The sequence below is a fragment of the Trichomycterus rosablanca genome, chromosome 15, assembly GCF_030014385.1.
Source record: "Trichomycterus rosablanca isolate fTriRos1 chromosome 15, fTriRos1.hap1, whole genome shotgun sequence".
Lineage (NCBI taxonomy): Eukaryota > Metazoa > Chordata > Actinopteri > Siluriformes > Trichomycteridae > Trichomycterus > Trichomycterus rosablanca.
Genome location: NC_086002.1, coordinates 5,793,441 through 5,865,529, shown reverse-complemented (window position 1 = coordinate 5,865,529; position 72,089 = coordinate 5,793,441). Strand labels below are relative to the sequence as shown.

The 72,089-nt window shown below is 40.2% G+C and overlaps 1 protein-coding gene across 1 annotated transcript; it reads right to left on the bottom strand.

Annotated features, from left to right (window-relative positions):
- Nucleotides 1-25,037: 25,037 nt before the first annotated feature.
- On the bottom strand, nt 25,038-68,843 carry cckbra (cholecystokinin B receptor a). Its single transcript, XM_063010482.1, has 5 exons — nt 68,690-68,843; nt 53,369-53,617; nt 40,110-40,371; nt 32,676-32,803; nt 25,038-25,570 (listed from the first exon to the last, which is right to left on the bottom strand). Exons 1-5 carry the CDS (start codon nt 68,841-68,843, stop codon nt 25,038-25,040), a joined length of 1,326 nt encoding a protein of 441 aa, XP_062866552.1.
- Between the last annotated feature and the right edge of the window lie 3,246 nt (nt 68,844-72,089).

The following is a 72,089-nucleotide window of genomic DNA, read 5'->3' as shown; positions in this document are numbered from 1 at the left end:
CCAAGCACATACAGTCAGGTAAATTGGAGATACCAAATTGCACTGGGTATGGGTGTGTGTGTTTTTTTGCCCTGTGATGGACTAGCAACCTTTCCAGGGTGGTTTCTGAATTTCGCTCTGAGAATTGCACTCGTCACAACCCTGAATTGGATAAGGTGGTGGTAACAGATAATGAATGAATGAAAGTCTGCACTGTTGATGACAAAGCGAACACCACCAGAAGCGCCACACTGTGTGATGATTGTACTAATAAGATGACATTTTTCCTGGTGATTTTTAAGTGTAATTTGTTTACAAACATAACATTTGTATGCATAGGGAGCCCCGTCTATCAACCAGAGATGCAAGCTAATATATACACCGATCAGCAATAACATTAAAAACCACGTCCTGGTTTCTACACTCACTTTTTAATCGTTTTATCAGCTCCACTTACCATATAGAAGCACTTTGTAGATCTACAATTACTGACTGTAGTCCATCTGTTTCTCTACATACCTACATACCTTTTTAGCCTGCCTTCACCCTGTTCTTCAATGGTCAGGGCCACCACAGAGCAGGTATTATTTAGGTGGTGGATGATTCTCAGCACTGCAGTGACACTGACATGGTGGTGGTGTGTAAGTGTGTGTTGTGCTGGTATAAGTGGATCAGACACAGCAGCGCTGCTGGAGTTTTTAAATACTGTGTCCACTCACTGTCCACTCTATTAGACACTCCTACCTAGCTGGTTCACCTTGTAGATGTAAAGTCAGAGACGATCGCTCATCTATTGCTGCCGTTTCAGTTGGTCATCTTCTAGACCTTCATCAGTGGTCACAGAACGCTGCCCACAAGGCGCTGTGTCTGATCCACTCATACCAGCACAACACACACTAACATACCACCACCACCACCACCACGTCAGTGTCACTGCAGTGCTGAGAATGATCCAACACCTAAATAATACCTGCTCTGTGGTGGTCCTGAGTCCTGACCATTGAACAGGGTGAAAGCAGGAAAAAATTGATGTAGATAAATAGATGGACTACAGTCAGTAATTGTAGAACTACAAAGTGCTCCTATATGGGAAGTAGAGCTTATAAAATGGACAGTGAGTGTAGAAACAGGGTGGTTTTAATGTTATGGCTGATCGATGTATTAGCAGATATTTAACTAGATTAATATTAGCATGCAGGAACAAATGAGGACATTTTAAATCGCATATTGCTAAATAGCTATAGATTCTGATATTTTAAATAAGGGTAAAGAATGAAGATACATCCAGCACATTGTCATTTATTTGGAGCAAAAGATTTTATCATACTCCTCCTGAAATAACATGTTTTGTGTAGTTTAATAAACAAGCATAGACCTATTACTTGATCTTATCTGATCTGAAGCTCTGTAGTGCATCTAATGGCTGTACTACACCTGGCAGTGATGTATTCTGATTCTGTCAACCATACTAGTACAGCATGACTTTACTGCCATAATTGTTTCAGATTTTATACTCATGGTTCTGTATACAAGCACCTGGTTAAATCATTCCATCACTAATAGACAATTATGTTTCCTCTGAGGCTCCTTTTGCAGACAGACAGTAAATCCTGATGTTACCAGAGCGGCAATCTACAACTGTCAGATAAATTAACCTGTCTGTAATGCACATAACCTCATGATTGATTCTGTACATCGATCAGATTCTTTTGCACAAACAGGTGACAAAACATTTAGTATGACGTGATGTATCTAAAGATCAGCACTGTCCAACTAAGAATTACAACAGATTTATTAGATAGTGCATATGCTCCTGGTTATTGACCTGACTTTCATAAACAAACTGTAATCAAGACAATCACTCACCATCCCAGCACAACCTTTAGCGCAATCCATTAAAAAAAGATCCGGTGTGAAATGTAAAGTACAGCTCAGATGTATTTCCTTTCACCCAGCTGTATAAAATGTCATTTTCTTGTCTAATGAAAGTGCTTTCCTCGAACACCAAAGTCAATAAATTTGCTCTGTCGGAATACAGGATTGGGTTCGCAGGGTGAGCTCACTCAATTTGTTCCGACAATGTAATCTTTCACAAGATTAAGAAATACAAATCAAACTATTTTACTGAACACTGTGTTCTCTAGCTGACAGAAAATCTGTCTCCTTTATAAAGAAACTTCATAAATTACATACATATTTGGCCTAGTCTTGTTTTCTTCTATTTTTAATTGTCATATAGAGCTGTTTTAAAAAAATGCATTTTCTCCCCATTTTCCTCCCGAATTAGCACACTGAATTTGCCTTACGCTGCTGAGATATACCAGATTGCATCTGAGGAGAGCACGTCGCTGTACACGCCTTTTCTGACACGTGCAACGCCGAGTTTCAAACCGAGGAATATCCCGCTACACCACCTGGGCACCCAGAACTGTTTTAACCAGAACAATTTCTACATGATCATTTCATTTATTAAAGGGGAAAAAAAAAGTTACATAGCTTACACCGAGTGACCCTGTGTAAGAAAAAAATTTATCTCACACCCACTTCAATCAGCATTCAACCAAATGTAACTGAGAATCGAGTTTAATTATACACACTCATGCTTAATAACTGCTTGTTCTGTTCAATTTCCCCAGAGCAATGTGAAGTAGCACCCCACCATGCCAGAAAAATAGGAAACCAATTTATTAAAATGTCTGAAGAGAGTAAAAAAAGCCATTTCAAATGCTCTGGAACTCAGACAAACCACAGACAAAGCTATTATCTTGAACATGAAGAACCAAGAACAACAAAGATAAATAACGTCTTCCTTTAGGGATCATATTCTGTGGACCAGGTTATGAGTGGAACATTTTGGAAGACCAGTGGTAAACATGGTGGTGGTTTGTTTGATTAGGATTTGTACGTCATGTTTTACACTCTTTGGTTACATTCAGGACAGAAACAGTAGTTACTCATTACACAAGATTCATCGAACACAGTCATGGACAATTTTGTATCTCCAATTCACCTCACTTGCACATCATTGGACTGTGGGAGGAACCCCACGCAGACACGAGGAGAACATACAAACTCCACACAGAAAGGACCCACCTGGGGATCGAATCCAGGACCTTCTTGCTGTGAGGCGACAGTGCTACCCACTTGGTCACCATGGTGGTGGTAATAGCATGATAGTTTGGTGATGCTTTGCTGCTTTTTATGCATGGATGATGCAACAAAAACCCCAATCCAAAGCACATAAGCAGGTCCACCTCTAAATAGCTTAAAATAAACTAAATCTAGATTTTAGAGAACACTTTGAGGGGGACAAGAAATGGCCATTTTTATTACTAGAGCACATCATTTATTTCTTATTAAATTGTATTTTATGAATTCATCTTGATGTGATTTATGTTTAACACCCAAAATGTACCTTTGTGAATATCTGAGAACACTTGAGGAAAAATCTAATTTTGGGTTGAAAAATCAGACCATTGTGATTGATTATTAAAAGTCCCTTACTCATATTAATTTCTATGTTTTTTCACATATTTAATAATCATTAAGTGTAAGATGTTAAGAGTGCTGTGACCTAGGTCACGAAAAGAACAGAATAATCAGATAGGACGTGCAAACAAACATGGATGTAAAAGGATGTAAAAACAAAGTAAATCTAAGACAGACAAGCTGTCACATCACAAGACCAGAGTTATTTAGAGCATAGCAGACACTATGGTGATGTATATAGATGTATTTTCTCAGTTTTGAGTGACACATATGTATGTTTCATGGCATCCTCCTGATTCTCTTTGTGTCCAACTACGAGGAGGTGGGTTGGCGATGGGCAGGGCAATAGTTCTTACTGCGGTATGCTTCTATGCTGTAAGAATCCACAATTGTGCTTTTATTAAACTTCAATCCAGCTAAAAAGAATCTCGTGTTTCACTGCACCATTTGTGGGGGTTTTTTGGACAAAAAAAAAAAAAAAAAAGTTTAAGTAGTTAGGTGCAACCAGTCTAATCACATCTATATATTTTATACAACTAACTAAGGTTCCAGAAGCTGCACAGAGCTGTATCACATTAGGAAGCCTTGGTGTTCGTCTTCATGGAGATTCATTATTAGAAGCTGCATCAGACTCTGCACTAATGCCACATTTTAAAAATAGATCCTTAAAGGTTAAACAGTCAGACATTGTTTATGTAACCTGTCTGCATAGCAAGTAACTTCTTATTTTCAAGCAACAAGATACATAATAATAATAATATACATACATAATACTTAAACTAAAGCAAAGTACAGAAACAAAGCATCATATTGTTCTGAAATTAAGCTATATCCTACTAAATGGATCAACTAATCTCAACTACTAAGTTTTGTGCTTCAAATAGCTTTATTAAGTTTTAACTATGGTGCTAATCCCAAGACCAGCTGAGGAGTTTAGGTAATAGGCTAAATTTGACAAAGAAGTTAGCCAAGCCAAGCCAAGCAGGCAAAAAAAAAAAAAAAAGCAAACCACCAAGTCTAAGCTAATGGGCTAAATTTAACAAAAGAATTAGCCAAGCCAAGCAAGTTGAAAAACAAACAAAAGTCTAAGCCAGTGGCCTGAATTTAACAAACTATAAGCCAAGCTAAGTGCCATAAGAAACAAACAAACAGCTAATTCTAGCCATGGGCTTAATTTACCAAACAGCCAAGGCTAGCCAACTGGGCTAAATTTACCAAACAGCTAAGTCTAGCCAACTGGGCTTAATTTAACAATTCGCTAAATCTAGCCAACTGTGCTAAAATTAACAGAAAGCTAAATCTAGCCAACTGTGCTAAAATTAACAAACAGCTAAGTCTAACCTAGTGGCCTAAATGTAACAAACAATTTACCAAGCTAAGTGTGTTAAGAAACTAACAAACAACTCATTCTAGCCTAGTGGGCTAAATTTACCAAACAGCTAAGTCTGGCCAAACAGGTGACATTTAACAAACAATTAACCAAGCTAAGTGCATTAAGAAACTAACAAACAGCTACATTTAACAGCCAAGTCTAGCCAACTGGGCTAAATTTACCAAACAGCTAAGTCTAGCCTAGTTGCCCAAGCTAAGTGCATTAAGAAACTAACAAACAGATCAATTTAACAAACAGCCAAATCTAGCCAAATAGCCTAGCTAAGCAGGAAAAAACCATGGGCTAAATTTACCAAACAAATTAGCCAAACATAGCAAATAAAAATCAACAAAGAAAAATGAGCAGTTAGCTAAAAATAAACAGCAAAAAATATTAAATATATAAATGGTGAAACAGTAGAGCAATGTTATACACAAGCATAAGCACAAAACACTAGCATGATCATTTAACTTATTATATCTTTATTTACTTGGTTATATAAACCAATAAATCTATGAAGAGCAGTACCTTCATCACTTACCTTCATTGTCACCACGGTGATTTGATGATTGAGAAAAAACTCTGTTGAGTAGATTAATAAACTTTTAAATATAAATCCCTAATTAAAATAAGAATTCAAATAATTATACGTACAGTATAAATGAAAGTAAAACAAACTATCACACACGGTGGTTCATCATAAAAACCTAAAAAAGATAAAGTACATTGAAACAGAAGGACAAACACACCTTACCAACTCATTTAACTCTTTTCAACAGGAAGTGATGTCACACTCCAAACAACCTGTGAGCACAGACATGGTTCAAACAGGCCTCTATGTTCCTTATACACAAGTTGAAAGTTGACTTCATGTACAGAACTGTAGGAATTCATTACATTTAAGCTGTTTTAACACTTTTTAAAAATGAACAATTTGAAAACAGTAAGAGTTTCCAGACCACATGATTGGCGCCCTGTCCAGTGTGTTCCTGCCCTGTGTCCAGTGTTTTTTGTTTTTTTAAAATGATTGTGAGTCTCACTCACTGACTTTCTTAACCGCTTATCCAATTAGGGTCACGGGTCCATCGCAGGGCAGACACACACACACACACACACACACACATTCACCTATAGGGCAATTCAGTGTCTATAATTAACCCGACTGCATGTCTTTGGACTGTGGGAGTAAACCAGAGCACCCAGAGAAAACCCACACAGACACGGCCGCACAGAAAAGACAAAGGGGATCGAACCCAGGACCTTCTTGCTGTGAGGTGACAGTGCTACCCACCGAGCCACCGTGCCACCGGACTGCGATTCTGACCAGGAAACAAAAACAAAAAATAAGATGAACTGAAGAAAGGACCCAGATCACCCTGGGTATCGAACCCAGGACTTTCTTGCTGTGAGGTGACAGTGCTATTCACTTAGCCACCATGCCTCCCCCTTAGTATCTTTATAGTTCCTTTAACTTTATGAAATGTACTAGTTCCAGTAGCACCAAAACAGAGCAAAACATCATCCACCACCATGCTTGGCAGTAGGTACAGTGATGTTAGGTCAAACATACTTCTGCTCACTGTGGCCAAATAACTTTTGTAACTTTTGGCCTTTTTTAAAGCAACAAACTTAATTTCGTTAAGCTTTAGGATGATCAACAGGAGTTTCTTTGTTGCAGTTAAGCCCATGGCAATATACAGCTTGCTTAACCTATTACATTTACATATGCTGCATTTGCAGACTATTTTTTCCAAAGTTACTTACAATTATGATTGAATACAATTCGAGCAATTGAGGATTAAGGGCCTTGCTCAGGGGCTCAAAAGTGGCAACTGGGTGGCATTCAGAAGGTGGCAGCAATCTCCTGAATATTAGTACTCTGACTCCTGAGCCACCACTGCTTGTTTTTTGGCATTGGCTTCTATGTTCCAGTAGCTTCTATTAAATTATTTCTAGACAGATGTTTGTACAGATGAACATTCCTGGTTTTTAAACATTTATATTTTCCTTTAAAAGATCAGAATCATTGGGTGCCCAGGTGGCGCAGCGGGATATTCCACTTGCACACCAGCACCGAGTTTCTGAACTTCCTGGTTCAAAACTCGGTGTTACCACAGGTCGGCTGGGTGCCATCTGGCGGGCATAATTGGCAGTGCCTGCAGCAGATACTACTTGGCCACCATATCTGCAGGGTGGGGGGCCGACTATGTGTGGGTTGGGTGGGTCTTCATACGCTGTGTAAGGACCCTGATTGGCGGAAGAGACGCCTGTGCAGAATACAAGGGCAAGAAGAGGAGGGCTGTACACGTGTCGGAAGAGGCGTGTACAGTGACGTGCTCTCCTCGGACGCAATCTGGTATCTCTCAGCAGCGGAAGACAAAAATTGAGTGCGCTAAATCGGGAAGAAAATGGGGAGAAAATGCAAAAAAAAATAAAAAATCCAAGATCAGAATTCTTAAAAGTGTTTGGAAGAACTGCATGTAAACCTTTGCTTTTAACTGTTGAATCATTTCTAATAAGCCCTCAAATGTTGCTGCAGACGGGACCCAAGTGTGAGATCACATGACATCTCACAGGCAGCTTTAATGAACTGATCAGAATTTGGCCGTGAATTAGACCCTCTCCGTATGCTGCAGGCCCGGTGGGATGTATCACTCATTTCACTCTGCTGAAGCTTGGACTTCCTCCAAACCTGCTCTTGCCCAAATACTTACGGTCGGCTTGTGAATTTACTTCTCCACAGAAAACCGAATGTGCAGTTCTGTTATCTAGAGCTGCAGCACGGATATGAAGAGGAACTCTGAGAAATGTGTGGAGACTGTTAAATGGACTGTTAGGACTGTAAAGCTCTGTGCCGCCCTGCTATCCCACCCCTCTGAGTCACGGCATAATCCTGACAGTCTTTTGTTATGCTGCTCTTATGAATGATAAGATGCATGAATAAAACATTGTTTCTTGGTGACATTGATCCCACTGTGACCTCGGTCAGGATCAGGCAGATAATAAAGATGAATAAGTGATTAGATGATTATCATAAAGGATAAAGCGGTGGTTAAACAGACAATGAATAAATGAATTAATTAATTATTATTATGATGTGCATAGTGCCAAGTGGAGTGACTGCTACTCCCCCTGGTAGTGGACATTTTGCACACCAAGAGCATAATGTGCAATGCAAATGCAGGTAAAAACTAAATTAAGCCTGGAACTACAGTATGTTCCAGTGGCTTTTAATTGCGGGCAGACACAATTTTGGTGGCTCTTGCATTACACATTTGTTCTTAATACAGTATAAATTGACAGTTTCTTTCTGAGCTTGGAAAGGGACCACAGCTCCAAGTACAATATAGAAGCACTTTGTAGTTCTACAATTACTGACTGTAGTCCATCTATTTCTCTGCATGCTTTGTTAGCCCCCTTTCATGCTGTTCTTCAATGCTTAGGACCCCCACAGGACCACTACAGAGCAGGTATTATTTGGGTTGTGGATCATTCTCAGCACTGCAGTGACAATGACATGGTGGTGGTGTGTTAGTGTGTGTTGTACTGGTATGAGTGGATCAGACACAGCAGCGCTGCTGGAGTTTTTAAATACTGTGTCCACTCACTGTCCACTCTATTAGACACTCCTAGCAAGTTGGTCCACCTTGTAGATGTAAAGTCAGAGACGATCGCTCATCTATTGCTGCTGTTTGAGTTGGTCATCTTTGAGATCTTCATCAGTGGTCACAGAATGCTGCCTATAGGGCGCTGTTGGCTGGATATTTTTGGTTGGTTGACTATTCTCAGTCCAGCATTGCTGTGTCTTATCCACTTATACCAGCACAACACACACTATCACACCACCACCATGTCATTGTCACTGCAGTCCTGAGAATGATCCACCAGCCAAATAATACCTGCTCTGTGGTGGTCCTGTGGGGGTCCTGACCATTTAAGAACAGGGTGAAAGGGGGTTAAAAGCATGCAGAGAAACATATGGACTACAGTCAGTAATTGTAGAACTACAAAGTGCTACTATATGGTAAGTGGAGCTGATAAAATGGACAGTGACTGTAAAAACAAGGAGGTGGTTTTAATGTTATGGTTGATCGGTGTATACATGATGCTTGGACTTTATATGTAAAAATACCCTCATTAGCCTGGAGTGTAAATGATTAAACACTTGTGATTGTTTATAGTTTAGACAATATTTGTTTAGCTAATATTAGATTTGGATGAATGTCAGAGCACAAAATTAGGTTCATGATAAAGGGTGTATTTATTTATGTATAGTCCCCTCATATAGCTTTTAGTAAGATTAGTTTTGCATAAATTATGACACTTCCAAAACTGCAAAAAATCCTTTAGCCAGATGTGAATTAGTCCACTGGATTTGTCCTCATTTGTTTTAGGTCGTCTCTGTTCCCACAGAGAGAGAAAAATAACTGATTGCCATTTGCTGGCTCACACTTTTACCTGCCTATCAACCCACATACTGAAGTGTAATGATACTGCTGAATTCCACCACTGGCTGCCAAAACAAAGCAGCTCGGCCTTGATGAGGCCATATCGCATGAATGTTATGGACCAGAGATGATATTTGGAATATTGTGGACTAAATATGGACCACTGGGGGTTAGACACACTGAGGCTGGTTTCAGATGATAAGCAGCAAAACATCTCCAGTGCCAATCTGTAGATGCTCTGGTCAAAGCCCAGCTCTGTTCAAATCCCAGTTGGATGAGAGGTAGTGAGAAGCGAACGCAAGTTCAGCCTATAATACAATGAACACAAAACTTTATCAGTAAATAAATACCTTAGAAAACAATACGATATCTCAATTTAATGATTGAATTGTATTCTTGACATACAAATTGCAAACAGGTAGGATGTTTAGCTGCCCTAGCTGTCTAACACACTAGCACACAACAACCGGGCTACCACACAAACATAACTGTGTTTGAGGGAGGGAAGGTTGGATGGAGGTGGGTCACATGAGCTAAGTGTGGTTCTCCTACACAATGCGAATCTGTGAGGGAACCCATCACTGGCAGGTGATAAGAAGCGGTCGCAGATTTAGCTGGTCATATGGTGATCCAGCTCTCCTTGATCAGATCAAGAGCAATTGGCAGTGGATTCACAATTGGGAATGGGAAATGACTAAATTGGGAGATGAGGGGAAAAAATCTAAATACACATTGCCATAACATTAAAACCACCTCCTGGTTTCTACACTCATTGTCCATTTTATCAGCTCCAACTACCATATAGAAGCACTTTGTAGTTCTGCAATTACTGACTGTAATTGGGGCGCTGTTGGCTGGATATTTTTGGTTGTTGGACTATTCTCTGTCCAGCAGTGACAGTGAGGTGTTTAAAATCTCCATCAGCGCTGCTGTGTCTTATCCACTCATACCAGCACAACACACACTAACACACCACCACCATGTCAGTGTCACTGCAGTGCTGAGAATGATCCACCACCTAAATAATACCTACTCTGTGGGGGTCCTGACCATTGAAGAACAGGGTGAAAGCAGGCTACAAAGGTATGTAGAGAAACAGATGGACTACAGTCAGTAATTGTAGAACTACAAAGTGCTTCTATATGGTAAATGGAGTTGATAAAATGGACAGTGAGTGTAGAAACAAGAAGGTGGTTTTAATGTTATGGCTGATCAGTGTATAAACTCATATGATTGAAACAATGCCAGGATGGGATGAATGACACCTTTTAAAACAAAGAACAAAATCAGACTAAGCGATGAATAATTACAAAATTAGACTTAAATGTCCCCATCTTGTCAGTGCTCATATGACTTGAATTAGCCTTTGAATGGTGGCTTTGGTGCTTTAAAATGCCAGTTGTATTCCCTGTTCCTTCTCTAAAATAGCAAAGATGTGTGAGCAATACAATTATCATCAAGCACAAGCAGTTTAAATTGTACCAGACAATCTTCATAGACCTTCATATCCTGGCTTAAATAGTTTGAAATGCTATCAAGAAGATTGCTACTTATGGAACAGTCAAGAACCTTTTGGGAGTGGAGGATTTGAAAGAGTTACAGGAACAATGAAATCAGAAAATTATCAGAGCATTTTAGACTGAAATTTGCTTCCAAGTGTAATAAAACTAGATTTAAATAGAATCAAATGAGTCACTACAGCAGGATAATGACCCAAAGCCCAGATCTAAAAGTAAAGAAGAATGTTTTAAACTGTAGAGTAATGAGTCCTGATCTCTGTCCAATTGAAAATCTTTGGAGAGCTGAAATGTGCTTTTGGGAAAAGGAACCCTGCAAGGATTCAAGCTTGAGAGAACTGTAGTAAAAGAGTGGAAGAAACTACCAACAGACTGGTACAAGAAGCTCACAGATGGCTACAAAACATGCTTGGAGGGCGTCATTGTTGCCAAAGGTTGTGCAACCAAGTATAAGGGAAGGGTGTCCCTAATCCTGTCCATGTCATATACTATGTTTTTTTATTTATTATTTTTAATAAATGCACATGCATTGAATTTGGACATACATTTGGACATGCCACTAAAGTTGGTACATGTCCACTTATTTCTGAAGATATTGGCTTTTTTATATTAAATAATCAAGGGTGCCGATAATAATAATAATGACAACAGAATATAAAATGCATAATATCCCTCCAACCTTAACAGTTTAGACAGGTAGACAGGAAACAGTTAGACAGGTTTGATAAGTTTGGTGTGAAGCAGCCTGCACAAAGCCTTCAGCTCAACCATAGTGAACAAATTTATAATGAAGTGGAACACTGACTGTGAGCCAAGCTTTCATGTCCAACATCAATGCCTGACCTCAGTACTGCTCTTTCGACCAAATAAGCACCAATTACCATACACACATTCCAAAATATGGTGGAAAGCTTTTCCAGAAAAGTTCAGGCTGCTAAAGGGGGATCAACTCCACGTCAATGCCTGTTACTGGATGTCTAACAAGGTCAAAGTATCTAAATACACTGATCAGCCATAACATTAAAACCACCTCTTTGTTTCTACACACATTGTCCATTTTATCGGCTTTACTTACCATATAGGAGCACTTTGTAGTTCTACAATTACTGACTGTAGTCCATCTGTTTCTCTGCATGCTTTGTTAGCCCCCTTTCATGCTGTTCTACAGCAGGTATTATTTAGGTGGTGGGTCATTCTCAGCACTGCAGTGAGACTGACATGGTGGTGGTGTGTTAGTGTGTGTTGTGCTGCTTTGAGTGAATAAGACACAGCAGCGCTGATGGAGTTTTTATACACCTCACTGTCATTGCTGGACTGAGAATAGTCCACCAACCAAAAATATATCCAGCCAACAGCGCCCCATGGGCAGCGTCCTGTGACCACTGATGAAGGTCTAGAAGATGACCAACTTAATCAGCAGCAATAGATGAGTGATCGTCTCTGACTTTACATCTACAAGGTGGACCAACTAGGTAGGAGTGTCTTATAGAGTGAACAGTGAGTGGGCACTGTATTTAAAAACTCCAGCAGCGCTGCTGTGTCTGATCCACTCATACCAGCTCATACTCCACTCATACTAACACACCACCACCACCACCTGGGTGTGCATGTATATATAGTGTATTTAATCCACCTTGTTGCTTCCACACTGTTCTTGTTTAGCCATCAGCTCAAAAATCCCAGTTTTGCCAGTAGCCAGCATGCTGTTTCCACTAACATCGACCAGCATAAGCAGTGACTTAAGTTTGAAAAGTAAAATAAGAATTTATCATGAAGAAGCACCAATCTGGAAAATGATCAAATAAGTTGGAACAATTCAACTACAGCCACACTGACTAGGTCAGTTCACCAGTCAGTTGTAGCAACCTAACCTGTGTTGATTAATCAAACATTCAAAGGTGTCACACAAAAAAAGCCTCCATGAAAAGTTGCTTAGTGTACCAGGTTACCAAATATCTAACAAGTCTTTACTATAGAAAGGCAATCAAAATGAGTGGCAGTAAGTTGTTTTACTGGCTAAAAATAGGTTTTACTTTTACATATTGCACAAATCTGTCAACACATATCAGCTAGGTAACACAAGCTAGGTAGGTACAGTGGTAGCCTAGTGGGTAGAGCTTTGGGCTATCAACCAGAAGATTGGCGGTTTAAATCCCAGCTCTGCTATGCAGCCACTGTTGGGTCCTTGAGCAAGGCCTTTAACCCTGTCTGCTCCAGGGGCGCTATACGATGGCTGACCCTGCGCTCTGACCCCAGCATCCAAACAAGCTGGGATATGTGAAGAAAGATGGGAAAATGAAAGATGCACAGTACAGAGAGATAAAACCAGCTTCTTTCTTAGTTTACACCAAGATGTGCCACTGGTGTGTGAGTTCCTGATTAAAAATTTAAGTTCCTGGTTATTACAGATATTTTTAAGGCACAGGCGCCCTCTGGTACTCTTCAAATTCTGTCAAATATTTGCTATCTTCCAGACACACTTAAAGCACTTAAAATCAGTAGTAAAATGCAATTTCCTGATGCAAAATAAAGGAAAGCCATGAGACATGATATCAGAAGCTGAAACTTCACACAATCTAACACATGCTTTATTTTCTGCTTTATTTTAGCACAACTCAACATTTAAACAATTCTACACTGCAAAGATACTGTTTTATACATGTTTATACTTGACAGAATGAACATGAAGGGCTCTGACACTGGCACAGTTGTTGCTGAGGGATGTAGTAGGTACAATACATACAAAAAATTACCATTAACATTTTAAGTAAAATAAAAATAAAAGCTCTGTAGGTTTACATTACATGGTTAGATCCCTAACCATGAAATATAGAAATATAGATGCAGTAATCTATATTTCAAACATATATTTTATACAAAAATCTGCTTTTTAAGAACAATAATACACTTTAACACATGGCCAAAAGTATGTGGACATCTCAGTATGAGCTGGTTTATTCCCCTCCAAAATCAGGGAGAAGTATAATGTTTAATGTTTAGTCATTAAAACCCAATTGATAATGCTTCCCATTATAGGTTTCAAGTCTGGAATTCAGTAGTGAGTGATCTCTTGATGCATGCTCAATACTCCAGGTACACAAATCCACAAAGTTGAATCAGTTCATCTGGACACAAGTTAGGTGTAGTTCTCTAGTTCACAAGTTAGGTGTAGTTCTCTAGTTCACAAGTTAGGTGTAGTTCTCTAGTTCACAAGTTAGGTGTAGTTCTCTAGTTTTCTACACCAAACTTGTGTCCAGATAAACTGATTCAACTTTGTGGAGTAGTGAGTGATCTTTATCTATTGTGCATGTCAGCACTCGACAGTCCAGTTCTTTGTGACTGAGCTGTTATTTCTCCTAGACATTTCCACCAACATTACATTTACGCATTTGTCAGATGATTTTATCTGAAACAATTTACAGCTAAATTACAATGCAATCCAAGCAAATGAGGGTTAAGGGTCCTGCTTAGGGGCCAAACAGGGGCAGTGGTGTGGCCTGAACCCTTACAAAAACAGTCAAGCATTCAGTTCAATTCAATTGTACATAGCCAGTGCTTGGCTATATGTTTAATTGAATAAGTTGATAAGAGTGTTGGATGTAAATATGGCTTAATAAGCTGTGCACAGTTAGAGGAGGTGTCCACATAGTTTGGGCATTGTACATTTATGATATTTGCAGTGTACAAGAAAATCAACTAGACTTGACATGTGTTCTAAACCTTATTCATTCATGCCATGGAATGAGCAGCAGTGTTTAACATGGGTCAATTCGAGGTTAGATGGACCTTAGTGATCGGACTATTAATTCTGCTAATCAGACGTGATTCACAACATAAAAAGCTAGCTTTCAAACACTAAGAGCTACCTGACTTGTTACGTAATCTAATATAGCATTCTGGATTTTTTGCTGATGACAGTGTTTCACTATAATAAAGGTTCACGCACGAACAGCTCAGCAGAACATTTTATAAATGACAAAACGTCTGCAACAACAAGGTGTTTTCTCCCAGAGACTACCAAATTACCAAATAAAATTGGCTGTTTTTCACTGCAGTCAGAGGAAACAAGGCTGATGTTAATCGCTGCGACTGGAAACACAGATCCAGGATCGAAAACAAAGAACAATAAAGCTTTATACAGAACTCAACTGGTGCACTTACAATGAATCGGTCACAAATAATGACCACGGTGGCTGTCTGTGCAACCAGCCGGTACACAAGAACATATACGGTATACATTCACTCACATTGTTAAGGCTGCGGTGGCCGAGAGACTCTGGTGTGTCAGCCAAATAAACTTACAGTACATATTTTTATTTATTACATCCAGCGTCACTGCAAAAAAAAAAAACTTTTTTTGAACCCTGTCCATAAGCTACCTGCTATTCTTTGGATATTCTATTTCACAGACACTTAACAGGTTTTTCTTTACATAGTCTAACACTACAAAACAAACAAACAGATTACAATTCGTTTTTTAGTAATTTTAAAGTGAATTTATCGTTTAATTGTTTATATAATTTATAAGAAATTCAAGCACGGAAAATATTCAAAAAATGATAATATATACATATACATATATAAATAAATTAAATATGTAACAAAAGTTCATTTAAAATCCGTTTCACAAAAATATGTTTTGATATATTGTGCTTTTTTTAACTAGTAAACACATATTTACATTACACATGAATTCACACATACAGTCCAAAGCTAAATACATGGCAGATAAGATCGAGATATGAGGTGCTTATCTAGTTCTACAATAAACGTACGTTTAAATCTCTACGTCTCCTGTAAGGGTTTTATGAAAGCCGATTTGCAATCTGTCACATGCAAAACGACACTTAAACATCAAATTCATAGCTATACACAATGATATAGAGTTGGTCCAGCTCGCCAACTACATAGGCCAAAAACATAAGCAGTGTTATAGAGTTACATCCCCTCCCCACTCCCACCCTTGATATTCTGCTACAATAATCTCCATTTTGGGGGTAAGGCTTTTCACAAGGTTTTAATGTGTCTATGTGGAACTTCATGCCTAGTCAGTCATTTGTGATGTCAGGTTAATGTTGGTTAAGAAGGCCTGGTTTTGCCGCTCAGGTGGCGCAGCGATAAAAACACGCACTGAAACCAGAGCTGGGATCTCGAATGCATCGTATCGAGTCTCAGCTCAGATCTGCCTGACGGCTGGGCTGAGCAGCCACATGAACAACAATTGGCCTGTTGTTCAGATAGGGGTGGGACATTAAAGCCGGATACGGACTCTCTCATAACTAATGCAATTACGACCTCTGCTGGCTGATTGATGGCGCCTGCACAGAGACGAGAAAAGAGTGCATGTCAGGGTGTGTCTCTCCGTACACAGAGCTGATCCGCAGCTGATCTTGTCTAGTGTGGGTGACAAAATGCACAAGGCTGCTGCCCATGTGTCGGAGGGGGCGTGGGTTAGCTTTGTTCTCCTCAAATCAATGCGGGGATCGGCATTGGTGGAGAGGAAGCATGACGCAGTCGGGCAATTGGATGCACTAAAAGGGAGAAAAAGGGGAGAAAATGCATAAACAAAAATATATATATAAAAAAGAAGGTTTGCAATCACCATTTCATTTATTCATTTCCTGTCTGTTTTACCAGTGCATTTTCCTTTTCAGGGTCGCAGAGGTCTGATTCACTGGGCGAAATGTGGAAAACACCCAGTACAGGTTGTTGGTCCATTACAGGGCAAACACACACACACACGCACACACACTCAAACCTAGGGCAGTTTTGGTAGCTCTAGTTAACCTAACTCAGAAAGCAGAGCTCTCGAAGGAATCCCACACAGACAGGGGAAGAACATACAAACTCCACACAGAAAGGACCCCTACTGCTCCTCCTGGGAATCAAACCCAAGAACTTCTTGCTGTGAGGCGACAGCGCTACCCACTAAGCCACTGTGCAGCCCATCATTGTTTTAAACTAGTGTACTACTTTGTAACATTAAGCAGTGCTCAGTATGTGGTTTGGTATCCAGCCCATAGTTACCCAGTTCGCCCACATTACATTTCATTCATTTTACAGTAACTAATTTGTGTTTAAAAACAACACGAGTCCTCAGGACCTGGATTAGATTTTTGTTTCATTATTAGAACATGTCTCCTGTGTTAAAATATGTTAATGTAAACATAGCCTAAAGGGCTGCAGCTTGCAGGAGGGCTAACAGCTAATAAACAAGCCCCAAAGTTTCCAGGGGTCGTCATTATTTAATCATTAAATATTGGACATGATTTTATTCTGTTCTGTGACTACTTTAAAATCACAATGTAGTTTAAAAACACTAAACAGTAGGCACTGGTCATGTAACAGAATCATGTATTTTAAAAAGGCTGATGGGAAATTCAGTGCCATACAGGAACAGACCCTGATCCTCACCTCCGGTCACAGTCTATAAAGAGTTTAACATCTTCTGTGTTTTCTTTTCACCATCCAAAACATACAGAATGTGGATTGGCTATGTTTAGTTGCCCCAGGTGTGAGTGAGAAAATGTGAGAGCTGGCTTGTAATGGATTGGTGCAAAAATCCATTGTACAGGGTAAAATCCTGCCTTGCCTTGCCTTGCAGTGGCTGGACAAACACTCACTCACTCACTTTCTTAACTGCTTATCCAATTACGGTCGCGGGGTGCTGGAGCCTATCCCAGCTTTTCAATGGGCGCAAGGCACACAGTAACACCCTGGACGGGGCGCCAGTCCATCACAGGCCACACACCCATTCACCTAAAGGGCCATTCAGAGTCTCCAATTAACCTGACTGCATGTTTTTTGGACTGTGGGAGGAAACCGGAGCTCCCGGAGGAAACCCACGCAGACACGGGGAGAACATGCAAACTCCGCACAGAAAGGACCTGGACCGCCCCGCCTGGGGATCAAACCCAGGACCTTCTTGCTGTGAGGCGACAGTGCTACCCACCGAGCCACTGTGCCGCCCGCTGGACAAACAGCAAAAATGTAATGAACAAATAAATGTATTTTGAGTTAAGGTGGACTTACGTGACCACATTATGGGGCAGCTGGTCATCTATTAACATGTTCACACAAATCTATCGCCAAAGTGACCAAATTACCTCTGATTTAGATTTGCAGTTTGTTATCTACATAATTGGGGAGCACGGTGGCTAAGTGGGTAGCACTGTCGCCTCACAGCAAGAAGGTCCTGGGTTCGATCCAGGTGGGGCAATCCGGGTCTTTTCTGTGTGGAGTTTGCATGTTCTCCCCATGTCTGCGTGGGTTTACTCCGGGTGCTCCGGTTTCCTCTCACAGTCCAAAGACTGCAAGTGAGGTGATTAGAGATACTAAATTGTCCATGACTGTGTTTGATATAACCTTGTGAACTGATGAATCTTGTGTAATGAGTAACTACCGTTCCTGTTATGAATGTAACCAAAGTGTAAAACATGACGTTAAAATCCTAATTAACAAACAAACAAACATCTACATAATTGTGAACACAAATTTTCCTGATGCCAGGGGGTGATCATTCTTATTTAGTTCAATTTGTACTAGTTGTTTTCGTTCGCCCAGGTACTTTCAAGTTTCATTCGAGGCTCTTTTGCTACCTCAAGCTACGTTTGATCTCCTTCAAGGCCTGCGCGAAACAGAACAGTATCCTTGGAAACAGAAATTTCGATGTGTCACAAAGGAGTGAACTGATAGCTAGCCTGGCTAACGTGTAAATTTGTGAGCAAAATACTGCTTAAGGTGCTCGGAGAACTCGAACCAACGTTTTCACACACATGGCACCTTTGGAAAAATAACCTGCTGACACCTGCTTTACTGCCAGGCATCCTGTCTGGCTGAGAAACATCGCTCATGTTTTATCCTCCAGGCTTCTGTTTGATGAAACTTCACACATTGACAGGTGGTTCTGAAAATGGTGAAGACTAAAAAGAATTAACTCATCAACAGCAAGGGAATGTGAAGGAGAAAAACTAGTGCTGCTTTGTGCCTTTTCATATGGAGAGAACAACAAAAATGACTTTACTTTTACACTTTTACCACTAGAAGCTTAACATTATGACCACCTCCTTGTTTCTACACTAACTGTCCATTTTATCAGCTCCACTTACCATCTGTAGTCCATCTATTTCTCTACATGCTTTGTTAGCCCCCTTTCATGCTGTTCTTTAATGATCAGGACCCCCACAGAACCACCACAAAGTAGGTATTATTTGGGTGGTGGATCATTCTCAGCACTGCAGTGACACTGACATGGTGGTGGTGTGTTAGTGTGTGTTGTGCTGGTATGAGTGGATCAGACACAGCCGCGCTGATGGAGTTTATTAACACCTCACTGTCACTGCTGGACTGAGAATTGTCCACCAACCAAAAACATATCCAGCCAACAGCGCCCCGTGGACAGAGTCCTGTAACTACTGATGAAGATCTAGAAGATGACCAACTCAAACAGCAGCAATAGATGAGCGATCGTCTCTTTAGACTTTACATCTACAAGGTGGACCAACTAGGTAGGAGTGTCTAATAGAGTGGACAGTGAGTAGTGAGTGGACATGGTATTTAAAAAATTCAGCAGCACTGCTGTGTCTGATCCACTCATACCAGCACAACACACACTAACACACCACCACCATGTCAGTGTCACTGCAGTGCCGAGAATGATCCACCACCTAAATAATAATGGCTCTGTGGTGGTCCAGACCATTGAAGAACAGGGTGAAAACAGGCTAAAAATGTTTGTAGAGAAACAGATGGACTACAGTCAGTAATTGTAGAACTACAAAGTGCTCCTATATGGTAAGTGGAGCTGACAAAATGGATACAAGGAGGTGGTTTTAATGTTATGGCTGATCAGTGTATTTCCACACCAGCAAAGTGGTGCAGTGGATTCAGCTGTCTCTCTCATAAACTCAAGTGTCATCCAGAATCCCACATGTAGATACGACTTTATTGGCAATCTGAGTGCAATTTCCCAGTCGGGCGTTTTTTATTTTCTACTTTTTGAGACCATTTTAACTCACCAAGTGTAAGTGAGAAGCACCAGAAAATCCTGCTGCATTTCAGAGTTCTTGAGTTTAGAGTTTATAGAACTGTCTGATCAGGAAATGTAAAGGATCAACAGAAGCGTAGTAATGGGCAAGAAGTGGAACGCTTGTGATTTTGGAAAGACTTAAAATAGAGATGATCAACACAATTAATGCAGTTATTTGTCAGCATGTTAAAAAGATTAGGGGCTTATAATAGGCACTGTAACTGTAAAAATGAATCTGAAACATGAATGTTTGGGCATTTCTGTTGTTGACCTTGCATACAAGAAGATTTTAAAATGTTAATTTATTTACATTTTCAGCATTTATTAGGGATGTAACGATGCACCACAAGACAGTTAAAAATTGATTCACATGTGTAACGATTCAAATCAGTTTACATATATAATGAATCGATATTCACTTTAAACAGCAGAGGGCGCTGGCGCTATTCACCTCGTCTGGTCGACGTCACTACAGGATTGCCAAGTTCGGAATTTTCCAGCCAAGTTTATTTATGTGAGGATACTTTCTTTATTAGTACTATTCATTTATTTATTTAATGTGGGATTTACTTTAATTTCAGTTTTTTTACACAAAAAGGGAAATGCGCAGCATTGTTTTGCATAGTTTGTACCTACCTCAGAAATAAAAGAGCATTCATTATTTAGATAAATAAAAGATAAGCACAAATACAATATTTTATTTCATTTAAAGAGAAATAATAAAAGGAAACTTTGTCATAATTAGTCTTCAATTTAATTTTGTTTTAAAAATCGGGAAAAAAACGTATCGTGAACCCAGTATCGTGAATTGCATCACATCGTCGTGTATCGTTACATCCCTAGCATTTGGCAGAGGCTTTTATCCAAAGCGACTTACAGTAGTATAGAGTATACAATCTAAACAATTGAGGGTTAAGGGTCTTGCTCAAGGGCCCAACAGTGGCAACCTGGCAGTGGTGGGGCTTGAACCAGTGACCTTTCGATTACTAGTCCAGTACCTTAACCAGTAGGCTACAACTCTCCTTTTATCTGTGTTGTGGGCATGTTTTTTTTCCTCTTAATAAAATTAAATAATCTGAAGAGCTGACTCCCTGACATGTTCAAACGTCCAATAAATACCAGAATGCAGCAAAAGACTACATCCAACAAAATATTAGCAGTGTGTTTATTAAAAAAGAGATTTAAAAAATAAGATATCAGGTAATACTCAGTTCCTACAGATTAAATAATAATAAAAAATGTCCAACACTTATCGTAGACTTAAACCCGAATTAACAGAACAGTGCATTTAAACATCCCTACAAATTCAAACATGCTGCCCCAGCAGAATCTAATTTTCTAAAACGACTTGAATGCAATCAGATCCTGACAGGAGACGCCCGAGACTGGCTCATATATCCCTCAGGGTTTTGAAAGTACACCACTGTCCCATGTGTCCCATCAGATCATGTAATGAGAGAGAAAGCAATTAACTTCGCACACCAAAGCAACACGGGTCTATCTGTACGTGTTTGAATAGTGTAACCAGTGTGAACAAGGCCATCATTAATAATACTTCTACACATTATTATTTGTTCTTGTGTTATTCCCACCGTAAGCTAAATTGTTAGGGAGCTATTTAGCCCAGTGAATTGGTAAATTATTTAAGCTTAAGGGTATTCGTATGCAGGCACAGGTTTAATTTGCTAGCTCTAAGCAGGCATGGCACTAATTTGGTTGGGTATAATTAAGAGCGAGGAGAGAGCGAGTCATTAGTAGTGTAGAAGTGCTATTTTTGAATCTAGCTATAATGCCTTTACTTTAGCTCCTCTTTTTAATGTTTTGGAATCCTTCAGTCTTACAAAAGGGGGCACATACTTTATCAGAACAATGAATATACAAGTGTTTTTATTTTATATGTCACTAATGGGAAATTATTTTCAATTCATTCCTCACTAGTTGCCAATTTTCTTGATTATGGATCTGGACCTCTGGGGCCACCAGCACTGTTGCCTCACAGCAAGAAGGTCCTGGGTTTGATTCCCAGATGGAGCGGTCTGGGTCTGGATCCTTGGAATTTGCATGTTCTCCCTGTGTCTGTGTGGGTTTCCTCCGGGAGCTCCCGTTTCCTCCCACACTCCAAAGACATGCAAATGAGGTGAATTGGAGATACTAAATTGTCCATGACTGTGTTTGACATTAAACACACACACACACACACACACACAGCAACTGAAAACTCAGGTACCGTCCTGTTGTTCCTCTTACTCTGACTGGACTCAGGTGATGCTGGTTGTCATGGTAACGTGTACACTAAGTAGTACTCTACACATGCACATCATTTTGAATGGGATTGCTTGTAGTGTTCATGTAAACAGTGAAAACGATGATTTTCATTAGATTGTTAAGTACAGTGAACACATAAACACTCACTCACTCACTTTCTTAACTGCTTTATCCAATCAGGGTCGTGGGAGGGGGGTGTGCTGGAGCCTAGGGCTTCTTTTGAAATATCGTGGTGTAGACCAGCCAACCGCAGGGCATGCCAAGCAACCGCCACACCGCGATGTTCACGTTTTTTCTTTCTTTTTTTCTTTTTTTTTCTTGTTGCAGGGTCCATCTTGTTTTTCGCTTACATTCGGGCAGAATAAATGTTAAATAAATTCATAATGAAAATGAGCTAAGAGTGTCATTTTCCCGCCACCTGTTCGCATCCGTTGCTGCTGAGTGTCAGGCTTTGTGTTTTAAAATGGAAACAATGGCAACATTAATTATAGGCAAGTTTATTAATGATCAAATTGAGTTCACACTCAATAAAATACTTGTAATTTAGACTACGTATATTTAAACAGCCTTGGCGTATTAAAACACTTAATGACGGTTAATATGGCATTGCAGCCTGCAAATATTCTCTTGCTGGCTTGCTGGAATGATTTAAATGTATTTTTTCGTTGAATAAAAATGTATTAAAACAAATATTAACTTAAAATGTAGTATTACTTTATATATTATATTGTCATGTTAATTATACCTACTAAATAGATGGTTAATAGTGGCGCAACAACCAGGCTAGATTTTCTCTGCTCTCTAAAGTCGCATGCAGGTACACTACGTGTGTATTTGTGCAACAAGGACATGATAACGCAGGTTTAAGGTCTTATAGACTTTATTCTAAACGAAAGGTTTCATTTAATTTTTTTTTTTTTTACCATATTTTGATTAGATGTGCACTTAAAATAGTTTGCTTTTTTTTCGTTTTACAGTGTATATCTAGGCTAGAAGCTTAATTTAAACCTTTTTTTAATAGAGAAAAGATGTGCATTCTTATTGCACATCCCTGCTCTGTTCTGTATTTAACAATAAACACGCATTTGATTTGTCTTAAAGCTGTCTCATCTTTGTCATTAAAAAGCAATAATATACCGAATTATAGCCTAACAATAAAGCTTGTTTATATAGCTCTAAAATCCAGATCAATTAAGTAATTTTCAAAAAAAAAAAAAAATGGAGATATTACCGCATACCGCGGTGTTGAACCACGCTAAATACCGCAAGGGGAAATTCTTTCACCGCGACAGCCCTACTGGAGCCTATCCCAGCTTTTCAGTGGGCGCAAGGCACACAGTAACACCCTGGACGGGGCGCCAGTCCATCGCAGAGTAGACACATATACACACTCATACACACACCCATTCACCTACAGGGCAATTCAGTGTCTCCAATTAACCTGACTGCATGTTTTTGGACTGTGGGAGGAAACCGGAGCTCCCGGAGGAAACCCACGCAGACACGGGGAGAACATGCAAACTCCACACAGAAAGGACCCACCTGGGGATCGGACACCAGGACCCTCTTGCTGTGAGGCGACAGTGCTACCCACTGAGCCACCGTGCCGCCCTACACGTAAACAACTCAGACTTCCTCTGTAATTCTGTCGGGTTGGAGAAAATCTTGCGTGAAAGTACTGTAGCTACTGTAAATGAAATCGGGTCGTGTGAAAACCTCTAAGCAATAACGAACTGGGGAATACCTCAGCCAGGACTGTACCATCGTGTAGCCATGAGAAATCATTATTTTTGGACAGTAGATTGTATCATGCAACATATTTCCACTATACTATTATATTACATTAAGAATTATGATCTATTTACAACCGGTTTTAGCTTATGTCTACAATCTTTACGAGACGGTTAAGTGTGTCTGAATGTGTGCTAATATTTTTACAATATTGTTTTTTCCCCACATAACCTCAGGCATGCTGTGTGCCAACCATGAAAAGACGTACACTATATGGCCAAAAGTATTTAGACACCTGACCGTGAGCTTGTTGGACATCCTATTTCAAATACAAATGATATGACAATACAGTGACCCCTTTATGTGATATTTGTAGCCATAACAACAGCCACTTTTCTAATAAGGCTTCTCACTTCTCACTGCTGTACACTGATGTTAATGAGTAAATCCTCAATCAATGTTCCAGATCATTCAGTTCAGAGTTGTTCAGTAGAGTTGAGGTCAGGGCTCTGTGCAGGACACCGGAGTTTCTTTGAACTGAGCTTTTCTTCATGTCTTTATAGAGCTCGCTTTGTGCACAGGGGCACAGTCATACTGTATAGGAAAGGGCCTTCCCTAAATTGTTGCTGCAAAGTTGAAAGGTTAGAATTTCCTTATACAGTATATTATATATAATTTAATGATTACACCTCTTAGTAATTGCCGAGGTTGAAACTCATACATACAGAAATGAAAAGCGGTGTCCCAATACTTTTGTCCTTATATGAGGGTTCTTCAAAAAGTTTCCGCACTTTTAAAACTCTTTATTAAGAAATTCAAAAACAAATTGCATCACTTTTCTATACAGTCACCCTCCGGAGCATTTTTCCCAGAGTTGAACAGACATTTTAATGCCATCAGCAAGCTCGTAGCCACTGATGCTCCGCTGCTTTCACATCATCATCACATGAAAATCTTCTTCCCCTTAAAGCTTCTTTGAGCGTCCAAAAAGGTGGAAATCAGATGGCTCTAAATCCGGACTATAATCGTCTCTCAGTCTTTCAGGCATGACCAATTACTACTCCTCCCACCCTCACTCCAACCAAAATAAAAAAGTGCGGAAACTTTTTGAAGATCCCTTGTAGTGTATACTGTATCTGCAGCTATTGACCACAACGCTAAAACCGTAGACCATTAAAATAAAACACGTAACATCTCATAAGCAGAAGTTAACACTGCCCTACCGTGCTAACAGTGGTGTAGCTAAATTTGGACATAGACGCAGCCGTAGCTCCGGTGAGCTCGTCGTCACCCTCCCTCCTCCTACGCTTGCGGCACGGAACGACGCAACAAGTGAAGGTGGCCAGCAGCGCCTTACGAAAGCGCTTATTCATGAAGCAGTAGATGATGGGGTTGACGCAAGCCGATGTGTACGACAGCAGCTGGATGAAGGAGATGGGCGCTCCGGAGAGAGCCTGCTGGGCCGATTTCTGGTCGAACGCCTTCCATGTGTTGGCGGAATACAGTGGCATCCAGCAGATGAAGAACATGGCGACGATGATGATCAGCATGCGGATCACGCGCTTCTTGGCCTGGAGCTTGGCGCTGGAGGTGTTGCTGCGAGGCTGGTCCGACTCTGAGGAGGCTGAGGCGCTGACAGTGGACAGCTCCATGGCGGAGGTCTTCTTCTGGACCTGGATGTAGCAGCCATCGTTGTCATCTTGGCCATGTGATGCAGTGCCGTTCAGACCGTTCTTCACCGCTGAGAAGTGAAAAGTGCACAATTATAGGCAGAACCACAGGAAAACTAGAATTTAATAACGATATTACGCGATACCAGAGTGTTTTCATGACATTTGACCAACTTGCTTAACGTAAACATTCATTCATTCATTTTCTTATCTGCTTATCCAATTAGAGTCAAGGCGGGGGGGTGTCTGCCGTGCGATGGACTGGCGCCCCACCCAGGGTGTTACTGTGTGCCTTGCACCCATTGAAAAGCTGGTATAGGCTCCAGCAACCCCCCTCCCCCTGATTGGATAACATTTACATTTTCAGTATTTAGCAGACACTTTTATCCAAAGCAACCTACACGAAGAGCTCAACACGATGAGCAATTGAGGGTTAAGGGCCTTGCTCAGGGACCCAACAGTGGCAACTTGGTGGTGGCGGGGCTTGAACCGTCAACCTTCTCTTTACTAGTCCAGTACCTTAACCACTGTGCTATCACTGCCCTGATACACGGTTAAGAAAGTGAGTGAAGTGAGTGTGTGTAATTTATAGACTCAAACACTGAACCAGCAGACAGGCGTCTACACACTGATGCAGTTAAGATGATCCGTTCATTTTTACCGCTCGCTCACAGCTGGTTAGCGAAAGAAAACACCTGTCTCATTAATTTGCTATTAACGTGAGAGCAGATGTTCCTAATGGGGTTTAAATCTGGACCTTAACCAGACCGACATCAGATTGATGAAACGTATCTACAGCAGCTTCTTCGTTGACATGCAGCGTTATCATGCAGGTAAAATGACTTCTAATTGGCCATTTCCTGGAAATAATTCCTCTTCTCTCCTCTTTGTGTGAAATGTAACAATCTGTGGCAGTGGCGGCCTTATTACAGCGTGTCAGCTCACTGGTTCTCTGGACTAAAAATGGCTTCCACACAATGATGTTCCTTCCTCTATAATTTATAGTATTTTACAGTGACTTTCTCCTGCTCTGGAAGACACGTCTCTGGAGGACAAGTCTCTGGAGGACAAGTCTCTGGAGGACAAGTCTCTGGAGGACAAGTCTCTGGAGAACATGTCTCTGGAGGACACTTCTCTGGAGAACATGTCTCTGGAGGACATGTCTCTGGAGGACACTTCTCTGGAGAACATGTCTCTGGAGGACACGCCTCTGGAAGACACATTTACATTTTTGGCATTTAGTAGACGCCTTCATCCAAAGCGACTTACACAATGAGCAGAACACGATGAGCAATTGAGGGTTAAGGGCCTTGCTCAGGGACCCAACAGTGGCAACTTGGTGGTGGCGGGGCTTGAACCGACAACCTTCTGTTTATTAGTCCAGTACCTTAACCACTAGGCTACAACTGCCCTTTAGGAACTACGTCTCTAGGAAGACATGTCTCCGGAGAATACATCTCTGAAGGACATGTCTCTGGAGTAGAAGTCTCTGGAGGACACAACTCTGGAAGACACGTCTCTGGAGGTCACAGAGCAGGTATTATTTGTGTTGTGCTGGTATGAGTGGATCAGACACAGCAGCGCTGATGGAGTTTTTAAATACCGTGTCCACTCACTGTCCACTCTATTAGACACTCCTACCTAGTTGGTCCACCTTGTAGATGAAAAGTCAGAGACGATCGCTCATCTATTGCTGCTGTTTGAGTCTGTCATATTCTAGACCTTCATCAGTGGTCACAGGACGCTGCCCACGGGGAGCTGTTGGCTGGATATTTTTGGTTAGTGGACTATACACAGTCCAGCAGGGACAGTAAGGCGTTTCAAAACTCAATCAGCGCTGCTGTGTCTGATCCACTCATACAAGCACAACACACACTAACACACCACCACCATGTCAGTGTCACTGCAGTGCTGAGAATGATCCAACACCTAAGTAATAGCTACTCTGTGGTGGTTCTGTGGGGGTCCTGACCATTACAGAACAGGGTGAAAGCAGGTTAAAAAGGTATGTAGAGAAACAGGTGGACTACAGTCAGTAATTGTAGAACTACAAAGTGCTTCTATATGGTAAGTGGAGCTGATAACATGGACAGTGAGTGTAGAAACAAGAAGGTGGTTTTAATGTTATGGCTAATTGGTGTATATAAAAAAAGATAATGTATGAAATATCTGGAGATATTTAATTCTTTCTATAGGAGAATAATTCACAACAAAACCAAGTGAATGTCAAAGTCGATTATAAAGCTGTGTGGAGAGCTAAAGTAAAAGGCCCTCAAGAGATCATAGGATCATATCTAATGTAAAACATATATACAATGTTCTTAACTTTGTATTTGTCTTTAAAAACAAACATTAATAATGTTAGTCTTACATTGAAATGCTAATATTTCATCAAACATGCATTAGCTTAAACAAATTTACTATATATCTGTGCTCTTATGCTTTGAGTATTTCACCACATGACAACCTCATCTATTAAACATTTTCTCCTTTCACAATGCTTTTATTACACTAATCTAAACTGATGTTTGAAAGACATGTCACACAGGGCTATGCAGTTATAAGCACTAAAACATCCCCCATTACCTCCACATGTATTGTATTACAGTATTACAAACACACAGAGCCGTGCAGCGGAGGAGTTCACAGCAGCATTACAGTGTATTACAGCAGAGCGATTTATTACAGCAGGGAAACATTCAACGATCCAACGCTCTTGAAGCTCTTTATGTGGGACAAGAGTTAACAAGTAACTGAAACACCAGGAGAGATCAGAGCTCGTCAAAATGCATCTGTACACGAGTACAAAATCACTCATTTAACAAACATTTAAACAATTAGCCTGTATAAAAGTATTTAGTGGTTGTGAATGGCCATCCAAGCCAGTTACAGCTGAACTGATTATTTGTTTATTAGGATTTTAACGTTATATTTTACACGCTTTGGTTACATTCATGACAAACGGTTACACAAGATTCATCAGTTCACAAGTTAATGTCAAACACACTCATAGACAATTTTGTATCTCCCGTTCACCTTACTTGAATGTCTTTGGACTGTGGGAGGAAACCGGAGCTCCCGGAGGAAACCCACACAGACACGGGGAGAACATGCAAACTCCACACAGCAAGGACCCGGACCACCCCACCTGGGGATCGAACTTCTTGCTGTGAGGCAACATTGATACCCACTGAGACACTGTGCCGCCCAAACTAATTATTTAACATTATTAATGATAGTGCTTCATTACAGGAAGTTTAAACCTTTAAAGTCATCACTATAATTATTCCTAGGCTGTGATATGCTTTGTCAAATACAGTATGTGTCTTAGATCGGCTCAAAACTGTTGTTGAAAAGCCTAGAGCTTTTATAAACAAAAAAAAATTATTATTATTATTATTATTATTATTAGTAGTAGTATTACTAGTATTATTAGTATTATTATTGTATGTGTAAGCTCCATTGGATTGCTCCTCAATTTCGTTGTACACTGTGCAATTACAATAAAGGCATTTTAAATCTTAAATAATCTTAAATCTTATCTCATTGTTTAGAAAAGCTGTACAAGGGTTTTGGATGTCCAACAGACAAAAGACTGGGAGTAAAGATACAGTAATAAAAACACACTAAAGCAAAAGTAAAGAATTAATATTGCATAAAGCCAGGTCTTGCATAAAGCCAGACTATGCTGTGGTGGAACTCAGAGTCCTGATTCTAACCCCACTGAAGGTCTTTGGGATGAATTGGAACACAGATTGTGATCCAGATCTTTTCTTCCAACATCAGTGTATTCCTGGTAGTGCTTAGGTTCAGACATAAGTCTCTACTCTTAATACTTATGTGAGAAATTTCTTACTAGTTGCTAATAAGTCGTAGCCTAGTGGTTAAGGCACAGGACTACTAATCCAAAGGGTGCTGGTTCAAGCCCCACCACTGCTAGGTTGCTGCTGTTGGGCCCTTGAGCAAGGCCCTTAACCCTCAATTGCTCAGACTGTATACTGTAACTGTAATGTAAGTCGCTTTGGATAAAGGCGTCTGCTAAATGCAGAAAATGTAAATGTAAAATGATAACTTCTCTGAAACAAGCATTAGCAATTTTGTTAAATGGAAGCAAAATGTCTGCAAAGGATATAAATTGTTTAGGAGACTTACCTGAGGACAGCAGCGGCCGATTATTGGCCTTCTGAGTATCTGTAAAAACAAGAGCAGAGTGGATTTTTAAAAGTGTCACAGGGTGAGATTTATCTTATAATAAGGTAGGTGAGAACAGTCTTACTTAGGTGTGACTAAAATCAGTTTGTATTTTTTACCCCAGCTAATTGAAATGTTAGTAAGTTGTGCACAACATACTAACTGAATGGTATGTCCAATTAATGCACTAGCAATATTATAATACACAGTGTAGCCAGGAAATCACTGGCACACTGTGTAAACAATTATGTGGAGAGTAGGTAGCACTGTCGCCTCACATTAAGAAGGTCCTGGGTTCAATTCCCTAGCCCGGCGGTCTATTCTGTGTGGAGTTTGCATGTTCTCCCCGTGTCTGTGTGGGTTTTCTATGGATGCTCCAGCTTCCTCCCACAGTCCAAAGACGTGCAGTCAGGTTAATTGGAGCTACTAAAAATGCCCTAAGTGCGAGTGTGTGTAAGAATGAATGTGTGTTTGTGCCCTGTGATGGACTGGCGACCTACCTGGGGTTTTTTAAGCTTTTCGCCCAATGAATCAGACCCACAGTGACCATGACCAGGAGCAATAATAAAACACAAATTAAATAACTGAATTAATAAATTACTTGCTTAATTGATTTATTAATTAATTGTATAAATGTATTCTGTGGTGCGTAATTTTGAGAGTAATGAATCAAGCTTTAACATCTGGAAGTCTGTCAGATCAGGACTCTAGAGTGCGACCTAATTTCTCAGTGGTGCGACTAAAAAAAATCTGAGCCGTTCGAGGGAAAAAAGTGTCCGCGACTCTGACATCTCACACATTATTTACATTTTACGCATTTAGCAGACGCTTTTATCCAAAGCGACTTACACAGTGAGCGGAACACAATGAGCAATTGAGGGTTAAGGGCCTTGCTCAGGGACCCAACAGTGGCAACTTGGTGGTGGCGGGGCTTGAACCGGCAACCTTCTGTTTACTAGTCCAGTACCTTAACCACTGAGCTATCACTGGCCCACACAAGTACTGGCCAGTACTGTGACATTATGCCCATATCGTGGTCTAAACCAGGGGTTTTCAACCTTTTTGGACATGCGCCCCGCTCCGTGTGCCGACCGCGGCCTTGCGCGCACACACATACGTATTACTTAATGTAGATAATACATCCCGATCCCATGTGAGCCGATACTATGAACACGATATAAACTCGTGGTTCACTTTAGTAAATCGTGAGCGGTTCTTGCTTTTGGTGTAGATGAGAGCAGAAAACGTTACAGAGCCAAGCAGAGGCAAAAGTTCATAAATTACTAAGTTGGTTAGTTCAGGATCATCTGCTCTGACTGACTAAACATTAAGCTCCACAGGCAGAACGAGTCTGAGTCGGTTACCTCTCTGTGGTAATACTCAGTGTAATTAAGCCTCAGCTTTATACGGTAAGCGAGTCACACACAATGTTCCAGTAACTGGTGTTTATTTAAAACCGCAACATTCATTATAACAGTAAAAAAGATAACTGTGAAAAGAAACTTACGATTCTCATCTTATGAATCGACTCATGACTCACTTATAGCGACACTGTGAACAGAGCATCTCCGACACCTCTCTAAAGACACACACACGTACTACAACAGCACTCATTGTTTAGTCACCGATTTATCTTCACAGTTAGCCGTATTTTTAATCTGGATAACATTAAACGTGCGTTTGTGCGTGGTCAGCAAGACTAATCAAATATGTCTCCTGTGGATGAAAAATTAATTGCTTTAGTTTTAAAAGTAAAAAAAAAAAATCTCATAATGCCACGCCCCCTGGACAGGCACTCGCGCTCCCCCAGACAGGTATTGGCGCCCCCCCCCCCCTTCTTGTTTGTTTGTTTGTTTGTTTGTTAAGATTTTAACGTCATGTTTTTTACACTTTGGCTACATTCATCACAAGAACAATAGTTATTCATTACACAAGGTTCATCATTTCACACAAGTTTATTTCAAACAGTCATGGACATTTTTGTATCTCCAATTCCAATAAAAATTCAATTAAATGAATTGATGTGGTTGAAAATTTGGGTGCACCTAACTTTTGTGCTGGTGCACTTAAGAAAAAAAGTTAGGCGCACCAGTGCAACCAGTGCAAAAAGTTAGTCTAGAGCCCTGCAGATACATCTGGGTTTGGTAGATGCCAGCTTGCCTGTCCTGCACAGAGCCCTAATCTTAACCACAAATAAACAATCTGGGATAAACTGAAAACCATCTGTGAGACAGAACTTACTGCTAAACTTAAGTGCTCTGCTTCATTAAAGCTCTTGTGGCTTTATGGAGGTGAATCCCTGCTGTCATGTTCTGAATTCTCATGAAAAGACTTGTGGATTGCAGATGTGAGGATGAATTGGGGGTTGTTCATTAAACAAACTTCACTTTGAATCAAAATTATTTAATGATCTTAAAGCCTTTAGTGTGGCAAATATGCAATACCAAAAGAAATCAGAAACATGGAAATGTCTTTCACAACGTATTATGTTAATGTCCTATGAAATGGAAGTAAATCCCTGCGGTCATTTTCTGAAATGTAATAATGTAACGCCTCCCTAAAGTAAGAGCTGTTGCAGTAAAGCGGACTATCCAAATCCAGTTGTTTTGTATTCAGTGTTCAAGTGTTGGAATTTGAAAATGCACATCCATACAGTGTGTTCATGTATAATATATACATTAAGGACAAGATGAAATATTAACCTATTACCGGCAACACAATCTGCTTATAGATTTATCAGTTAATTGAAAATACAATTACCAGCTGAGTCAATTACTGAAATAATGATTAGGTGAAACCCTGAAGGGCTGAGGGATGAGAATTTCTCTTTATGGCACTGACAGTCAGACATTTTTCTTAGAAACAAGTCTGTTGATGATACAGTAAGAAGCACTTTTAGTCGATAAAAACAACGAGTTGGGCCTTTGGGATTACTGGTATTGATGTGCGAGGTTCCTCATAGAGAACATTCGTTCTGAATCTTACCTCGACTGTCTTTTTTCTGCTCCAGTTTGAACTCAATTCCTCTGTACAGCTCTCTGGTGATAAGACCATAGGCAATAGTCATTACCACGCCGGGAATGAAGAACAGTATAAACAGCAGCAGGACGTACCTGAAATCCGAACAGAAAGACTGACTGAGGAGTGATTAATGAACCAAATGAAAAGGGTTTAATCAATACAGACTGAAAAAGAAGAAGAAGAAGAAGAATTATTATTCCGGAGCGGATGAGTCTCACTGAAGCAATTACTGGATTCAGAACATGACGTGTGTCAAGTTGATGTAAGCGCTTGCTGATTATTAAGGATTTTAAAAAGATATCGAATTACTGTAACCCTCCGCCTCCAAAACTGATTTGCACAGATAAACTAATGCAATTTGAGCTTTAGAACAAAAGGAAGCATTGCAAAACAAGTCAATGCAACACTGCAATAAACTAGCCATGCCAATACATGACTCTTAAAAGTGTTTTTCAGACAGGATTTTGTTCGACATTTTATTTATTTATTTATTAGGATTTCAACGTCATGTTTTACAAACTTTGGTTATAATTATGACAGGACAGGTAGTCGTTTGTTACACAAGATTCATCAGTTCAAGTTTTTAATATCAAACACAGACATGGACAATTTAGTGTCTCCAATACACTTCACTGGTGAGAACATGCACACAGAAAGGACCTGGACCGCTCCACCTGGGAACTGAACACAGGACCTTCTTGCTGTGAGGCGACAGTGCTACCCACCGAGCCATGACATAGTGAGAATGTTTGTAATGTTACCTGATTACAGATCATATATTTCAATATTTATTAGGATTTTAAACTGATGTTTTACACTTTTGTTATATTCATGACTGGACAGGTAGTTAATCATAACACGATAACAAGATTCATAAGTTTAAGTCTTTAATGTCAAACACAGTCATGGACAATTTTGTATCTCCAATTCACCTCATCTGCACGTCTTTGGACTGTGGGAGGAAACCGGAGCTCACAAAGGAAAACCCACACAGACTCGGGGAGAACATGCAAACTCCACACAGAAAGGACCCGGACCACTCCATCTGGGGATCGAAGCAAGGACCTTCTTGCTATGAGGTGACAGTGCTATCAAGCCACTGTGCCAACGTGCCACCTATTTCAAATCATTAAACATTAAACTTGATAAAATAAATAAAAACAAAAACAAAGATTTGCAAAGGTGCTGAAAGATTCTACACAGCCTCTGTGCCCTACCCACTCCAATAAAAAAATAATAACAAAAAATAATAATTACAAATAATAATAATAAAGAAGCAAGTAAAAAAAGTTGTTTATATGAAGTTCCACAGCAAAATGAGTAGTTTTGTTTTACTATTAAAAAGTATACTTACTTTTTAAGGTAAAGCTACTATTTTGTGGCATTTAGTCAACTCTTCCAAAGCGACATACAATTATGACTAAATGCAATACATGCAAGCAATTGTGTATAAAAGCCTTGCCCAGGGACCCAACAGTGGCAAATGCCACTAGTCCAGTATGTAACCACTAGCCTTAAGGAGAATGCCCACCCTGTCTTTTCTATCTCAGACATGATTGTGTCTGGATCTTCATTGGGGTGGGAATATTCGACTGCTGCTCCATCCAAGCACCCGGGTGGTATTTGGTTTTTCTTTTAACTGGGTTGAAAATAAAATATATTAGTAACTGAGTGGGTGAAGCTTTGGATTACCAATCTGATGGCTGTTCAGATCTTTTTACCCCTGAGTAAAGATTTTACAGCACATATCTGAGTGTTTTCACTAGAGTAAATAAGGTGAAAAGATCTAGACATTACAGTGAAACTGAATTGTTAAAGCTATGTAATCAGACAAGAGCCCATCACTCCAACTGTGTTTAGTGATCACAAATGACGACAAGACAGACTCCCTAGGTAAATGGCTGGCCGGTTCATGCCATATTCCTAAGATTCGGAGAGATTCTTCTACTTATTCTTCCTATTTTTAAATGATATAAAACTAAAATCTAAACATATTGTTAATTATCCTAATTTATATTTACAAATGTAAATTGTAAATATACATTTGTATTTCTTTAATATAACTGAGTTCAGCCTTCATCAATTTAGCATTTGCTCTGAGGCCAATACCTGACAGTCAGAAACTCCAAAAGCTAAAGCCTCCAAAAATAAGACACTGAGTGAAGATGAGTCTGGTAAAATGAGCATGTACACAAAGCAGAAGCAATATGGGTCCAATATCTGAAGCACGCTGTTCTTCAGATGACTTTAAATGAAATATATGTGGTGACCTAAAATGTGGCACCTTAACTCAGAATGCAACCTGGTCACACAAAGTTATTTTATTTCCTCTGTGAATGAAACAGCAAGGGCAAAAAAAGTGTATCATCAAAACATCACTGATTTCGGTGAAGAAAAATGTCATCAATCCTCCTCTTGACCCTGAGAAAATTGATCTGCTTTCTTTGAACATTAAGCTCAGGTTGAATAAAAGTGGCTTTGGGTTCACATGTGTGAGAAATAGGTTCCTCAGAGAAGGCAATCGCTTGTAGATGGAAAGTTTGATGAGCCTAATGAAGACACTGTATGGCTATAATTTCCACAAATCACAAAACTACCATGATGTTAAAAAAACCTACTGATTTTATAAAAAAAGTGGTCTGCACTGAGTCTGAAAATCAACTTTATTCATTAGAAAGTCAATTCAATTAAATGGTGCTTTATTAGCATGACAAATATTTAGACCTGTATTGCCAAAAAAAACTTGAGGCAGTCATGATGAACATGGCAAAAAAATTAATCAGGATATATTCGACACAGAACAGTGGTACCATGGACAGTGGAGCCTTTACATGTACATAAAGATGTATATAAAGATGTTCTTGAGATCAAAGATGGATGAAAAAAACACGTACATTTTTTAATGTTATTTATGCATTCCCCCCCTTTTTCTCCCTTTTTAGAGCGTCCAATTGCCCCATTGCGTCATACTTCCACCAATGCTGATCTTTGCTCTGATTGAGGAGAACGAAGCTAACCCACGCCCCCTCCGACACGTGGGCAGCATGCCGTATGCATTTTATCACCTACACTTTGGCGAGTGCAGTGCAGCTCAGCGTTGTGTACGGAGAGACACACCCTGAGAGCACTCTTTTCTCATCTCTGTGCAGGCACCATCAATCAGCCAGCAGAGGTCGTAATTGCACCAGTCATGATAGAGAGAGACCCCATCCGGCTTAGTCCCGCCCATATCTGAACAACAGGCCAATCGTTGGTCATGTGGCCGCTCAGCCTTAGCTGGCAGGCAGAGCTGAGATTCAATACGGTTTATTCGAGATTTTTACCGCTGCGCCACCTGAACGGCTTTCAAAAAGAGTTTTAACAGTAACAGTTACATTTAAAGAACCGTTACTTTAAATTTAGGTAACAGTTTTACCTGTAAATAATTAATATAGACTTACTGTAAAATTTAATTGCTTTATCACTTAAAGATCAAGCTTGATTGATACAAATTAAGTGAAAAATGTACTGTAATGTTCAACACTTTAGTTAATGGATCTAAATAGTTAATGGGACATTTAATAGTAAATATTACAGTCTTCACAGTCAGTAAATCTTAACTCAAGTGAAACACATGGACGATTGGTGTTCCATCTCTACAATGGAGTTTCTTTTTAAATTCAATGCCAGGTTGTTCAATGCCTACCTACATTTAGTTTTCCTTAAATATGTCACCTGGCCATATGTTCTGAAAACGTGTCCTATCTGCATAATACTCAAGACACCAAGTCCACACAGAAATCATCAGCGTAATGTATGTAGCGCGGCGGTCTGCATGTTAAACGCTCAAACTGAGTCGGTGTTACTTTATTACATTATGATATTTAAATGACAGCGGAGGAGTTTTGCATTAATGTTATCTCGGCTGGTCCCATCTTTCATCTTGCTGATGCCTTTGTGCATTTATTTGATCTCAAAGACACTTGTCATCCTGGTGCGCATGTTCCATTTAAATTCATCAAGAGTGAGCAAGCTATCAAAGCAAATCTCAAAAAAAGCCTCAGGAAATGACTAAGCATTGGGAGATGATTCTGGAAGCTTCTTTTGTTTTATTTTAGTCCTGTTCAATGTGATCAGAAGCATTTTTTTTATTATTTAATGGTGGTGGTTTTAATATACAATGGGCAGAGATGGCCAGTTCCAGGTTTAATGTGGGTGTTTATTGTCTTACATACTATATCAAAACATCTGTCTCTCTATATATTACTGATATAAAAATACAAATCAGTCCTGCGTCACAACTGTTTGATAGGAATAACGTCAGTCCATCAAAGAAACGTGATTTAGCATTACAAGCTCACCAGACCTTTGATGCTTTTGCTTTCTCTGTGCTATTATGGCTAAAAAGGTTGGGAAGAATGGATTTTACCGGGCAGTGGTGCGTCACTGGCTAAAGTACTAGACTATGGATCAGAATGGTGAAGGTTTACGCCCTGCAACATCTAAGCTGCTATACTGTTGAGCTCAGTTGCTTGGATTGTATCCAGTATTAGTTGTTCATCGCCTTGGTGTTTACCAAATTCTTTAAATGTAAATGTCAAAGATATTTACAAAATCTTGTTAGTTAATTAAGGGTTCAAGACAATGAATAATTAATATATTTTTGATTTACTGCATTTTACAAAATGTTCCAACTTTTCTTGAAATTGATTCGCATTGTTAAATATATTAAAACAAATCAGCAATGTTACATAAAGCATTAAATATTACTTCTGTGTTTTTATTTAACTGCCTGTGAAAAGACTAAAAACTGAAGGCAGGCGCCCAGGTGGCGCAGCGGGATTTTCCGCTTGCACACCAGCACCGAGATTCTAAACTCCTCGGTTCGAAACTCGGTGTTACCACCAGTTGGCTGGGTGCTATCTGGCAGGCATAATTGGCAGTGCCTGCAGCATATACTATTTGGCCACCGTATCTGCAGGGTGGGGGCCGGACTATGTGTGGGTGGGTCTTCATACGCTGTGTAAGGACCCAGATTGGCGGAAGAGACGCCTGTGCAGAATGCAGGGCGAGAAGAGGAGGGCTGTACACGTGTCGGAAGAGGCATGTACAGCGACATGCTCTCCTTGGATGCAATCTGGTATCTCTACTGATATCTTACTTTGTAGTTCTACAATTACTGGCTGTAGTCCATCTGTTTCTCTGCATACTTTTTGTAGCCTGCTTTCACCCTGTTCTTCAATGGTCAGGACTCCCACAGGACCACCACAGAGCAGGTATTATTTAGGTGGTGGATCATTCTTAGCACTGCAGTGACACTGACATGGTGGTGGTGTGTTAGTGTGTGTTGTGCTGGTATGAGTGGATCAGACACAGCAGCGCTGCTGGAGTTTTTAATTACAGTGTCCACTCACTGTTTACTTTACTAGACACTCCTACCTAGTTGGTCCACCTTGTAGATGTAAAGTCAGAGACGATCACTCATCTATTCCTGCTGTTTGAGTTGGTCAGTGGTCACAGGACGCTGCCCACAGGGCGCTATTGGCTGGATATATTTTTGGTTGGTGGACTATTCTCAGTCCAGCAGTGACAGTGAGGTGTTTAAAAATTCCAGCAGCACTGCTGCATCTTATCCACTCATACCAGGACAACACATACTAACACACCACCACCATGTCAGTGTCACTGCAGTGCTGAGAATGATCCACCACCCAAATAATACCTGCTCTGTGGTGGTCCTGACCATTGAAGAACAGCTGAAAGGGGGCTAGCAAAGTATGTACAGAAACAGATGTACTACAGTCTGTAATTGTAGAACTACAAAGTGCTTCTATATGGTAAGTGGAGCTGATAAAATGGACAGTGAGTGTAGAAACCAGGAGGTGGTTTTAATGTTATGGTTGATCAGTGTATTTAGATTGACATTGAGTCAATAGTTCATAAAATAAAACAAAAATGATCATCTTACATCTCACCCTAAAACAGTCATTTTTCAACAGTCTCCTGTACTTTTGTCATTTTAATACACGTCCTTTCTTACTGCCCGACCCTCTGGATAGAAATAAATCAAAATGACAGTTATTAATATAACCTTAAAAAAGACTTCTTAGGCTTTCTAATTAAATCCTGACTATTTCTTTAAAATCTTCATGTAGCATAATGTATTTTATTTCAAAAGTGCAGTGATGTTAGCTGTTTAACAGCCGTCATTATTAAAGACAGCAGTATGACTATCAAGAGGTGTAAAAGGTCATTTGAAATTATTAAACTGGGAGAAGAAAAGGGAAAAATGAATAAATTAAAAGATAAATTAAAATCAAAACGATCAGCCATAACATTAAAACCACCTCCTTGTTTCTACACTCACTGTCCATTTTATCAGCTCCACTTACTATATAGAAGCACTTTGTAGTTCTACAATTACTGACTGTAGTCCATCTGTTTCTCTACATACTTTTTTTTAGACTGTTTTCTCTCTGTTCTTCCCACAGGGCCACCACAGAGCAGATATTATTTAGGTGGTGGATGATTCTCAGCACTGCAGTGACACTGACATGGTGGTGGTGTGTTAGTGTGTGTTGTGCTGGTATGAGTGGACCAGACACAGCAGCGCTGCTGGAGTTTTTAAATACTGTGTCCACTCACTGTCCACTCTATTAGACACTCCTACCTAGTTGGTCCACCTTGTAGATGTAAAGTCAGAGACGATCGCTCATCTATTGCTGCTGTTTGAGTTGGTCATCTTCTAGACCTTCATCAGTGGTCACAGGACGCTGCCCATGGGGTGCTGTTGGCTGGATATTTTTGATTGGTGGACTATTCTCAGTCCAGCAGTAACAGTGAGGTGTTTAAAAACTCTGGCAGAGCTGCTGCATCTGGTCCACTCATACCAGCACAACACACACTAACACACCACCACCATGTCAGTGTCACTGCAGTGCTGAGAATGATCCACCACCTAAATAATACCTGCTCTGTGGTGGTCCTGGGAGAGTCCTGACCATTGAAGAACAGCATGAAAGGGGGCTAACAAAGCATGCAGAGAAACAGATGGACTATAGTCAGTAATTGTAGAACTACAAAGTGCTTCTATATGGTAAGTGGAGCTATAAAATGGACAGTAAGTGTAGAAACAAGGAGGTGGTTGTAATGGCTGATCAGAGTATTACATTACAAACAAACAGATAAAAAAGATATGAAAATGGTAACACCTATTTCACTTTTTCATCTTCCAGAGATGGAGTCTGACAGGTCATTGACACCCTGACCAACCAGCAAAGGTCACATTTGCAACAGCAATGACAAACCCTGTTGACAATCCTCCTTCAGGCACAGCCAGTTGTGCCAGTTCAGTAGCACAGCTGAGAATCTCAGCGTTTGTGGGTTAACGATTTATAAAATTAAACAAACTGAACTCACCAGATCTGTTCCACTTGACTCATGGGCCAGTCCGGGCGGCACATGTGAGCGGTCGTGTTGCCCGGTTTTTTGAAGGGCACCAGCGTGCTGAACACAGGGTACGGTACCATGATGCTAACCGACACAACCCAGGTAGCGGTGATGACTTTGTAGGCATGGGAGCGTGTCTGCCATGCACGGGACTTCAGCGGATTGCAGATGGCGCTGTACCTCTCGATCGCTATGGCAACCAGACTGAAGGTGGAAATGCTGACGGAGATACCTGTGGAGAGTTGTGGGAGGAAGTAAGAGACATGTGATAAGTGGTCAAAAGTGATGGAATGGTAACTAAGCGACAAAGGCTTAGTGAAGGTAAATCTGCAGCTTTTCACTGATAAACTTTGAGAGGCCTGCAGGAATGAGGAGGATTACAAATAAACATTATTAAATCTGTATAGTCATACAGTCAGTCTAACTGATGTTGTTAGCGGGGGTGTGAAAAGTGGTTTACAAAGAATAATCTTATACATATAAAATACAACACCATATACAATATGCAATATAAATGTGGTTCCTGAATAATGTGATAAAATCCTGCAAAAATGCCTGCGAATAATAACTAACATGCTGGTCTGCCTCAGGCCCATGTTCATGAAAAATTTTGCATTCAATACTCTAAATAGCACCCTAAATTTAGTATATAAATGTGTGGGCATGTTACCTACTAGTGATCGACACCCTGTCCAGAGTGTCCTGAATATGTGCCTTGGAGAGACAAAAAGCACCACCACCTCCAATCAGATAAAGCTTTAAATACAAATAAATGAAAATAAAGGAATTGCCAATGTGGTATTTTACACAGTCGAGTCACATTATTATGAGCACCAGCTAATATCCAGAATAAACGCCATGTGCAGCACGGACAGCAGCTAGACAGGCTGGGAGTGACTCAGTAAAGTCCTAGTAGGTTGTCACAGGTATCTGGAGCCATGCTGACTGCAGTGCATCCCACAGCTGCTGGAGGGGGCGTGGGGGAGGATCCATAGAGCAAACACGACAATCAAGGTGGTCCCACAGATGCTCGATTTGGTTAAAGTCTGGGGAATTAGGGGGCCAAGGTAGTACCAACCAATGACGAACATTTCTTTTATATATATATATATATATATATATATATATATATATACAGGGGTTGGACAAAATAACTGAAACACCTGTCATTTTAGTGTGGGAGGTTTCATGGCTAAATTGGACCAGTCTGGTGGCCAATCTTCATTAATTGCACATTGCACCAGTAAGAGCAGAGTGTGAAGGTTCAATTAGCAGGGTAAGAGCACAGTTTTGCTCAAAATATTGCAATGCACACAACATTATGGGTGACATACCAGAGTTCAAAAGAGGACAAATTGTTGGTGCACGTCTTGCTGGCGCATCTGTGACCAAGACAGCAAGTCTTTGTGATGTATCAAGAGCCACGGTATCCAGGGTAATGTCAGCATACCACCAAGAAGGACAAACCACATCCAACAGGATTAACTGTGGACGCAAGAGGAAGCTGTCTGAAAGGGATGTTCGGGTGCTAACCCGGATTGTATCCAAAAAACATAAAACCACGGCTGCCCAAATCACGGCAGAATTAAATGTGCACCTCAACTCTCCTGTTTCCACCAGAACTGTCCGTCGGGAGCTCCACAGGGTCGATATACACGGCCGGGCTGCTATAGCCAAACCTTTGGTCACTCGTGCCAATGCCAAACGTCGGTTTCAATGGTGCAAGGAGCGCAAATCTTGGGCTGTGGACAATGTGAAACATGTATTGTTCTCTGATGAGTCCACCTTTACTGTTTTCCCCACATCCGGGAGAGTTACGGTGTGGAGAAGCCCCAAAGAAGCGTACCACCCAGACTGTTCCATGCCCAGAGTGAAGCATGGGGATGGATCAGTGATGGTTTGGGCTGCCATATCATGGCATTCCCTTGGCCCAATACTTGTGCTAGATGGGCGCGTCACTGCCAAGGACTACCGAACCATTCTGGAGGACCATGTGCATCCAATGGCGGTGCCGTGTATCAGGATGACAATGCACCAATACACACAGCAAGACTGGTGAAAGATTGGTTTGATGAACATGAAAGTGAAGTTGAACATCTCCCATGGCCTGCACAGTCACCAGATCTAAATATTATTGAGCCACTTTGGGGTGTTTTGGAGAAGCGAGTCAGGAAACGTTTTCCTCCACCAGCATCACGTAGTGACCTGGCCACTATCCTGCAAGAAGAATCGCTTAAAATCCCTCTGACCACTGTGCAGGACTTGTATATGTCATTTCCAAGACGAATTGACGCTGTATTGGCCGCAAAAGGAGGCCCTACACCATACTAATAAATTATTGTGGTCTAAAACCAGGTGTTTCAGTTATTTTGTCCAACCCCTGTATATATACTGTATATACTGTACTTTGTTTATGCATTTTCTCCCCTTTTTCTCCCTTTTAGCAAGTCCAATTGCATCATGCTTCCTCTCCACCAATGCCGATCCCCGCTCTGATCGAGGAGAATGAAGCTAACCCACGCCCCCTTCGACACGTGTCGCAGCCGTATGCATTGTTTGTCACCCACACTTTGACGAGTGTTGACAGCCTATCGCACACCTTACGTATATACCCACCAAGCCAGCTCACGAAATGTGACTTCCTTCATGAGCTACACACTGGCACCATCAAAAGTATGAAGTGGTCATAATAATGTGACTCGACTGTGTACATTGACCAGATATTATTTGAGTGGTGAGCTATTCTCAGCACTGTAATGACACAAACAAGGTAATAACATGGTAGTGTGTGTTGTTTAAGTATAAGTGTATCAGATGCAACATTGTTGCTGGGATTTTTAAGTGTACAGAGCAACAAATAGGCTTGGCAGTAAATGTATAACTACAAAAATCAACAATGTTGTAGGTATAACTTAAAGGTGTTTACACTCAAACCGTTTTAGCATCTACAATGGATTAGGACAGCTGAATCATGGTTTCTTTTGCATGTGTGAATCTGTTAGATGATTTTGGACCCCTCTAAACGACCCCAGAAACAAACCGAGACCTAAAAATCTCCTAAAAAGCCTCAGTTCAGTTCATTAGAAGATTGTTTTCTGTTCCGTTTGATTTGTGCATTATGAAAACAAAGCTTTACGTTTTGCTTCATGAATAGAACCTTGAGGTCTGCTGTTACCACCTACATTACTTAAACAAGAATTAAAAACAACCTGAGAAAAATAACTGTAAGTGAAATTGTGTGGTCTCAGAAAGAGATCATCTGGAAAGAGGACCATGTTACACCTCAAACTGTGCAACGAAAAGAAAATGAAAGAAAAAATACAGTAGAACAGCAGTGCTGCATAAAAGTGAAGAAAATGAGATAAAAGCACAAAGATACACATGAGAATATCAGACCAAGCTTAAATTGTACAACATGAAACGTGTCCTACTGGATCACACTGCCCATAATTTACTGTTAAATAACCGAGGTCTGAGTTCTTAATTAGTTGTGATGTGAACACAAAGATGTCTGAGATCTCATCAGTGCTGAAAAGGACCAGAACAAGAACTCAGTCCTCTTTAAAGTTCAATTACAATGCGAACACAAAGCACACTGAGCTCATCTGAACCAAGTTCCCTATAACAAAACTGAGTTTGGTTCATTTACAAAAAATAGTTGTGAAAACACCCCTAGATTTACAAAGCACTGCTGCTTTCAAAGGAAAAGCATCGTGTCTGATGTGAAGCATGGTGGAGGCTCAGTGATGTTCTATTTGGGGAAACTTGCAGATGGAAGGTGGCACAGTCAAAACTCTGACTCAAAACTTGGAGACAGCTGGAACAGTGCTAAAAAAAAGCTTAGGTCAAACTACCAACAGAAAAATGCACACTAGATTTCTTTTAAGTGAAATGGAATTAATACTTTTTGCCACATCTGGTTGCATGTTCAGTGCCGTGTACTTGGTGCTGGAACTGTCTATATTTGTCCATTGTTGTGGATGTGTATTTTATTATGCATCAATCAGCCATAACATTAAAACCACCTCCTTGTTTCTACACTCACTGTAAATTCAATGTTGATTTGTCTGAGTGGTCACTCCACAATATTTTAGCCTTAGAAATGCAACAATCACGGTTCGAAACTCGGCGTTGCCACCGGTCGGCTGGGTGCCGTCTGACGGGCATAATTGGCAGTGCCTGCAGCAGATACTAATTGTTCACCGTATCTACAGGGTGGGGGCCAAACTATGTGTGGGTGGGTGGGTCTTCATACGTTGTGTAAGGACCCTGATTGGCGGAAGAGACGCCTGTGCAGAATGCAGGGGCGAGAAGAGGAGGGCTGTACACGTGTCGGAAGAGGCGTGTACAGTGACGTGCTCTCCTTGGATGCAATCTGGTATCTCTCAGCAGCGGAAGACAAATTGAGTGAAAATGGGCAGAAAATGCATGAAAAAAGAAATACAACAATCAGCACGAAGAGAATCATTAATTAAGCTAAATGCAAAACCTCCTTACAAATAATCACATCATCACACAAGCATGTGCAGTACACTGCTCCAATGTCCCACAGTGGGCGGAATTTGTCATAAAGTTAGCGATAACAAGGCCTGTCCATTTAAAAGAAAGATATGATTGGTCAATTTTACTGTCATTGGAAACTGAAGGAGGAAAAAGAAAGACACATTTCCTTCTAACTCACTGAATTACACATGAGCTAATAGAAAAATCATGAGTGTTCAGAAATGGATCTCCTATAAACCCATTTTTTCTAAAGAATCATCCTTCTGGATAATAGAAGTAAGAACTCAATAATATATAAGTGAAAACTTTCTAAAGTATTTTAGGGTTTGTTGATTTAGTTCTTAGGGTATAAGTTGATTTAGGACTTTTTTGAGTCTTTAATCAGCTTCAAGAAGGATAAAAAGAATAGACTTTATATCTCATACACACCCCTCCTTTAAACCTAGCTGACTCATAAATAAAAATATCTTCTTATAAAGAACTGCATTGATGCTTAAAAAGTCTTATAAAAATGGCACAGAACATCATCATCTCCACCAAGAGAGGAAACCAGGGGCTTTATTCTAAAAAGTTCAGCCTCTGTGTGTGTGAAGTACGGCAATAAAGAAGAAGTCAAGTCAATTTCAGCTTGAATATGATGACTTTCTCAGAAGAAAACTTCTCAGAAGAATTTAGGCGTGTAGGATGGTAGGATGGTACTGAGGTGCTCAATTTATATGCAGATTAATAGCGGACTGCAGTGGGCAGCACATCTTCTACATACATACACTGCACCCACAGTTAGAAAGATCTAGAGAGCTTTTTATGCCATTAGGAACTTACATTAACAGAGTGGTGAGTGATTAAGAGTGGTCCAGACAAAGCCCAATTTAAACTCCAATAAAACTCTGACCTGAAGATGGCAAATGCCAAAATCCAGATGTGCAAAGCTCGTAGACACTTATCAAAGGCTTGCAGATAATATCAAAAGCTTTGGCTATAATTGCTGCCAAAGAGGGTTCTACAAAATATTAAATAATACCTTATAAAATAAGTGCTGAATTGTTTTCTTTGTTGTGCAAGAGAGTGGAAGACACAGCAATATGGGCCCTGTCGAGCTAAGGTCAAATCTCGCCTTGGTTTGTGTGGCTTTTCCCTAAGTCCTCATGACCTACCAAACACACGCAACAGTTTAAATGCTTCCGATTGTGCATTGGTGAGAATAAATAACACTATACGTCCCAAATTAATTCTCTGAAACCAGGCATGAACCTCCGACAGGTTGCTAACCAGCCAAGACTCACTGACGCCAGTGGACCTGAAGGGTATGGTGACTGGTACTGACCAACAGAAGAGCTACTGAGGCTCCAAATGCAATTCATTTTAATACTGTACATGTCATAATGCACATGCAGTGCACTGAAAGCTTCTTGCATGCCAGTCAAAATGCCCATGATGACTCCTGCATGTAGGCATCAGAACTTATGCTTTGGCTCATCAGTGAATTACCTCATTAGTGCTTTTAAAAAGGTAGTATTACTAGAGTAATCCTTGACCATCAGGCAGTCATCAGAATACATTAAAAAGACATAAACGACTTTTAAATCTTAATCATAAATAGGATAATAAAAACACCATTACCATGAATATAATCTCATATAATCTCTAGAGTTAATAAAGCAGTGTTTTTGTAGGTGTATAAAGTGTTTTAAAATTGCATATTGTTATAATCATTGAATTTAGATCATTCACAACACAAAACATAAGTAATGTGAGTAAAACAACATATTTTGTAACACACACTAGTAACCCAACACCAGTATCACCCTCCTGGTTACTAAAATTAACCATTCTGAATTTGTAAGCTAATTAAGCTGGTCGAACCGGCTTGACTTCAACCAACCATGTACAATATAGCATTTACTCTTTAACCTGGGTGGCACGGTCGCTCGGTGGGTAGCACTGCTTTTTTAACACTTCTTGCTTTAATTTCCTGCGGGATCAATAAAGTATCTATCTATCTATCTATCTATCTATCTATCTATCTATCTATCTATCTATCTATCTATCTATCTATCTATCTATCTACTGTCGCCTCACTGCAAGAAGGTCCTGGGTTCGATCCCCAGGTGGGGTGGTCCGGGTCTTTTCTGTGTGGAGTTTGCATGTTCTCCCCGTGTCTGCGGGGGTTTCCTCCCACAGTCCAAAGACAAGTGAGGTGAATTGGAGATACAAAATTGTCCATGGCTGTGTTCGATATAACCTTGTGTAATGAGTAACTACTGTTCCTGTCATGAATGTAACCAAGGTGTAAAACATGATGTTAAAATCCCAATAAACAAACAAACAAACTCTTTAACCTTTCATCTCAAGGTCAAGCAGTCACATTACAATTTGAAAAGAAGAGAAATTACTCTTCAGATGAAGAAAACCTGGAACATCAAAGACTGTTTTGCATGTGTTGTGGACTACAGTCTTCCAGTGCGGGACCAGGTTTTAAAAATCTGTGCACATGACTGCAGTCAATCTCAGACCAGGTGATCACAAACATTTACACGGATTTTCCGCAGACGACGTTTAGATGTTTAGAAGAGTCCTCGCAAGACTGGGTTGGTATAAGCTAAATCAGGTCAGGTATCTTTAATATTTAATATAAATTATTAATTACAAAATTATTAAATATTCATATCACTTTAGACATTTAAAGGCATCCACACAGGGACATTAATATTTTACCACAAGCATAAGTACTGCTAAGAAGCATTAGCCTTATAGAAATGATAACGTTTATTTATCCAAATGGAATTAGTCTCCAAAATCTAAACACACCCCTAAATAAACTGTTAAAATATTTAGTAACATTCCTTAAAAAAGATATGCAACGTTTCCTTACTAACTGTAGAACGTGACAGAACATTCTCTGCTACGGACCAACACACTTCCTCTGACTCAGGGCTGGACACATGGCACTGTGGGAGTGACCCACTGGGAGCCAGTTCCTTGCCAAGTCAGTCTATGAATATTTTTTGCAAGCTACAGTCTCGACTCTATCAAAAACAAACCTAAGGGCAGCGTAACATATGCAGGATTGGTGTGTTTTTCCTCTCCATGTGAAAAAGCACCTCTGGCTTAATCCAAAACATTAAACCAAAGATTATTTGGTTTAATGTTTTATTAGGATAATTATCTAATTTCTGAGCTGATCATTTAACCTACATCAGGGGGATCTAAACATTTTTGTAATTTTTTAAAGCATAATGTAATCAAGGGTTGGTAATTCTTAGACTAAACAAGTTTTTGTAACTATCATAAGAAAAGCCTTTACCATTTTCAAAACTGTTTTATTTTGACAGAATTCAAAATAAAATTGCAAACATTTATTTTAACTACAGTGGTACCTTGTAGCTTAACGTCAGTTGGTTCTGGGACTGGTGTTGAGTTTCAAGGTATTTTTTCCCATAAGGATGTATGGGAAACCTGTTAATGCGTTCCATGGTCCCGTGGACTTGCATAGATTTTTGGCATATGTAAAATAATGGGGTTGTTTTTTACACTTATACACTGAAAATAACACAAATGATTCTTACAATTTCTCAAAACCCAGAGATGTAACACAAGTTTAAAAGTGAAACAGAAGGCCGCTCAGGTGGCGCAGAGGTAAAAACACATGCTGGAACCAGAGCTGGGATCTCGAATACATCGTATCGAATCTTAGCTCTGGCTGCCATCTAAGGCTGAGCGGCCACATGAACAACGATTGGCCTGTTGTTCAGATGGGCGGGACTAAGCCGGATGGGGTCTCTCTCTCTCCCATGACTGGTGCAATTACGACCTCTGCTGGCTGATTGATGGCGCCTGCACAGAGATGAGAAAAGAGTGCTGTCAGGGTGTGTCTCTCCGTACACAGTGCTGAGCTACACTGCACTCGTCAAAGTGCAGGTGATAAGACGCATACGGCCTGCTGCCCACTTGTCGGAGGGGGCGTGGGCTAGCTTCGTTCTCCTCAATCAGAGCATTGGTGGAGAGGAAGCATGACGCAATCGGGCAATTGGACGCGCTAAAAAGGGGGGAAAAGGGGAGAAAATGCATAAAGAAAATATATTTTAAAAAAATAGTGAAACAGGAGGAAAATCCAGATAAACTCACATATATCTGGAGCTTTCAGAGTGAATCTGATGATTGTTCCACACAAATGCAGATTCGTCTCATATGCACACTTTGATGACGTCTTACCGCACAGCTTAAGTGTTTTGTTTTTTTTAAAAACAAAACAAAACTGAACACGTTGAGTTTAAGGGAAACATTGAGTTTAAAGGTACAAATTTCTTGTCGAAGGGCGTTGAGTTTTAAAGATTTTGAGTTTAGGGGGCGTTGACTTATAAGGTACCACTATATAGCAAAAAACTTTCTTTTAAAATTAACTTCAGGTTGATGCAAATTTAGCATCAATTCAGCATTTATTCAAATATAAAACTAGAAACACACCAATAAGAGCAAAAGTTTATTAGATGCCTGTTTCACTCCTACCTAGTTGGTCCACCTTGTAGATGTAAAGTCAGAGACGATCGCTCATCTGTTGCTGCTGTTTAAGTTGGTCATCTTCCAGACCTTCATCAGTGGTCACAGGACGCTGCCTACGGGGCGCTGTTGGCTGGATATATTTGGTTGGTGGACTATTCTCAGTCCAGCAGTGACAGTGAGGTGTTTAAAAACTCCAGCAGCACTGCTGTGTCTGATCCACTCATACCAGCACGACACACACTAACACACCACCACCATGTCAGTGTCACTGCAGTGCTGAGAAACATCCACCACCCAAAAAATACCTGCTCTGTAGTGGTCCTGTGGGGGTCCTGGCCATTAAAGAACAGGGTGAAAGCAATCTAAAAAGTATGTAGAAATACAGATAGAGTCAGTAATTGTAGAACTACAAAGTGCTTCTAAATGGTAAGTGGAGCTGATAAAATGGACAGTGAGTGTAGAAACAAGGAGGTGGTTTTAATGTTATGCCTGACTGGTGTACATCTGACAGATTAAGTGTTGATTTATTTAGAAGAGGCTAGCAGCTAGCTTGAACACCTTATTCACAGCCCAATGTGAGAACTGCATTAACAGTGTTTAGTAACGCCAAACTCCAAAGTTCCTGCCAACCAATAGAACTAGACTCATCATATTCTGAATTAAGACACCATCTGATCATCAGGATGTGTAGAAACAGAAGATCTATTACTGGCAGAGACCTGCAGACGACTGGCATATTAAATAAGAACCTATTATTGTACTTATTGCTTTCTATTACATGAAATAATGATACAAAACTGACAAATTGTACAAAGTTTACTGAAGTCAAACAAGCAACAATGATCAAACTGGTTACTCAGGCAAAGTGGTCAAAATTCAACAAGAGCTTTACCTAGATCAAGCCAAACTTTAACAAACAGCGTCATTTCATCTTCTTCATCCTGGTCAATGTCGCAGGGAGGTCTGGTTTAACAGGGAAACACTGGGCGCAGGGCAAGAATACCCAGGACAGGGCACCAATCCATCACAGGGCTTCAACCATCATGTGTTTGTGATAAAAGGAAATAAACCCAGTATAATATACAGTAATTATTCATTAAAAAAAACTATAAACTGTGGGCCCATGAGTGTCTCTCCAAACTATGTTGAATTAAAATCGCTGCAGGTGGACACCAATTGAGTTCTGGACACAAGCTGCTTCTGACCACAATCTGGAGTGCCAGAGAGCCAAGAGTCTGAATGCTTTTTTTGTTCATTTAGTTTGTTTTATTAGGATTTTACCATCATGTTCTACACACTTTGGTTACATTCATGGCAGGACAGGTAGTTACTGGTTGCACAGGATTCATCAGTTCAAGTTTAATATCAAACACAGTCATGGACAATTTAGTATCTCCAATTACATGCAAAGATTTGCATGTCTTTGGACTGTGGGAGGAAACCGGAGCTCCCGGAGGAAACCCACGCAGACACAGGGAGAACATGCAAACTCCACACAGAAAGGACCTGGAGAATTGAACCCAGGACCTTCTTGCTGTGAGGCGACAGTGCTACCCACTCTAAATAACTCTAAAATACTCTGAAATATGTTTGCACTTAATTTGGCATTATGGGTGATTAAGTGTGAATTGATGGGCTAAACCCGCATTTATATAAACAAAATCAAATCCACAACACAATAAAGTGTGTAATATAGAAACAGAGGTGTAATGGAGTCTGTGTTTTATGGGCCAATTGTTAATTCAGTTACTAAAACATTTGAGACCGCTTGCATCCTTATTTATTAATGTAATTTGTGCTAGCACATAAATAATGAAGTCTGTTTATTCATTTTAAGGCAACTTAAATACAGTGTTTCTCAGAAGACCGTAAAACAAACCACGATGCATTCAAACTGGTCTAAACATTTGAACTAATTTTGTAATTTAGCTAAAAATTCTAAAAAATTCCTCTTGACAAGCACTAGTTAATGAAATAGGACCCTCATCAAAAAGTTATCTTTAAAGTCTAGGGGCAAATGAAAGCTTATGCCCAGCCTGCTGTGACGGCTTAATTCAGCACTGGTGCCTTCATCATTATATATAGCACTGAAGAATTATTATTACATTCTGTGCCTGGTGCCACATTTAGGTCCTGGCAGGGTGTAATTTTCCGCCTCCTATATGACAAAGCTGTATTTTACTGTGCAAAAAATGCCTAATAGCTTCACGTACAGCTGATTTTTCAAGGTGTTCAGCCACTTCCATACTGGGGAACATTACAGATTTTAAAGAAATTAAAAGTGTCAAGCAGCATGGACTGAAGACATGCAGTACAAGACTTATTCATGCTGTGCACAATGAAAATAATGCAACGAGAGGTTGTTAGTTTAAAGCTAGAATTAAGAAATAAAACGAATTAGGTTTTTGTTTAATTGTGATGTTTGGGTAAGCTTAGCAAACTTTAGATCCCCCAGTGCACCCCAGTTTTAAATGGTTTGGCTCAAAAGTTTCTCATTGCCGTCTTGGAATTTTAAAGCATGTTACAGTTTTTTAAGTTTTGCCCATTTCTGCCTGATGCAAGACTTTAGCTGCTCAACAGCCTGCGGTCGCTCTTGATTGATTCTCCTCTTCATGATGTTGCACATATTTTCAACAGGACACAAACCTGGACTGAACTGTCTGCAAAGCCACACTGTTGTAGCGCATGCAGAATGAGACCTGGCACTGAGACCTGGCACTGAGACCTGCCACTGTCTTGCTCAAATAGCCTGGACTTCCTGGGAGAAGATATCGCCTAAATCTAGATTCTAGTGTTTCGTTGCACTCTCAAAAATCCTAAGATACGCCTTCATGTCACTGACACCTTCACACATTTGTGAGTCACCCATGCTGTAGGCACTAGTGCCCGCCATACCATGACAGATGCTGGCTTTTACACCTTTCGCTGATAACAGTCTGGAAAATTCTTTTTGTCTCTGACGTGGAGAACTTGATGTATGTTTCTCCTGAAAACAATTCAAAACATGGACTTATCTGATAACAGCACGTTCCACTGTGTTTTGGTCCATCTGAGATGAGCTTGGACCCAGAGAACTATGGTAGATTGTGAAAGACCAGATGACTTTGATTTGATTAGCGCCCACACAGCCCTTACACAGAGAGGTTTGATGCACTGTGTGTTGTAAAACATTTCTTTTATGACTAATATTAGAATAATTAGTCATTTCAGCCACAGTAACCTTTCTGAAACCTTTCTTGTGCTCTGCTATTAATAAATCTTGGCAGCGTAATGCCATGTTGGTAGTTGTTGCCATGTGGTACTTACCTTGGCTGCACATAGCTCCTAAGACAAAAAAAATGTTCAACTATTTATTCACAAGCCTCAATATAGCTACAACACGTAAATAATTAACTTTCTTAACCTCTGGACAACCAACACGCTTCTAACATTTATTAGTGGGCTGTTCATTTGTTTGTAAGTTTGTTCAAATCTTAACGCCATGTCAGATGATATGACTATTATCATGGCTGAATAAAAGGTTCAGTATCTAAAAAGTTGGGGTCGATATGTTTCCTTATAGAAAAATCATAAAAGAGACTTTATATGGATTAGGGTGTTGGGCTGTTCATGGTAAAGATTTATTTACTTTATTTTACAAAAACAAAGTTTATTATATTTGTAAACCATTGCTGTTTTTTATATTGTTCTTTATTTATTTATTTTTCTATGTATTTATTTATAAATAGAGTTAGCATAGTCAATTTGTCTTCTGCTGCTGGGGATCCCTGATTGCATTTCAGGAGGGTATATTTCCTGCTCACGCCTCGTCCGACCCGTGAGCAGTCCTTAGTGGACCCTTTCTTTTCACCCATGCATTCTGCACAGATGCCTCTATTTGCTAATCAGGGTCCTTGCACAGCGAGTCCGGCCATCCCGCCCTAGCAGACACGGTAGCCAGTTAGTGTGCTGCAGGCACTGCCAATTATGCCAGCTAGATGGCACCCAGCCGACCGGTGTGGTGTGCTAGTGGCGCTGGTGTGCTAGCGGAATATCCCACTGCACCACCTGGGTTATATTGTTATTTACACTGTTCCCATTGCCCCAACTTTTCAGAAATTGAGCTTGACTTCAATGAATATAGCTCTATTTAAGTTTCATAAGAGGAAAAAAAGCAATAGATTAGAAAATCCTCTGAGATCCTCTATAAGGCCATGAAATGAACTCAGAAATGAAGAGCATCTCACCCATGAAATAGGCAACGGTCTTGCACATAACGGCTCCGAAGATGAAATCCTCCAGCAGATTGGGGATGAGTGTGAAGGGCATGCAGAAGACGGCCATCATGAGGTCACTGACGGCCAGAGAGAGCAGGAAGGAGTTTGTGACCGTGCGCATGCGCTTGTTCACGATCAGCACCACGATGATCAGCAGGTTGCCGAACACGCTCAGGAGGAAGATCAGGGAGTAGAGGAGGATCCGCAGCGAGTACATTTCTGATGGAAGAACAACAAAAAGAAGATGGTAGGGACCCAGCGACTGTCGTGTTATGATCTCAACCGTGAAAGAGGCAAACCTGCTACACACCGGCCCGGCAAAGAGGCTGTTTTACTCAACTGTTTGCTCTCTAACTTTCATGTTTCCTGCGATTTGCTTTTTTATGTGCCTATTTTAATCTGTTCTTGCTCATTGGTTGTGTCTAGGGAGGGTGCAGTCCATTGACCATCAATGAGAACTTCAAACATGCTGGCAGAACTAGGGACTTAATGACCAATCAGTGACCAAAGGGCATTGGTACACGCATGCCTAGACACTGAGCAGAGGGAAACTCTGGCATCTTTTAAAAAGGACTTATTAGTGTAAATCTAGCTGGAAATCAAGTAATAAAAAGCGTTATATAATCGTATAATAATAATAATAATTATTATTAATATTATTATTATTATTATTATTATTATTATTATTATTATTATTATTATTCTCAATGACAGTTACCACTGTTATGTGAACCTTTAGTTAAGAACCTTTCGTTGTGGCGCCCAGGTGGCAAAGTGGGATATTCTGCTACCACACCAGCGCCAAGATTTTGAACTTCTTGGTTTGAAACTGGGCTGAGCGCCAGCTAGCGGGCATAATTGGCAGTGCCTGCAGCAGACACGTTTCTGCTAGGGCGGGATGAGCGGACTATGTGGGTGGGGTCTTCAAACACTGTGTAAGGACCCTGTTTCAGAGCAGAATGCATGGGTGAAAAAGGGTTCCGCAATGGGCTGTGCACGGGTCGTCGGAGGTGTGAGCAGCAATATACCCACCTCAACTGCAATCAGGGATCCCCCAACAGCGAAAGACAAATTGACTACGCTAAATTGGGGGAAATAAAATAGAAAAAAAAGAATCTTTCATTGTGCCCTAATTAAGAATCACTTATCCTTGTCATAATAAGCAAGCTTCATGTCATAATGCAACCGTGGAACTTACTGCTTTCCTCATTCCACTTACTGATACGTATCATTTTTATCACTTATGTACACCAGAACCCGAGCGGCGATCAGGCAGTCATGCACACACTAACTAGAAAAATGACCGTACTGATAGCAGCTGTGTGATGACTGAAGTAATCAAGTTCTAGCAAAGTCAGTAATGAATTTCCACAGAGACACCATCAGTCTTACTGCAGGTGACATTCACCACTCATCATTCAGACAAGCAGCTACAGCACCGACATAAAAGCAAAATACAAAAAAAAACAAGTGCAAGGGGGCTATTTACACTATATGGTCAAAAGTATGTGGACACCCTTCGTTTCTGTTAAGTTTAAGTGACGCCAATTGCTAACAGTTGTGTAGAACTTGTTAGTTGAGAATAATTGATGCTTTTGACTTCGTGGCAACAGTTTGAGGAAGACAAAAGCCACAAATGTCCAGCTTCAGCAAGACTCTGGACAAAGCAAAGTCCATAAAAACATAGTTTGACTCATTTGGTGTGGTTTAGAAGAGACCCAACCTCAACCCCACTGAACACCCTGGGAGGATGAAGTAAAACAGAAGACAGAATGTTTATACAGTCGCCAGAAGCAAGAATCAACCTCACAGCACTTAATAATAATAATAATAATAATAGTAATAATAAAACACTGACTGCAGGCCATACACATTCAAAAGCAAACCCACCTTCTGCCTTTTCCACACATGAAGACACATGAAAACACTGCAGATCTTTTAACAGACAGTGACCCAAGATGCTGTCATGACGGAGGTTTGTTTTAGGGCAGTTGTAGCCTAGTGGTTACAGTTACAGTGGTTACAGTTACAGTGGTCTGCCAGGTTGCCACTGTTGGGCCCGTGAGCAAGGCCCTTAACCCTTAATTGCTTAGATTGTATACTGTCACAACTGTAAGTCGCTTTGGATAAAAGCATCTGCTAAATGCTGAAAATGTAAATGCTGATGCTGACATCCACTCTCATCCACTCAGTGACACTATGGTCCCTCCTTTTCCTAAAGAAAAATATGATGATGTGCCTCTCAGAATTCCTAATGAGAGTTCTGCACGATATTTCAAATCAATGCTAAATGAAATCAACTCCCCGACTCTTATCAGTCTAAAACATGAACTCAGCAGTTTGGTGTAAATCTTTTTTTTTTTTTTTTTGTGGTGTGTTTTAATAAGTCTTTTTTAATTAATGCCAGTCAATAAGGCTTAGCTTTGGGATTTAAATGTCACTCGTCTAATTGAACCAGCTAACTGTGCTGTGCTGCAATTTCGCACTGACTAAATAGTTTCAAGGCAGTGTATTTAGGCACTGAGCCAAACGTAGAGCTGTTTTTTGCTTAACTTTGCATGTTATTCATTTATAAGTCACTTCAACATCTGCAAATTTGTGAGAAGTCAGGCGATTAAAATGGTACTTTCATTTTTTATATTTTCATAATTGTTTTTAAGTTCTTTTTTTGACATTTTGCAGTTTCCCAATTTGGATATACTCAATTCCCGGTGCATTCTGACGACCTTAGCCAGTTGCACTGCACCCTTGCTGGATGAGGAGAGCCACAGGCTAGCACAAGTCTTCTCTGACACATGCACCTTCTCACATCTTTACACCAGCCAGCACTGGATTCGAACAGAGACTCTTGGTACATTATGAGGACCATGCATTCTTTCTGTACTGCTAATGGTAATGACCAGACAGAACTCATCACTGTTGCAGCAGCAAGCAGGTAACCATCCAGTTTTCCCTCTCTCAGACATGGCCGGTTGTCTATGTTAAGCCAAAGACTGAAGTCTGGGCAGATGTGGGCTAGTGTATTAGACTGCTGCACAACTCAAGTGCTTAAATAGTAGTTATATAGAATCAGATTTTTATATGCTAATCCCTAATTTATTTGCACTCTTATTTAATTAAACAACATTCATCAATATTAAGTAACTTGCATTTGTCACATGTATACATGAATGCAACTATAGTATAGTATCTGGAAGTGCCTAGAAGAAGAAGTGCCTATCAACGGTGTCTTTATTATTTTGGCAGGGGGAGCACGGAGACTCATGGGTAGCACTGTCACCTCACAGCAAGAAGGTCCTGGTTTGATTGCCGTTGGGTTGGTCCGGGTCCTTTCTGTGTGGAGTTTGCATGTCTCCTCATGTCTGTGTGGGTTTCCCCCGGGAGATCCGGTTTCTTCCCACAGTCCAAAGGCATGCAAGTGAGTTGAATCGGAGATACAAAATTGTCCATGACATTAAAACTTGTGAACTGATGAACCTGTCCTGTCATAAATGTAACCAAAATGTAAAATGATGTCTTTTCATTCTAGTCCCCCAGTAATTCCAGTACATCAGTTTAAGACCCACTGCCCACATGTACGTGACCAAATTCGTTCTATTCGATCTGTGACGGTGCCACTGAAACAATGGGAAACATTCCTTATTATTACCAGGGTCTTGGCATCGGCTTGTAATACATCACCCCTTCAGTACAGATGTTCACTTATAAGCAAGAGTTTGGGACTGAATACGTAATCACTGAAAGCCAGGGCATGCGTCAGTAATTCTTATGTTCTCTTTCTGTTCTCCCCTGTCTCTGGTTCACTGGGAGGGTGTTTTATAGTTTTAATCAGGACTGCAGTCTCATGGCTGGAGGGCTTTCGGCCCAATATGTTCCTCAAATCAGTGGTCTTTTTTTAAAATTAAACCACAAAGACCTATGTTCATAGATAAAATATGATTGGTCCAGAAGAGAACACACACTGAGATGTGACTGACCTGTGGATTTAGTAATGAAAATAAATATTTTATCACCTGAATGAATACTTTCAGCAGAAAGTAGATTCAGCAAGTTGTGCTAAAGACAAAATCTTGGGATGAATAAAAATATTATTAAAACAGAGGTGCAAGGGCGTTCAGGTGGCGCAGCGGTAAAATACGCTAGCACACCAGAACTGGGATTTCGAATACATCGTATCGAATCTCAGCTCTGCCATCCGGCTGGGCAGCCACATAAACAACGATTGGCAGTTGTTCAGGGATAAGACGACTCAGACCAGGGTTTCTCATAACTGGTGCAATTACAACCTCTGCTGGCTGATTGATGGGGGAATAATGCTGATCAGGGTGTGGCTCTTCGTGCACAAGGCTGATCCGCATATGAACTCGCCTTGTGCAGGTGAAAAGATGCAGTTGGTAATGCACACTACATACTACCATTTAAAAAGATAGCATAAATAAGACCTACGTTATGCTGAGAGTCTAGAATATGCTCTTATAACCTCTAGATTGGACAACTGCAATGTGTATAGCTGGCAACCCTGTAGTTTCTTTGGATGAGATTTATCTAGTTCAGAATGTTGCAGACTGTGTCATGGCCAAAAATAAACAGTCAGATTACTTTACACTGGTCATGTTTAAATTACATAACCCTGTTTTAACCCTACAAAAACCTTGCTTTCACATCACTTGGTGAATTCACACTAGGGCTGGGCGATATATCGAGATTTTACAAAATATCGATATATTTTCATACGCGATATAAGATAAGACAATATCGTCTATATCGATATACAGTAGATGTTGCGTTCCAATTAGATCCGACAGTTCGTCTTTCTCTTCTCCCAGTTTGTCTCTGCGCATGTTCACCTGCCCCGCCTCTCTCCCTCACTGAACACAACTCGCCCCTCCCTCCCCACCGCCAATTCTTTCTGCCCTCAGAACACATTTCTGTAAGTAAAACTCCCATGATAGCATGGAGACGGTGGAGGAGCTGCTTAGTAAAAAGAATAATAATGGCTCAATTATTTGGAGATGGTTCGGATTCAAAGTGTCAGATGAGCAGCGGAATAATGTATTCTGTAGAGAATGCCGAAAACAAGTCCAGACAAAAGGTTCCAGCTTCGTGTACCTTTGGTCATTCGTTTTTTACTTCAAATCCCAAAGTTGAAAAACAAGAAAACGAGTCGTTATTCGTTTCAAAAACCAATATTGGAAAACGGAAATACATACAAGCGCATGCACACGCTGACATGCACGTATTTACTTCATATTTAAACAGTGTAAATCAAGCACAAGTGTTATAAACAGTAATAATAACGTAACGGTGCATCTCCTGTTGTTCTGACTCTTGTGTTTGTATATGTGATGTGCATGATGTGCATGTATAGATATTTGCTATATCTGTAAAAAACATTATGGGGAGTGATTTCTGTACTGGATGTTGTACGTGGTCGTGTTAGTTTATACTGGATGATCACCCGATGTCCAAGACTCATTTATTTATTTATCTTCTATTATAGTATTTCTTGTCCTTGGCCAATAAACAACCAAAAATTTATAAAATTGCATGAACTAACTCTGCAGTAAACAAGGAGCAAACAGCAATTAAACAACAAACAAAGCTGTTAAATAATAATAAAGTGCATGAAGCAGAACGCTGATTAAAATGCATGAAATGTTGTAATAGTTACACAGTAACATTAACGATTAGTTCTGCCTGTATTACAGAACTGAGTTCTATACGGTAAAAAAATATTAATGTAAATGTTGTGGCGACATATACATAATAATGTATAAAGTCCAAACATGTGAGGGGGGTTTAACGAGAACGCTATATTTAATGTCACACAAGCTCAGTGCAAAACAACAGAAGAACACGAGCACAGACGGAAACGATAAATTCCGACACCTTCCCTACACACTCGCTCCCTGCGGCCCTCGGCTTGCTCAACAGGGGTTTTTGTATCTGTTGGTCCTGGATTTTGTAAAGTTGCTTTGAGACAATGTCTATTGTAAAAAGCGCTATATAAATAAAGTTGACTTGACTTGACTATAGTGCACTTAACATTCTTAAAGGGTCAGACAATATATTTGTAATTGCTGTCCGGTATGTACCAGCATGCCTCTGAACGTTGAGGGAACGTTTGGGGGGAACATTGAGGGAACGTTTGTGTGGAAACGTTCGTGAAGGAACATTGAGGGAAGGTTCGTGGGGGAACGTTCATGGGGGAACGTTGGGGGAACATTCATGGGGGGAACGTTCGTGAAGGAACGTTGAGGGAACGTTCGGGGGGAAACGTTGGGGGAACGTTCGTGAAGGAACGTTGGGGGAACGTTCGTGGGGGAACGTTGGGGGAACGTTCATGGGGAAACGTTGAGGGAACGTTCGTGAAGGAACGTTGGGGGAACGTTCGGGGGAAACGTTGGGGGAACGTTCGGGGGGGAACGTTGGGGGAACGTTCCTGGGGAAACGTTGAGGGAACGTTCCTGGGGGAACGTTGGGGGAACGTTCGTGGGGGAACGTTGGGGGAACGTTCCTGGGGAAACGTTGGGGGAACGTTCGTGGGGAAACGTTGAGGGAACGTGAGGGGGGAACGTTGAGGGAACGTTTGGGGGGAAACGTTGGGGGAACGTTCGGGGGGAAACGTTGAGGGAACGTGAGGGGGGAACGTTGAGGGAACGTTTGGGTAGATTGTTGGGAATGGTTGGGTGAATTGTTGAGGTAATGGTTGGGTGGATCGTTGAGAAAACGTTTGGGTTTTCAACAATTCACCCAACCATTCCCTTAACAATTCACCCAAACGTTCCCTCAACAATCCACCCAAATGTTCCCTCAACAATTCACCCAACCATTCCCAACAATCTAGCCAAAAATTCCCTCAACTGTTGAGAAAACGTTTGGGTGGATTTTTGAGAAAACGTTTGGGTGGATTTTTGAAAAAACATTTACATTACACGACAGGAGATACCTTAGAAACAACTTTCTTTTTCTTAGAATGGCTCTTTTTTTTTTTTTTAAGTAAAAATAGTTCTTGTGTGAAGCTTCCCCAGCATGAATTTTAATAAAAGTGCCTGTAAAAAATTTGGAACATGTAGCTTTGTCTCAGAAGTGTCTTTTTGTTATTACCTTATGGGATAAAAAAATATTGAGATATATATCGTATATCGCCGTTCAGCGAAAAAATATCGAGCTATTATTTTTGATCCATATCGCCCAGCCCTAATTCACACTGTAATGAAACACCCACAGTGAAACGTAATCCACTTTGCTATGTTACATTTTCTGTGCCACCTCAACTGAGCTAAAACACCGCGGCAGATACCTCGTTATAGCTCCCCAAATATTATTATATGTCTACTTTACTCAGATTACAGTCTAATAACCAACGCAGCACTAAGTCTAATAAATGTAGTCAGTCAATCATTAACTTAGATTTCATGCTTTCAGATCATTTAGGACAGTCCATCTTAATTATCATTTTTAAATATGCAACAATTGCTTGAACTGTAGATTTAATTCCAAATGCCCTAATACGCAGATAAACCCTAAACATTAGACCCACCCACCTGATAAATAATAAAGGATTATCTTAATAATATGCTGTCAAAACTGCTGAGACCCTGTCAAGGAGTGCTGTGGTATCCGCTGTCAGAGCGTCATGTATGCAGGCGTGTGTCCGATCCAACAGACGAGCTACTGTAGCTCAAACTGCTAAAGAAGTTAATGCTGGTTCTGATAGAAAGGTGTCAGACTCCATGCCTTGGCGGGTCAGGGCTGTTATGGCAGCGAAAGGCAGACCAACACAATATTAGGTGTGCCTGATCTGTGTATGTATAAAGACCCATAGAATTATTGCAGTCCCATAAATAGCTCTTTCAAGCACATGTAAACTTCTGAAAAGGAAAAAATACACTAGAATTAGAATAACACATTGAGCACTTATGCTGTATACAATCACTAAAGATGGTGAATTAGCGAAACAGCCAGTGAACTAATAGGGGTATAATTTTTTACAACTACAACCTGAATTTATACCCACAAACAGGACCAAAACATGAAAAGGGAGAGTAAAACTGTAGCAATGCTTTATTTTTTAAGCAGATCTAAGGCATAGGAGACACCTTTCCTAATATTTAAAGAAAGTAGTATCATGACCTATTGAAATAGCTGACTGTACATGTCACTGTTACTAAACCATGCCCAGCAGCAGAACGGAGCACACAGTACATAAAGAAAAGACACCAGGTCAACAGACTGCTCGGGCTAAATGTCTCAGCGTGCCGCCAGAAGTCTCTACTGAGAGTGGATTGAGATTGCACCCAGTCCCTCTGCTAGTTTAATGCGGAACAGATGAGGTCAATTCACCTCCCGTGTGGAGGATCTCCTGGTGAGCCTCCAGTCATATTACACAGATGTCTAAAAGACTCCAGTCTGTGAAGAAGACATGCATGCCGGAATTCCAGGTAGGTAGAAGGTACTGGGCTTTTTTGTATGAGCTGCCCTGAAAAATGATCATGAACCAAGCTTTAATGTTAGCACAACACCGTTGCCCAACGTATTAAATGCATGAGCGAAGCTTTTTGATTTTGTCACTACGTGTTTTATTTGTAGGGTTCAACACTGGAGCAGCAGTTATATAGCTGGAAATTAGACATATATTTCTTTTTTATACAACAGGTAGTTCCGACCTTACAATCTGATTGGTTGAGAAGCGTTCTAAACGTGCTGATATTGGTGATAACAGCACGGTCTTTTCACACCACAATGGTATTACTCCGCTGACGCGTTGCCATTAACGACAAGCTTCATGCACACAAACGCGCACGCAGGCAACACAGCCTTTTTTTCCCGATCTCGTTTTAAATCCGTTATCTGATATACAATCTAGCGCACTGTGTAGGGAACATAACCAATTGTCTAATTCACTATCTAGTGCACTATGTAGGGAACATATATCCATGATCTGATACACAATCTATTGCACTATTTAGGGAACATTAATGTGTTTGTAACACGAACAGTTAGTTAAACCAGTTAGCAGATCCTAGTAGTTCTGTTTTCATCCATAGCCTTTGGTGTGTGCGAGAGGTTTTTTAATTTCTTTTTTTCCCTTCGGAGGTTCTTGCTTTCTTCTTCTTCTTGTTCTTACCTCCCTGAAATGAGTTTTTGCAACTTGGGATGTCTGCTTTGTAGTGTTAAACTTTATATTCGTTGTGGAACTACTTTTTGGCGGAAGGTATTGTCAATATTAAAGCATATTTAATATGAAATTCAGGGCTTCTTTGATTTATTTTCTTTCTTTATTTTGTAAAAACTGTTGTATAAAAGCAGTACTTAGAGGTACTACAGGGTGTACTACAGGGTGTAGTTAAAAGACAATAAAACCCCTTGCCTTTTTAGGGTATATACACCAATTCGTATGAACTCACCTTCGGTTCGTGCCTGCGACCAAATCACAGCCGTGATGTTATTCGCGATAACACACTCCCTCTCGTGTTCTATTGTTTAATTAAATCATACGAATTGGTGTATATACCCTAAAAAGGCAAGGGGTTTTATTGTCTTTTAACTACACCCTGTAGTACCTCTAAGTAGCTCAAGAAGTGATAATACCCTTGTAATTGCTTCCTTTAGGAGGTGAATGCTAGGGGCCTGACTGTACCCCAAAAAATAAACACATTTCATTTGTTTTTCTCTCTGTTTTAAAGGGTCAATTTGAACTTGAATTGAATTTGAATTTGAAAAGTAATTCGGTATGTTTCTGAGAAGTCAATGAAACTGGAGAGTCAATAATTACAGATTGCTACAAAAGCAATGAAAACACCGCCTTCATTTCCAAAATCCTATCTCTGTGAAGCGGGATTTTCTGCAGTGAAGGCAACCAAAACAAAGTTACCGTGTAGACTGGACATAAGGAACACACTCGGGTGTTATTGTCTCCTATCACCTCTAGGTGGAAGCATCTCATTGCAGCGAATAAAGCTCAGGGTTCCCACTGATTTTCCATCATTGGTGAGTAGTATTGTTCTGCACTTTGTGTTTCTTATTATGCTCGTCATATAATTTTATTTAAAATTCTCCCGCTTTTTATTGCTATCGAGTGATTATCAATCTCCAATCTTATTGTCATGTAAAACATGAGTACAAATGGGCATGCTGATTAAGGTAGAAAACCATGTAATATTGATTTCTCCTATCCAGTTCCCCAGCTGTTCCTACTGCTGCAGTTCCTCACCCTGACCGAGGAGGGCCAAAGAGGGACCACTGTGCTCACAGGGCCACAGCTGTGCTGAAACAGGAGACAGGAACAGTCCCGGGACTGGTGCCAAACAAATGAAGGTACAAAATGTATTTTAAATACTGATTTTATATAACTATTAGCAATGGGTGTGTCTGAAATGCCTAAACCTTAAGCTTACAAGGCCTGTCCACATACTTTTGACCATATAGTGTTTACAGAAGTTGCAGGTCTATAAATGACATTATTATTATTTAGCTTTAAATTCATTTTGCTATAAAAATTGGAGAAAGAGCAATTCCAGCTACGTCCGATATTCATCAATTAACTGCTTATTTAAAAAATGAAATGAAAACAAGTACGACTACAGTCAGAACTGTTATAAACTAAAACATTAATTAAAAATGACATTATATTATGCAAATTATTATTTGTACAGACTATGAATATAAACTGTTCATCCCAAAGTGTCACAACTAATATAACTGTACCAGCCAAATAATAAATGGAACTGGTTACACAGTAGCACAAAAAGGGACAGATAGGCTGGGGGTGGCTGAAGCCCTGCAATGGATTCTAGTAGTTCTGCCTTGTGTGTTCACTGCTTTCCAATGAAACCTCAGTGACCCTGACCAGAATAAAGCAGTTTAATTTTTTAAGTATTATGTACAATAGAAAATGGTTATACAAATATGAAGTTGAAGTTACTGTTTCAACTTTAACACAAAGAAAATTTGGAAATGTAATTTGGAATTATCTCAAAACACTTATAGTCCTGTATGGTCCAGAGTTTACTAGAAACCATATCTAAACAAACGTTGTCATAAAGACCAAGGAACTGTCAAAACAAGTCAACCATGACTCTGCCTAGACAAGGACATCAATAAAAACTCAGTGGCTGGGTGAAGAGGGCATTACTCAGAGAAGCAATGTGAGACGGATGTTTAACAACCCTAAGCATACTGTCAACTGTCTGACTACTCAGGCGTGGTTCAAAACCAAGAACCTCAGTGTGTTACAAAGGCCAAGCCAAAGCCCAGACCTTGATCTAAATTTTTATTCAAACTGACAGGGATTAAGCAATTTTATCAGGAGAAACAGGCCTAAATATTAAAATTCTGATGTGCAAGGCTGACAAAGATATTTTTAAACTGTAAATAGTGACTGATCAAAAGATTGATATGATGTTTCAATGTTGTGTTATACAGAAGTAGTACAGCAGTGTGTTTTGCTGTATTTTGGAAGTTAAGGGGGTACAGAGACTCACAATCCACCATGTCTTCTGCATGAATGTGTGGCAGCTCATTATGGTGTGTATTAACATACACCAGCGGCCCCATTGTTGGGGTTCAGATGTTTACAGTTCTACCAAAATTCCAATCCACACCCCAAGGGAAATTCATTCTAGTGCATTAATGTAAAGAAGTGCACATTACACAAAGTAGCTGAGAACTTTAACTTTATACAGGGGGTCACAGGGGGTCATTATAAGCTTGACTTAGTAAATCATTCAGGCTAAAAAAACTATGGGAATGCTATTTTTTGTTTTTGTTGTTGCTGTTGTTTTAAAAATTCCCAAAAAAAACATAACCATTCTTAACAGGTCACCAAAAGCTCTTCTCCGACCCCATATGCATCCTAGACTACCCCAAATGGGTTCCTTATCCCAGAGCTGCTACATTAACTACACTCCATAAATGATACACTCATAGGCAATAGCTAGGCCAAACTAATAGCTAGGGCAGGAACTAAGAAAATGCCCTTCTAATACCTGGACCACCTGGAAACAGGGAAGTTCACTTAAACAGTCTTTTTGTGGCATCATAGACTAGGGTGCAGGATTTCCACTTTGTTGATATGAAATACAATGATGTGTTCAGTATTTGAATCAGTTGCTATAAGCTTGTAGGTAAAATGCTAACTGGATGGAATGCATTCATAACAGGTCACCAAAAGCTCTTTTTCGACCCCACATGCATTCTAGACTACCCCTATGGGGTCCTGATCCCAAGGTTGTGAATAGCTGCATTAACTCATATATTTTCTATTAGTGAAAGAACAGAGTGGATTTATAAGCGATACCTTCCTGGGCAATAGCTACACCAAACTCAAAATGCCTTTAAATGTTCCAAGAATAAATAATTGGTTTGAAAATGCCCCTCTGAGACCTGGACAATATAATCTGATCACCAATATGATTATCAGCAAGTAAAATCATCTCAATCTTATTTTACCCTAAAATTTGACTTTTCCTTGCGTGACCCCCGATATTTACAAGGTTTGTAATGAATGACAGGTTGTTTCTTTATGCAAAATAGGTTTGGGTTTAGAAATGTAATTAAACTGTCTTATTTTAGAGGTTTAGTGATGGCAGGTCATTTCTGACCCTTGGGAGATGGGGAGTATACAGAATATTAAGACTACACAAAGGATAAAATACTGGTGCAATCTTGTGTTTGGCCCTTTGTTGCCTAGATGTATACACCCCCCTGTGGGTAAATGTAACCTAGATTGAGAAACACAATTTACCTTCTTCTGTCTGACTGGCATGTTCATGGCATTTACCTATTCAAATACTAAAACTGAATTTAAAATACATCATTATTCAGCATTATATTCTCATCGTTTTAATGTGCTTAAAAATGTTCAAGTTACAATAATTACGCCAATTTTGCTAAGCACAGGACAGAAATACATCCTGACCAGGGTGCCAGTCCACTGCAGGTTGACTCACACTCACACAGTGACTCACACACTTGCACCTAGTGGCAATTTCCAGTAGCCAAAAAAACTGAAAAAATTTATGAATAATTACAAATAATTGCACATGTACTCTAAAAATTGCACGTGGGAAAAATGAAAAATATTCATCTATTTTATTCCACAAAGTCAAAATAATCTTGTGGGTTTTTTTTTATGATAATTCAATATTAATGTAAATGAATTATTAATCAGAATTAATTAATTTATTACATTATAAAATGTTTTGATTTATTTATAAAACAAAAATCAGTTACCAGTAAAGGGGAATTTAAGACATGTACACCGACAAGGCATAACATTATGACCACTGACAGTTAAAGTGAATTACACTGATTATCTCTACATCACGGCACCTGTTAGTGGGTGGGATATATTAGGCAGCAAGTGAACATTTTATCCTCAAAGTTGATGTGTTAGAAGCAGGAAAAATGGGAAACGTAAGGATCTTAGTGAGTTTGACAAGGGCCAAATTGTGATGGCTGGATGACTGGGTCAGATAATCGCCAAAACTGCAGCTCTTGTGGGGTGTTTTCGGTCTGCAGTGGTCAGAATCTATCCAAAGTGGTCCAAGGAAGGAACGGTGGTAAACCGGCAGATGAGCTACCATAGCTTAAATTGCTGTAGAAGTTAATGCTGGTTCTGATAGAAAGGTGTCAGAATACACAGTGCATCACAGTTTGTTGCGTATGGGGCTGCATAGCTAGAGACCAGTCAGTTAGGAAGCATAATGTTATGCCTGATTGGTGTATAAACAATGTTATTTTAATCGTGCATAATTTACACTTGCTGTGCTGAATTTAAAATGTGTACTACTATGCTAATAATAATGCACATTTCTTTTAGAATTAGATTAAACTATAATAAGGTCTGTAGTCACCAGTTTACAGCAGCTCATTCACATACTGAACATATCATTTTGTTTCATATCAACAAAGTGGAAATCCTGCATCCTAGTCCATGATGCCACATTGATTCTTAATAGGTGAGTTCCCACTCTACTTTGGTTACATTCATGACAGGAACGGTAGTAACTCATTACACAAGATTCATCAGTTCACAAGTTTAATGTCAAACACAGTCATGGACAATTTAGTGTCTCCAATTCACCTCACTTGCATGTCCTTGGACTGTGGAAGGAAACCGGAGCACCCGGAGGAAACCCACACGGACACGGGGAGAACATGCAAACTTTCACTCTACTGTAGACAGTGAATTTATTGATCCTGTTTCCCTGGCTTTTTTTTAGCAATTTTTACAGTAGAGTGAGAGTTTGCATGTTCTCCCCGTGTCCGTGTGGGTTTACTCTGGGTGCTCCGGTTTCCTCCACAAAGAAAGGACCCGGACCTCCCCACCCAGGACCTTCTTGCAGTGAGGCAACAGTGCTACCCACTTAGCCACCTCCTTAGCCTCCTGGGTTCGATCCCCAGGTGGGGCGGTCCGGGTCCTTTTTGTGAGGAGTTTGTATGTTCTCCCTGTGTCTGCATGGGTTTCCTCCTACAGTCCAAAAACATACAAGTGAGGTGAATTGGAGATACAAAATTGTCCATGACTGTGTTTGACATTAAACTTGTGAACTGATGAATCTTGTGTAATGAGTAACTACCGTTTCTGTCATGAAGTTAACCAAAGTGTAAAACATGACGTTAAAATCCTAATAAACAAACAAACAAACAAACTGAACTCAGTAAGGAATACTGTATTCCAAGATCATCCATCTCCACGATTAAGAAGCATAAGGAAACAATAAACTGTAAATTTGTCTTTAACATGCATATCAAATAACATGCATATCAAATAACATACAATGTCTATTGATTCTGTGTCTTTTTAAAAAAAAAATTTCCCTAACATTATACAAAATTAATCATTTTCACAAGTTCAAAATATAACATTCTTATAATAGCTTAGAATTCAATACTATGTAATAATAAACACACGACTTGAATCTGTTGGTGTGAAAGCAAGAGACACACAAAATCAATCTCCAACTGCTGATACACACCCAGCACCAGAAACAGAACAGAATCAGCTTCAATGTCCAAAACAATTACCCGTAAATAGACAGATATTCAATAATGCAGGACAAAAACTGAAAACTGTCAACCTGAACAAAATACAGACACCAGTTCACTGAAAGTATTACAGTGGAATCTCTGAAACGTGCCACCTACTATTAATAACGTACTGATGCAGTGCTGTGAGAAATAAATGAATGATGGAGATGGAAAGATAAACAGAAAGCAGCAGAATAGTTCCTCTGAGATGAGATGAGATCTGATGAGATGAGACCTGATGAGATCTGATCTTACCTTTGGATCGTGCAGGTTGAAGTTTGGTGAGAACTGATGCGTTGCTACAGGTGGAGTTCATGTCCATGCTGGAGAGGTTTAACGACGAAGCAAACGGACCTTTCACACACTCCAGTAATGAAACATGACTTTCATTCGCTCGCTGGGAATCCATGATCACACACCAGAATCATGAAAACGAGGCTGGTCTATAGAAACTCCTACTGGATTTAGGTGAGCACAGAATGAGCCGGTCTCATAGTGACAGTTTATCAGTTTCACTCTCTCAGCCTGGAGCTTTAAACTCACTCAGCACAATAAAGTTCTCAGCCCCTTTCTGAATGAATGAGTCCCTGTGTTACAGCTGAAGTTCTGCACACCGCGGCTGATCGCGAACTGTTGCGGTGCTCCTGGGTGCAGGGGGTGGTGGGTGGTGGTGGGGGGGTGTTCCCACCCTGCGGCTGGGGAGGGTCAGTGCGCCTGCTGGTCCGCGCGCGTGCGCTTGTGTGTTTACGCATGTGTGACTTATGCATGTGTGTGTGTGTGTGTTTACGCATGTGTGTCTTATGTATATGTGTCTATATGCATGTGTCTCTATACGTGTATTTATGTGTGTCTATATACATGTGTGCGTGTGTGCCTAGGCGTGTATGAGTTTATCCATATGTCTCTACACACACACACACACACACACACACACACACACATATGAGAGTTTATGCATGTGTGTCTATATGCATGTGTGCGTGTGTGCCTAGGCGTGTATGAGTTTATCCATGTGTCTCTACACACACACATACACACACACACACACACACACATATGAGAGTTTATGCATGTGTGTCTATATGCATGTGTGCGTGTGTGCCTAGGCGTGTATGAGTTTATCCATGTGTCTCTACACACACACACATACACACACACACACGTGTGTGTTTACGCATGTGTGACTTATGCATGTGTGTGTGTGTGTTTACGCATGTGTGTCTTATGTATTTGTGTCTATATGCATGTGTCTCTATACGTGTATTTATGTGTGTCTATATACATGTGTGCCTAGGCGTGTATGAGTTTATCCATGTCTCTACACACACACACACACACACACACATATGAGAGTTTATGCATGTGTGTCTATATGCATGTGTGCATGTGTGCGTGTGTGCCTAGGCGTGTATGTTTTTCCATGTGTCTCTACACACACACATACACACACACACACATATATATATATATACTGTATATAGTGTATGCAAGTGTGTCTATACGTGTATGTTTGTGTGCTTGCCTATGTGTGTGAGAGTTTATGCATGAGTGTCTGTATTTGTGTGTGTATGTACTGTATGTGTGAGTTCATTTATGCGTCCATATGTGCGTGACTGTGTGTGTGTGTGTGTGTATGTGCGAGTTTGTTTATGAGTGTGTTTATATACGTGTATGTGTATATGTGTGTAAATGAGTATTTAATGTGTGTGTGTGTGTGTGTGTGTTTGTATGTATGTGGGGGGACACGACACGACTAAAGGATGCACCATTTGGAAGGTCCGTTAGCCGTCATGGTTGGCGGGTTACTGCAGTACAATTTTTCTATCATTTGTTTACTTATTTAATTATTTAAATGTTTTAAGGAGACCTGTGTCGCCCCCCAGCGGACAGATTGAGGTACAAGAGAAAGGAAAATATAAAGGAACTGCCTGTGGTTCAATCAGTTTTTGCATCATTCTTTATTTTTTAAATGTTATTAGTTTAAAAAAGGTCCATATAAGAGGTGTTTCATCTGACCAAAATCCTCTCCTAGAAATGACTTGTTTATATTTATCCAGTGTGATCAGCAACAAAATTCGGCTGAGCACAAAACTGGGAATGTAAAGCTTGCTTGACTGTGAATAGTGAGCTGTGTTGAGGCATTTGTTCTGGCTCATCGTTGTTTTCATTTCTCTTTTAGCAGCTTTTTGGGTCTATTTCGTTTCACAAAAGTCCTGCCAGATTAGTTAGTGGTCATCAGCTATTTTGTGGTCTTCCAAAAACACTACCAGTCATAACTTTTAGAATACCCACATACTGTCAGTTTTAATTGTTTTTATGCTTCTGCATGCTTTATTACGCATTCTAAAAACATGCAGAATGTGGATTGGCTACTCTATATGAACCTTTGGTGTGAAGTTAGTTAAGCACTAATGTTTAAATAAAGGATTTTTATACTCCTTCTTATTATTGCTAACCACTGTCTACAATCTTTTCTATTATTATTATTTCATTTTATTTTCATGTTTTCCCACCAGTTTATCCTGATCAAGGTCATGGTGGGTCTGACTTTTTCGGAATGGGGAAAGACATAGTCAATCATGTCTGTTTGTAGATGGCCAGCATTCTGATAGCACTGTTGGGGATTTGAACCCTGGACCCGAGCGGTAGTATATAATGTTGCGACACCACAGCAATCTGCCCATGGTCATTTATATTGTATTCATTTTTTAAAATATATTATTTATTTTATATGAGCATTTGGCGAAGGCTCTAAACTGCTCAGCTTAATTATACCTCTTTGCACAAAATATATGGTGAGCTGTGCAGAGCCCTAAAACCAACCCTATTAAAACGTTTAGGATGAATTAGAATGTGGACTGTAAGCCATGTCCAACATCAGTGCCTGGAAAGCTTTCCAAAAGAGTAAAGTCTGTTATAGTTGCAAAGAGGGGTTAGAGGGACTCCCCAAGTCCATGGTTTAAGATGTTTTGGGATGTTCAATAAGCTCATGGTCATGTGTCCTCAAACGTTTGGCCATACAGTGTGCTTAAACACTTAAATGAATTGACTTGTCAATCCCAATTGCAGAATACTGTATTAGACATGTCTCATTTACTGCTGTACACTAATGGCAGGCTTGTCATGGAATGACTAATTATCAGGGCTGAGAGGCAACTGACTCTGCACACCAGACTCTGCTGAGCTCCCCACACATCACTGTGGTTAAAACCACATCATCTGAGTAGGTCAAAATCTGTCACCACAGAGCATTTCCTATTCCGCACACGATTATATTGACCGACACACCAGAAACAAAAGTGGAATAAAAGTACAGTATATTATGTACAAAATATGACAACTGAAGAACAAAAATAAAAAGAAACAAGATTTAAACCTTCCGTATTTAGTTGTTTTACAAACCCAATTCTCCAAAAATTGGGACAGTATGTAAAATGCAAATGAAAGAATGATTTGTAAACTGAAATTTGCAGGTCTGGGAGGCATGGTGGCTAAGTGGGTAGCACTGTCGCCTCACAGCAAGAAGGTCCTGGGTTCGATCCCCAGGTGGGCCAGTCCAGGTCCTTTCTGTGTGGTGTTTGCATGTTCTTCCCGTGTCTGTGTGGGTTTTCTCCAGGCGCTCCGGTTTCCTCCCACAGTCCAAAAACATGCAGTT

Bases quoted from the DNA above. Each gene is read 5' to 3' on its own strand.
- cckbra (XM_063010482.1), bottom strand. From the start codon at position 68,843: ATGGATTCCCAGCGAGCGAATGAAAGTCATGTTTCATTACTGGAGTGT. The intron at 53,618-68,689 runs GTAAGATCAGAT...TTCTTCCATCAG, and splicing joins TCAACCTGCACGATCCAAAG to AAATGTACTCGCTGCGGATC. The intron at 25,571-32,675 runs GTAAGATTCAGA...TTCACTTCTCAG, and splicing joins GCAGAAAAAAGACAGTCGAG to CGGTGAAGAACGGTCTGAAC.